The sequence below is a fragment of the Sebastes umbrosus genome, chromosome 18 (assembly GCF_015220745.1).
Source record: "Sebastes umbrosus isolate fSebUmb1 chromosome 18, fSebUmb1.pri, whole genome shotgun sequence".
Lineage (NCBI taxonomy): Eukaryota > Metazoa > Chordata > Actinopteri > Perciformes > Sebastidae > Sebastes > Sebastes umbrosus.
In genome coordinates, this window is record NC_051286.1 from 20,620,730 (window position 1) to 20,692,818 (window position 72,089).

Below are 72,089 nucleotides of genomic sequence, written 5' to 3' on the forward strand. Positions count from 1 at the left end.
TTGTAGGAGCCACATATTTTATTTTTGGTATTTTATTTTGTAAGGTGTAATGTGCCTCCAAACACTAGGGGCGTGTATGGTGTAGGCAGAGGCTGGCCTCAGGTAGCTAATACAGGCCACATGCCAGTTGCCCCAGGTGCAGCTGATTAGGAGAAGCAAACAGTTTTTGACTGTGCTTGGGACATTGTGCTCTATTGTGTTTTGTATGAGATCGTAGGTTATTTTGTGTGTATCAAAGGACATTGTGTGTTGTTTTGGGTTGGTTGTGTAAATTGGTGGTCATCTGCTGAGGTGAGTGACGGGGAGGGATTTGTTGTGGCTATGTCGACGCTTTCCTTCCATTTGTGGTCAAAGTGTGAATCTGAGGGACAGGAGTGAGTGTTTTAGAAGTGATTTCTGAATAGGGTTGTTTTTTCTTGGTTACTTACAATGGTTTTGCCTTGATGTATGTTTTGTGCATTATTCATGTTTTTTTTTCTGCCAGAAACTGTGTGGGTTGGATCTGTAGTCGCTGTCCAGTTTATTATAGAATGATTTCCATTTTTCTTGTGAGCGCAGAGTGAGTTGTTGTTTGATTTGATTCTGGAGCCGGTTTATTTCTGATTTTGTGTCCAGTGATCTGTATTTGAAGTAATGTCTCTAATATTCTTTTTCATTCAATCAGGTGCAGGACGTGGCGTGGGAGCTGTTGCAGCGGTTTGGAGGTGGCGTGAAGTCGGATGCATGTGTCACGTGCCTGGTTGAGTATAGATCCAATATATGTGGCCAAGTGATCCAGTGGGTGGTCGTGTGGGATCTGAGTTTGTTTGACAATGTGCTTCCTGAAGGCTTCCCAGTTTGTTTTTTGTACCGTGGTTGTTGTGGCATGTGCTGGAGTGTGAGGGAGAGAGTAGCAAGGATGGGGAGATGGTCGCTGCTGATGCCGTGACTAACGTTGAAGTTGTGGCTTGTGGCTGAGAGGTCTGGTGACGAGGGCCAGGTCCAGTATGGCCCTGGTGGAGTTGGCAGAGTGGATGTCAGTAGGTTCGTCGTTATTGAGGATAGTGAGGTTTGCGGAATCCAATATTTTAGGGGCTGCACAATTAAATGAACATGATCGACTGCGATATTGACGTTTTAAAATGCGTGCTCCGCTCATAGAAAACTCCACTGCACAAATCAAGCACTTTGAGTGCCGATTGAAGCCAGCAGGTTTTCAGCAGTCTCATATATCCAATTCTTTTCCAGGTCACATTACGGTTTTACGTCGGCACGCAGCAGCACAGTCAGTAACGTCACACAATGTGTAAAAAGGTGATAGCCGTAAAGAAGGTTAAAGGAATAGATACATAAAATGAGATTAAATCAATTGTGGGTGGTTTAAAAATGATGAAGTGCTTGCTACGTGTGCTTCAAAAGGGAGGTGTAAGTGTGTTAGGTTGTGGGGTGTGTGGGGAAAAGAGGTAATTGCTTTTGATGTGTCAAGTTTCTGGGAGGTGTGTATTGATACCAGTGCTTCTTTTGAGTAGGTTTGTGTGAGGTTCAGGGTGCATAGTTTGAGGAAGCATGTTAATGCAGTTGCAAACTTTATGCAAGAAACGTATGTAAGCAATGGAAACGAGTGAAATCTCATTGGTGCCTACTACCTAATTACAGAACAGTCTCTAGAGAAACAAGGACTAGAGGCCATGGCCTGTATGCAACCATACATGTCACAGGTGATGTTTACAGTGAAGAAATATAATTACTTGAGATGTGAATGCTTTACTGCACCAGTTAAATTACTCAGTGCATAAGGCCCAAAGCTGCTCTCTGCTGGTCCCTAGTGGATATCAAAGGAACTTTAGATTTACTGAACCTTATAAAAACCACCATAAATGTTCAAGTTTCTGGCTACAACACAGTAAAGTGGTTAAAGAAAATTCAATTTTATTTGTTTCTGGACCGTCTTCTCGTTCACTGGTTAAATACAACATCACAAGTAGCCACACCGAAGCCAACAACAACTTAGTCACAATTTTGAACAGCTTGGTTCATTGATCCAGGGGGGATTAAGACTGTTTTTCCTAGAAAGTGAAGCTGAGGAGCACACTACAAAAAATGCCCAGAAAATTAGCTCACAAAATTTTAAATTTTTATCCAAAATAAGCTGATAAATGCGCCTCTCTGCTGGGTGAGAATTTCACTTGTTCTATGGTTTGTTCTTCTATTAACTGCTGCCTGATTTTTGTTCGTTTTGTTCAATGGCACACATTTTCTCACCCAGCTAACATTTTCCTATTAATATGATATGAAATCCATTGTTGTTTGTATTGTTTTGCAGCCTGGGGTGGAGGTCGACACACCCAGAGCCCGTCCCCTCTCCAAACAGAAAGACACCAGAGCTAAATCAGCCAGTAGGGCAGCAGAGATGAGAATTGTTAAATGATTTAGGAACTGCTACCGAGATAGTTTTGTGGCTTTGCAGGGTTTAGATCGGATAACCGCATGACAATCCCATTTGTACTTTGGAAAAATTAAATTAAATCAAAGAAATAATATAAGTATTTACACAGATATCCACACATACAGAGTATACACCCATACATTAACAGACATGTACACATGGATCTGCACATACCCAGTCAGTGCATGTACCCACCAGAAAAACAGTTCACTGTTGTGGTGGCGAAATCTCAGTCACAGTTGTTTTCACGTCACTACAATCTACGGTCTCCAAAGTCACAGATGTGGGGAAAAAAATCAAATTTTAACTATAATTATATGCTCATGACTGCAAGCAAGTGTTCCCCAGTTGGATTGCAGAGGTGCTACAAACCAACATGGGCTACTTTACTGGGTATTTTGGCAGTAGAGTTGGATTTTACATTGTTTTTCCCAGGCATGATAGCACTACAGGGACACTACAAGGCCGTGGCTGCGGTCGAAATGTCCAGTGTTAGCCAATAACAGTTCATGTACAAAACTTCTGAAAGTGATAAAAAGTAAAATTAAGCTAGAAGTACATTTTTATATTTTTCATCCCCCAATGTGTCTTTCATTGTACCTTTTAATCATAAAGTATCGTCAAACTTTTACAGTATATGAGATGAATATTATTGTGACTTCACATTCTAACAGACAGACTTGTACCTGCCATTCACAAGGTAAGTACAAGGCTTTCCCAACCGTTCTTATAGTGCTTCAGTTTAACATTTTTCCTTCATAAACACTGAGACCCAAGGCCTGTACTATAAAGCAGGAGTTGGTGTTATCGAAGGTAACTTCAGGGTTAACTGAGGGTTTTCAGTCTTACGATTGTGGTTTACTTCTTAACCGGGGTAGCTGAACACAAAACCTGCTCCTGTAGTATAAAAGCACCGCCTACTGACCAAACGAGCTCGGTGTGCAGATTGTATGATAATGTTACACAAATATGAATCCAGGCTAAAAGCAACACCCTTTAAACTGCCAAATGCAGGAAGGACAGCTGGCTCTATGCTGTGGGTGCTTACCGCTTTGAATTATGTTTTTATATTTGCTCCCAAGTCCGTTTCGCAGCTGAAAGAAGGCTGAAATACTCCCACGCCACATAATCACCAAAGGCCATAATGATTTGTAATCTAATTAACCATTTTGAACTGAAAGCGTTTTATAATATGCCATCACTGCCCCATCTAGACGACTATATCTGACGTTTGAGTATTCCTAAATTAATAAGTCTGTTAATTTACGTATTCACACATAGGCTTATTTTTTTAACAAGCTTCTTCCTAAATTTGGCAGCTTCAACTGTGTTGCTTTTAGTCTGGATTATGTGTTGAACTTCTTTGTATTTGTCTAATATTACAGTTTGCTCTTCCTTTGTAAAATATTCCACTCTGCCGACAGTAGACTTGTCCATGTTTGTGATTGGTCATATGTTGCAAACACCGCCCCTTAATGTGAACCCGCTCGTAGCCAGATTGAGAAACCCCGGGTTGATAACTCCCGTCGTATAGGACCGCTTAGCGGGATCGCCTTTGTTAGGGTTGGTTAAGCCAGATAACGAGAAGATACCGAGTATGTTGAACTCGCTTCGTAGTACAGGCCTCCAGACATTGGACTGATGTTTTTAGCTGACTGCATCCACCTGTGTTATCAGGTAAAAGTGAGGCGTGACATGTAAACCAGAACCCCAGCAGACGGGCTAAAATTGCCTAGTTCTGTTGAGAACCAGTTTAAAAATAGTTGTGAAGAAGACCGACTCGTTGAGTCTTTGCTCCACATTGACCATTTACTGTCCTATGTCAACAGATGCTGGAGATCTGGGAAAGTCCTTGCAGACAGACAAGATTCCAAAAGGTCAGGTTTCACTCAAAAGAATGTATTTCCTCCAAACTACAGACAGTCTTTGTTGTAACATGAAGAAAATGACAGATTCTTTGCAATGAAAGGTGACACGGATGATTGGTAAGCCCTATCAAATCAGATTTGGCCCGGCAGTGAAAACCAGTTTGACGAGAAAACCAAGTCCAGTCCAGTACTGAATGAACATGCCATTTCACCATGAAAACATAATCTGAATCACGCAGAGAAACAGTGTTTAACAGATTGAAAAAAGAAAAAACCGCAACAATCCACAAGTTATCCGACAGACAGTATAAAAGGTGTGATAATATCTGTGCGAGCGGTGCGACGCCAGGCGGTGTTGCGGCGTTTGCGGTGTCCTGTGCGACGGCTTGTTCCCTCAGAGTGAGTCCGCTCCGTTACCGGTTTTTGAACGCACTCTTCATTCAAGCGCTGCGCAAATAAACCACAAACCATTGCCGTGGCGACCGATTAACAAAAATACTACCAAATATATATGTATATAAAAAATGTAAAAAAAAAAAAAAAAAGGTAAAGGAACGAATCAGCATGAAGACACGACACCTCAGAAGGTAGGGAGAGCTGGGAGGCCAGTGCTCTGTCAGAGGTCCAAGTTGAAGGTTAGCAGAGTTCAAAAGGTCAGAGGTCACCCTGGTCATTTGTTAGTCAGAATCCAACTCTGTTTACTCCTGACAACCGTCATCACAGAGCAGGATGGGGAATTAATTAGAGAAATTTATACAATGTTTTACAGGAGTAATCAGTTTCATTTCAGTTTGAAAATAAAATGCCCCAAACCCCTTAACACATATAGTATATATATATATATAGCTATTAACATATATCACTGGGATTTCCAGCTGAAAACCATCCCATGATGAAAAGAGATGACCGAACCTTTAAACTTTGGACACAGCTGTGGATGGCCACAATTTAGAGGTTGGGTCAGGTTTGAAATAACACTACTTGAGGCATTCCTGTTACTATAATTAAACTTAAATGGCGTTTCCCCAAGGCATATTATACATTCATAATACTATGTGAGTGCAACTGTGTGTGTGTGTGTGTGGCTGTGTTTGTATTTGAAATACCTGCCACGAGATAGAAATGATCTGCACGAAAGCAGAATTATGTATGTACATGTAGGTGTGTGTTTGCCTGGCTCCTGTCCTCATGACTGGAGCACATTTCCGTAGGAAACAATTGCACCTCATTGGCTCAACCCGAGTTAGCCAATCACCAATGACGGAAGCCAGAGCTCCTGGGCCCACCCCATCGCAGAGACCAGAGTTTGGTTGGTTGGGAATGGATGTGTATGTATGTGTATGTGTGTTTAGGGATAGTGGAAAACAGTCCATTCCACTAGCTTTGTCCTCATGGATGGAGGGGAGGGGATGCGGTTTCCGTGGTGACGAGAGTGAAGTGTCGATAAGCCGAGGAGCCTAAACCTCCGCTTCTTTCAAGCCGATTCGTTCCTCCTCCTGTCAGTCACTGCTGGTCTTCTTCAGGGAGAAGGCCAAGATGTTGAAGTGGTTGCTGAGCTGTTGTACCTAGCAGTGGAAAATATTATTGATTATTATTTACAATTATTTTGTACCTTTATTTGTGTGTGGATTCAATAAAAAATTTTTTTTTTAAAAAGTATAATTTTCAACATTTAGTTGCAAGTCTGTCTTTTATCTCAAGCTCAGAAATACTGTAAATGTTTTGCATGTTTGACATTTAGCACAATATTTCTGGTTCTCACTTTCTGGTGGAGTTAAGCTGCTAGAGAGTTCGTTAAATACAAGGCTACAGCTGGTTAACTTAGCTTAGAACAAAGACTGGAAATTGGGAAAACGCTGTCTTGGCTCTGTCCGAAGGTAACAAAAGTTCACTAATCAACACGCTAAATTTGTTGTTATATGGGAGGTTATGTGCCAGACTATTTCTGGCCGGGACCAGTCGCCAGGCAACCAGCGGAGGCTCAAGTTACTGCTCAGAGCAAAGAAACCGGCTTTGTCCGAAATCGCATACTATGCACTACATCCCCAATAGGTGTACTATCACTCAACATACTTTTGCGTGAATAAACAGCAGTATGTATGTTGTCGGACGCACTGAGCAGTAATTTATGTCGTCACTTCCTGAGAGCCTCCTTGCCGGTTGGAGACGTGTAACCATGGTAACCCGTGCCAACCTCATGTGACCAAAACGACGGTTTGTGAGAATCAAAGTCTGAATTAATTTAAAATATATATTAGGCCTAGCAAAGTGAAATCTTATACGTACGGTTAAATTGAAGAGTTATTGATGTTACAGAGCTGTCCGTCTGTTATGAACTTTGTTGTCACTACCGCATTGCATTGTGGGATATTTATGCCGCCATAGTGTCCAGTGTTGCAATTGGCATACTATTGGTTTCATACTAAGGTTTTGGATATACTAAAAATGTTGGTACCTTCTGACAGAGCCAGGCTAGCCACATTTTACTCTACAGACATGACATTATTTATTTACTTATTTCAACAGATGTACTGTGTGTGTGTGTAATCTCTTACCACTGAAACGCCGTAGTGTATGTGTGCTAGTATAACAGCAGCTGTCCACAGATACAGCAGTAGGGTCTCGTTGGCGACCACCCCAGTCACCGCTAACAACACCACTGGCGTCATGGGCAGCAACAGCCAGCTCAGCGCCTGGCAACGCGTGTTACTCATCTGACACACAATCAGCTTACACTGAAAGATAAAAACATTAACACATGAATACAGGGATTTATGTGTTTTGCGTGGTTGTCGAAAGCACAACAATTAAGAGTAATGATGTGTGTGGAAAAATCAGCAGACGCTCACCGTGACATTAGCGAAGGCCGTCCCCACCATGAGGTAGAAGGTCCTGGGCTGCAGCTCGAGGACGTTGTTTGGAGAGAAGACCACCCAAATGGTGGACAAGAGGAAGAGGAGGACGGGAGACAGGAAGGGCAGGAAGGCTTCGTACAGGCTGCTGTGCTTCAGAGTGTTACTGCGGTGACCTCTGCAAAACCACAGATGGTGAAGAGGTCAGAGTACTGTGTGAAATAATAATACTCCGATGTGATAAAACGCTAATGAAAAGTTGACCTACTTCAGGACGTTGAAGAGGCTCATGGGTAAGGTCACAGTGAAGGAACAGGCTGGAAATCAAAAATATTCATTATTGTAGGTGGTGTTTCTTATGGCTCTGTGTTCATTAGTGATCAATTAACCAATTCATAATTGATTAATTGAGTAATGAATAATTGTTATTGGTTATTTGGATAATTGATAAATGGTTAATTGGTTAAGTTACTTGGACAAATGATTATTGGTTAAAGGGGTAATTGATTAATTGATAAATGGTTAATTGGTTAAGTTACTTAGACAAATGATTATTGGTTAAAGGGGTAATTGATTAATTGATAAATGGTTAATTGATTATTTGAGTAATTGATTAATTGATCACTAATGAACACAGAGCCAGGCCAGCTGTTTTGATTTGGTATCAAATAGATGGCGAGCACCCCACTACTATGGGGACTAACATCATCACACGTAAATACAGTTGGGCTCATTGGATCCACAAGATTCTCAGCTTTACACTGATACCCAATTTAGGTAATTCCAAGACTGTTTAGGGACCCCAGTATGCAGAAATGTCCAAACATATCATTTTTAGAATAGGCAAAAAATAACATATTTAAACTGCATTAAAAAAAAATGCATGATTTTTGCCCAAAACTGGGATTATCGAAAAGTGATCACCAATCGCAACTCACCGATGATCATAAAGCTGAAAAGGTCTCTATAGAGGAAGCGCCACAGGATTGGCTGGTACCATGTTTCTACGCCGACCACGGCGGTGACCATGTAAACGAGGGAGATTGTCTGGAAGGAGATGAGACACAAGACATCAAGTCATTAGAGGGTTGGTAAGTAAAGGTGACGATCGGTCGCTTACCACTGCGTGTCCTTACCACTTGGCTGATGTCGTATCCCCACGGCAGAAACAAGATGCCAGTGTTGTATTTCTCCCAGTGAGATAGAATGAATGAGAACAGTACCACCCACAGGATGTAATATAGTGTGGCCACGGCCACGCCACATTCCCCACGCCCAAATATGGAGTAGACGGTGGCCACGAAGAAGATACAGGCCCAACTGTCCAGGCCGTGGTCAAACAGCTCCCCTAGTGGCGTGGAGGAGTTGGTGCGACGAGCCTGCTTCCCATCAACACCATCTGCACATAACAAAAACAAAAAAAGACACGGATCACTACAGTACGTGTTTATGTGGACATTTATATAGGCACACATAAACATACAACATTTTTTACATGCCTCACATTTCCACTACAGCCAAAGCTGCTGCCCACAATCACATAACTGTACAAAAAGTCTTACACAAAGTCTGAATTCACTGTCACGGATGGACTACGCTCACTTCATCCACACATGGAAGTAATCTGCAAACACACACCCTCAGAAGAGACGCCACATTGTTTTATTTTAAATGGTTCACAAAATGGTCAGTAAGATTTGAAAACTGACTTTGGTGTGGGTCACAGAGTACATGTCCACACACAAACGGAGAAGGAATTTGACAGTAAAACAAATCTGTATTTGTTTGGCTGCCTAACAGCCCGGGGATAATTTGAAGGCATCTATGTGACACTGTCAACGATCGAGCTATAAGATGAAGCACAAAAGATCAAATTCAGTTCACCCCTCTGGTACTTGTATTATAATTCCTATAAGCTTGGAAGTGAAGCAATGCTACAAACTGCAATGTGCCATGGAAGAAAAAACAAAGTGCGTCTACTGATGAGAGGTATTATAGTCTGGAAATTTGTCGAAACAAAACCTGTCCAAACACCTTGCTGTGTAAGTGTTGCTCTGTTGAAGTGACTAATCTTGCTTGAAGGATTGGGGTGGAGAGTAAGAAGGGTGTGGCACAGTCACATTGCAAATTACAATCTCCTTTATATGCCTCGGATGATCACATCAAATGGCAACCATTCAATTATTAACTCAAATAGTTATTTTCATTCCTGATCTGGAGCACAACGATCTCCACTTTACACACAATTGGAACTACATTAAGTGAGATCTTGAGACCACAACCTAAATATCTGCCACAAACAACTCTTTCACATTACACACATTATGACGCACATTCATCATATCCACGGTCAATAAAAACAAATACTGATTAGTGTAGCTTTAAACAGTAGAGCCCGATTTATGTGAACTGTAAACCACTCAGCTGACACTCAAGTACAAGTTGTCCATGTTGAGAGTCAGCTAGAGGTATCTCAAGATGCTGTAAATACTGTGATCATATTCCACAGTAACTGCTTGAAATGTCTTGCTCAAGGGAAAGTTGTTGAAAGAAGGCAAAGTGTATTTAATCTATTTCCTTTCCATGTTTTATGGCCTGTTTCTCCCACTTTGCTTCCTGTCTGACGCACTGTCTTTTTTTTAATGCTTGGCAACCACCCTGTTATCAGGACATTTCATTAAAAAAAAGCACATCTGAATCTTTTATTCTGAGTTGAAAAGTATTATGATTACTACATCAAAACCTACTACTATAACACTAGATATAGACTGGATGATAACCCTGCTGATTGATAATGTGGCATCCTGTTGGGATTTTTACCCTAAAGCAAAAACTGCAGAGCCCTGTTTCAGAAAGTGGGATTAGTAAAAACTCTGAGTTGGTTGAACCTGAGATGAGGGAAACTCTGGATTTTCAGTTTCAGAAACAGAGCTAACTTAAACTCTGGGTGAGTTACCATGGTAACTCCTCCATGTCCTCCCTCTTACAGAGCCAGACATGCTGCTTTATTTCCGCATTCATTCAGTCCGTATCGAAGAGCATTCATTAGCGGAGGTTCGCATAGGAATTTAAAGATGTCAGTTTGTTACTCAGTACTATCTAAAGTTACCGCTTTTATGCGTTGTGAGTCATTTCTGAACGCGATTTTTGACCTCACAGTCAAATATCACACAGCATCAAGTCACCCTCAGCTCAGAATAAAACCTCTGCTTGTTGTTTTTGCGAAGTTTTTATAACAATGACTGACAGCTGTCAGAGCAGTTCCACTAAAATTTCTATTGCACATAATGTGTATGCTAATCTCAGTTTAAATAGTAAAAATCGGTATAAAGCTTAGACACATAGAATAATCATAATAATCTATTACTTCTGATGTGATTGGTTGCACTGATGAACATAATTCCTACAATATTGGAGATTATATTTTAATATTTCTGAGTGAGCAGGATCGTGGTGCAGCTGCAGAACGGAGTTAGAAAGTGAATTTTTTTTTTTAAAATAGGCTGCATATAGTCGAACGTATTACATTTGTTGAGGTAGCTGAAATGAAGGCACTGAATGCTGCTGAGCCAAGATCCAAATAGATGTCTACAATTTAAAATCTACTGTATTTAACCTTTTAATCACCAAACACATTATTACTGGATCTGACTGTGAGTTTAAAGTCATGTCTATGTTTAGATACATTTTTTTAAATCTTGAACTATATTTTTTATCTTCAGTTGGTCGGCGTTGGAACAGATTTCAACAAAACACTCCCTGTGTTTTGTCCCCATCAGATTAAAGTTGATCAAATATATTTAAAATGTAATGTAGGATACAGTCTAATACACAGATTCCACCACTTTATCATCCTTTAGGGAAATGTAAATCTGGTAAACGATGAATTAACGTACAACACTGAATAAAATGTTATTGGGTTATTGACACTTTTCCCCGCTCTGACTTTTCTTAAAAGGTAAATGTGCACAGTCAGCATATACGCGCATTAATATTTCTACATCCACTGGATTAAAATGGAGGCTCTGCCTCTTATTTACCTGTTGCCATGGTGAATCGTGGCATCAGAGCTCCATTGATGATGGCTTTTTATGTTCAGGTTCAACCTACTCAGAGGTGATTGAACTGACTCTAATCAGCTGCTCTGGATCCGAAAACTCAGAGTTTCCCACCTCAGGATTAGTGAACTCAAGAGATCAGATTTAAGCTCAGAGTTTGTTAAACCTGCTTTCTGAAACAAGGCAGAGGCTTGTATATCCCTCATTAACGATCCCATTTCAACACACAACACATGAATGTCTTCTTTATCTAATGAAATGTGATGAAACAGATTTAAATATATCCAAAACCTCCAGGATATCAGGCACAGCATACTCTAGCAGAAGGCATATGATACTGGTTATGAATGGTCTGTTTTTCGAGAGTCACTGTACAGAAGAATACATTCCATCAGGAAGAATTTGCCCCGGCGCCTCTCAGAAGTCAGAGAAGAACAACACACAGAGGTTAAAGGGGTTAGGACTCACCGAGTGTATAGGCCAAGAAGTTGAAGATCCCTGCAGCAACCCAGACCCAACTAGGCACGTGTTCATGTCCTTTAGCTGAGACACAAATAATGTAAATATGCAGCACAAGAGAGAAACAGAGAGAAACAGAGAGCCATAGATTAGCCAAAAGAATGTTCCCATTTTGCTCAAATTTCCCCAGGGGGTTTGTTAAAGCTGATCTCATCTCAAATTGAAGGGAAAACACAACAACTCTATGGAATAAGAACCGCTGAGGAGCATACTTCTAGATGAACCATTAACATGAGTACATAATTTGGCTTAGCTATTCTTGTAACTAAGGACTGACTTCCTGCCAGCTTGTGAGGACATTTTGACCGGTTCTTTGTAGTGGCTTTAGAGGTTAAGAGTATGAGTCATGTCTGCCTGTGTCAGCATTTTTATTTGTGTACCTATGTGTGCAAAAAATTAAATGAGACAACAGACTGATAGAGCACAGTATCTTTACAGAGTTGTGCGTCAGTCCTTTGTTTACGTTCTAGAGATCTTGTTGTATATGTTAACAGTAATAGCTCGGTGTGTGTGTGTGTGTGTGTGTTGGTAGGAATGCAATGGGTGAGTGATTACCCTGAGTCACCATAGCCACTCATGTGTCAGCAAGTGATGGACTTTGCCTTTAATAAACAAAACTCGCCAACATACATGCCTCTGTTTTTTTCGACACTCTGTCGCCAGATGTGGTGGATTCAACTGGCATAGCATGTTTTATAAACTGAACAACACCAGGCACGCACTTGTCAAACACAACTAGGTGGAAAAAAAGAAGTAATACAGAGGAACCTACCAGAGGCAGTGAAGTCAAAGTCGTAGAAGGCCAACATGAGGAAATTCAACACAAGGAACATAAAGCCTGTGAATGTAATGAGGTTTGGGGCCAACCATGTTGGGAGAAACTGTTGAGAAAGAGACAAAAGGATAGTGAGGAACAGTTAATCAACTTGTCACTTGGCTCATAAATAGAGTCCTCTCATCAGAATACTGACAATGATTAAATAACTTGACAGTAATTATTGTTGTCACACTTTATGGACAGTTACATAACTGTTAGGCAAAGATGCTTTATCGGACAGGGATGGGAATTTTCTTTCGCAGTCAAGCAGAGATTAACGTAAAGTCTTGATATGGATAAGTAGATAAGCGTGTCAGCGCGTGGGAACAAAGACTCACTCACATGCATTTTTTATCAAGTACATGACTTCATTCAAAAGTTCACAGTATCTCCAAATACTAGAACAAACTATCACAATCAGAGACTGATGGTGCTCTGACACAAAGAAGGACGAGGCCGTCTTGTTACTGTATCACAGCAGACGGTTGGAAACCTCATTAATGATGTATGCCCACGCACACACACACGCACAGACAGCTGAAGAGGTCTTTCTCACCTTCACCACAAAGTTCCAGAAAGGGTGCATGACGTAGACAGACAGGGGATTCGAGTCCACTGCGCTGTACTGCAAGACACAAGAGACATAATTCAATCAGTCAGGATGTGATTATCAATGACAAACATTTATTTGGTTGTTATATTTGATTCATCTCATGGCAAGCAAACTATAGCTTGTGAAAAAAAAAAAAAAGGCCACGTGTAACTCGTTTACTGGATAATTTTGGTGGCCTGTCATCATGCAGATCAAAACAAACCTGATCCCGGTCTCGGTTACTTTATCCAGGCATGACGAAAATGTGCGCGTGCTACAGTGTAATGTATCCTGTCTGGTGTTCATACAATTTAAGATGAGGCTGTTTTTTTGTGTGTTTTGTTATGCTAGGCTTTCCAGTTAAGAATAAATGCTGCCTCTCTGATGTTAATCTTCTTGTAGCACTGTTTTCTGTGATTCATTTCAATTTTTTTAGATTTAGATCTCACTCCTAGTTCACTTGAAAGGGGACTGGGATCTGCATTTTCAGGTGGCTACAAGAGATGATTTTTAACTGCACTGTCCTCACAAGTGCAGTAAGACTCTGTGGAATTCAAATCAACCAAACATGTGTTTACTGTAGATATACTGAGCAGTTAATACTACAACAGCCACCCCAACCAAGGACATAGATTAACTACACAGCACTCTTTCTCAAACATACACAAGCTTGCGCTGGGTCTGCAAAAATTAATCATCTAATCCATTGTGAAGAGTTTTCAAAATTAATCATCACAGATTGCAGACGTATTGACAATACTCAAACAATTAATTTAGAACGACCACTGTGAATAAAGAGAGTCAAAAAGGCCATGTTCCTCAAATCAACAAGATAACCAATGTGATTAATCATCACCACATATGCAAAAAACATACACCGTAACCAGAATGCACACTCTCATCTTGTACAAACACGACTGTACAAATGAAAGCACATACTGTACATACATGCACACACACACACACACACACAGAGATACAAGTTACTTTCACTCCAAGGTAGGCGACAGTCTTTTTGTTAAGTGTGACAAAAGATGTGCGAGGCAGGGAGATGGATGAAAGACAGAGCGGACGATCAGTGGTCTAATCCCTCACTCTCATGTGCTTTTCCGTTTGCATGCCATGTGTCAGTGCACCTTCATAGTACAAACACTGTGTCAAACCCACAGATGCTCAAGGCACAGTAGCCAATGCATGGAGTGAGCCACTTAAAAAGCAATTATTGGAAAAAAAAAGGTCTTGCATGATTAACATTTCAGGGAAGCTGTTTCACATCAGTAATCAAAGGAGGCAGTATTAAAGAGAGTCTGAATGACCTATGCTTGTGTCATTTAAGGACAAAGGACACAGCGAGGAAAATGCAAAGAAATCTAACTAAGAACTGTTGCAAAAGATTTCAATGAAGGATTCTGAGTGCATAAAAATGCATATTGTAGCTGTTATGTACAACCAAACTAACAATCTTAACACATGGCACAAAGCTTTATGACAGACTTGCTTATATTGCTTGTGTGTAAACTTCCAGGATATATTGTGTGCAATACTGATCATAAACTAATATATATATCATATATAATCTCACTGCTAAACATTTGATATAGTTTTACTTTTTATTTTCTTGATTTCTTTTGTTGTATTTTTCCTTCTTTCCAGGCATTTGTTCAATACAATAAAAATGATAAATTAATTGCAGAGACTTAAACATGAATATCATGCTCACTATTATTGTGAATATTAAATAGTCAATTTGATATCTTAAATTCACTTAAATGGATGTCAGAATCAGAATCAGAATCAGAATCAGAAAGGTGTTTATTGCCAGGTGTAAGGGGTATACACGAGGAATTTTCTTTGGCTTTCTTGGTGCGAGACAAATAGTATAAACAGGTGACTGGAAGGAAGGTCATAAAATGCATTCAGATATTCAAAAAGGTGTGTTTAATTTGGGAAATGAGATGATGCAAAGTAAACATGACTATAGTAAATTGACTAAAACATGCAAAACACTGGTATAATCCATAGCTGCTTTTGACTAAAGGCCTAACATACTTTCATTTTAAAACTGATTGAGCAGCTTTCTTATACTTGCACTAATATGTGTCTTTATCCTTTATGCAGAATGGTGATGGATGTGCAGCTGGCCATATTTGCCAACATGCTTGGCGTGTCATTGTTCCTGCTGGTTGTATGTAAACTTCAGGGATATATTGTGTGTGCAATACTGATCATAAACTAATATGTCATATTACACCTCCCTTATCATAACGGAACAGCCTTGTGTTGTTACATCCTGTAATAGCTGCCACTCCTTTTCCCTGCAGTCACAGCCAGTGACAGACAGCACAACAGGCTCTTTGTATCTGTACTGTCACACTGATGCTCATCTTTATGGGGAATTAACTGAACACTAATATGTTTGTGACGTGTATGAAAGGGTGCTACTGTTTTTAAAACATTTTAAAAATAGAATTCTGTGAATTCAATTTTTAGAAAAGTGTTTTCACTCGTCGGTCCCCGGTTATTTCCGGTGGTTTCCCCATCAGGAGGGTAAGGTTACCGGTTCAAGTTGAGTGGTTTCCTCTTACTCTGACTTATTATCCATTACAGCAGCTACTTGGCCTGCTTTCTCTTCTGTGGCTGCAATATATAAGCAAACTTGGCTTCTGTACGAAGACGAGAGGGACGTGAGATGTGTGAGAACACAAAGGAAAGCTTTATTTCAGAGCCAAACACTGACGAAGAGTCGCTACTAGCTAACTATTAGCACCACTTGCGACAATGTCAAGCGACATATAACAGTGGCAGGGACACTTCCGGTCGTCATTTTCAAAATAAAAGAAAGTACTGTTAAGTAACATTAATAAATGTCTTAAATTAAAGGACAATAAACAGCATTATGGTTATGGTAGCATAACTTTACAATATACCACCAAAATGAACCTGAACACATCCTACCGTAGTTAAACTTACTTCACACTTTACATCCTATATATCACTTTATAGACTGCACATATGTACATATTACATTTATTTATTGTACATACTACATTTATTTACTGACGGACTGTTTACACTATGTTCATCCATTCACTCTGTACCTTTTATATTTATATTATTGTTTTTTATAATTTTTCTATACCTTTACCTCTCCTGTGTTTCGCTCTGTTTGCTGATGTTGCTGCTTTGACACCTGAATTTCCCTCTGGGGATTAATAAAAATGTATCTTATTTTATCTTAAAACTAACTAATCCCACATGATACATTATATAATATATAACCTCACTGCTAAACATTTGATAAAGTTTTATTTTCTTGATTTTGTTGTTGTATTTTTCCTTCTTTCCAGGCATTTGTTCAATACAATAAAAATGATAAATTAATTGCAGAGATTTAAACATAAATATCATGCTTACTATCATTGAGAATATTAAATAGTAAATTTTATATCTTAAATTCACTTAACATTCATTCATTCTCACTGTGCGCTGTATCATTTTCCACTTGTGCAATTTTGTTAATAGTCTGTTTATTGTCAATACTGTATATACTGCTCCTTTTTTTATACTTCTTTCTATTTAAATGGTTCATATTTTGTTACACTTTGTTTAGCTCTTTTTTTTACTGTGTTAGCTGATGCATCTTGTTTTCTGCATCTGTACACTGTAACTTTCCCCAAATTTTAAATTTTATATCTTAAATTCACTTGAATGATGTAAACAAGCGACTGGAAGGAAGGTCATAAAATGCATTCAGATATTCAAAAAGGTGTGTTTTTACCTTGGGAAATGAGATGATGCAAAGTAAACATGACAATAGTAAATTGACTAAAAACATGCAAAACACTGGTATAATCCTGAGCTGCTTTTGACTTAAGGCCTAACATACTTTTATTTTAAAACTGATTGAGCAGCTTTCTTACACTTGCACTAATATGTGTCTTTATCCTTTATGCAGAATGGTGGCTGGCCATATTCGCTTTTATTTTCTAGGCGGAATTGACCAGCATCCGGTCTGGTTGTATCTAACTACTGCTGCCTTCACACACACACACACACACTGCTTCACAGAGAAGCAGCCTGCAGGTCGTGACAGCTAGCTGCTCAACACACACAGTTGGCTCATTGGCTAAATGCTAGCAGGCTGTTACAGTTTCATACCTTGTATTTGTCGAAGCCCGCCAGCTGGTCCTGAGTGACATATTCGTAGAGAGCCATGGTGGTTCAGTTCAGCCTGTAGCCTCCACACAGTGAGAGAAATGCAGAGCTCTTCCTTTGGAAACGCAGATCCCCCTCAACGTTAGCTGCCGAGTCGAGGTACCATCTAGCCTGGCCGCTGTCTTTCACGCCGGGTGAGGTGATGATGATGATGTCGAAACATTAGAGCCACTCCTACGGAGAGCACACATCCAGTTGACTGGAGGCTCACTACCGCCTCCTCTGGCCTGGAGGATTAAAGATGAGAAAAAAAATAAGAAAAAACAGAATTAAATTCAGTAGAATAGTCCACAATAATAATGCACACAGTGCACTTCCATAGACTAAGCTACTGGAGTTACCCTGCACTATATTCACTTTTAACAGTCTCTTCTGCACTATATTCACTTTTTAACAGTCTCTTCTGCACTATACTCACTTTTTCTAATAGTCGTGTATCACAGCTGTTGCCCTGCACTGTATTCAGTTTTAACAGTTTTCTTCATCTCCTTGTATTTTTATATCTGGTATATTTATTTGTACTTTGTACTACTAACTTTTTTACTGCCTTTTTACTAACATGTTTTGCACTATGGAACTGTGATGCTGGAAACTTGAATTTCCCTCGGGATCAATAAAGTTACTATCTATCTATCTATCTATCTATTTATCTACAACTACATGATTTTAATTAATTGTATTAATTATGATATCACCTGGAAAAAAAACCTAATATGGATAATGGTTGTTGAGGTGTAGTATCTGGTTTTCTTTGTTTTGTTTTTTTAACAATGTCTTTATTGTTTTTTTTGTTATACAAACATTAGCATTATTATGCAATATATTCAATACAGGATTTAATTTAACAAACATAACATACCCCACACACCCACCCGTTCTCTCTTAACTTTTCCCTTCCTCACAGGGCCAAAATCAATATACTTCTCACAGTATCAATCAGACAATTAAACAGTTAAATGGCACCTCTAACAAAATGAAGATACACATAAACAGAAAATAAATATATAGAAAATAAATAATAAATAAAATAAAAAGATTTTCAAAAACAACAGTCCATTCCCTTCTGAGGGTCTACCACTATTGTGAATTTTTACGTATCCTATCTAAATTGTTCCTCCTGTGTATCTAGGTTTTATTTTTTTATTTTGTTTCAAAATGACAGTATACATAGTAACAGAGCATTCTGAGGGACAGACACCACCCAGCTCACTCTCTGTTCAGGTGGAGGGAATCAGGACACAACCTGAGGCACCACAGGCCAGAGAGCATCTCCACTCACAGAGCACCTCTGGTTTCACGACAGCTTCTTCCGAGCTACAATAAGACTGGTAGTAAAGGACGTTAAAGAGGGACACAAATACGCCACACCTCACCTCCATACCATTATTGACACACAGTACACCTGAACTGAATGGACTGAAATGCTGTGCAATATGCTGCCTTCCACTGTCGAATTCTCTGAAATATATGAATTATTTCTTTTTAAAAATATTTATGAGAGTTAAAAGTTCTTTTAACATGGTCATGGAGCATATATACTGTATATTTGTATTCTGGGGGTATCATTCCTATGCAGAGGGTAGTTTAGTTAGCAGTACATTGCTTTGCTCCCGTGTTGGTACTCCTGTCTGTTTCTCCCAACTCCATCTACTGTAGGTAATACAATAAGTACCTCATACAACCTCACTTCAAAGCAACCTGCCAAACATAACTTAATAAATAAATAAATATCATTAAATGTATCAGAAATATTAAAAACTATTTTAGCCATTAATTAATTAATAATGTAATCCTTTATCTATTTGTGTTTCTGTTTAATTTTCCCTTTTATTTATTTGTGTATTTATTTTTTATAAATATTTAAATGTACTTATTTATTTTTGCATTTATTTATTTTGTATTCATTTTTGGAAGTATTTATTTATTTACTGTATATGTGTATTCTGGGGGTATTGTTCCTATGCAGAGGGTAGTTTAGTTTATTTATTGACTACACTGAGGGCGTTTTATATTTTAATAATTTATTTATTTATTGTGTTGAGTTGAATGTGCTACTTATTTTGTACTGTAATTACCTTGAGCCTTTTCTACCTTTTTTCTTTTCTTAAAGCTGACTCGGTGTAAACTGCTCAGAATTACAATGTACTTTTAGGTGCAAATGGCAAATAAAACTCTTGAATCTTGAATTTTAATTAATTGTATTAATTGTGATATCACCTGGAGAAAAACTAATACGGATAATGGATGTTGAGGTGTCCTAACTAAGTTTTATTTCTGTTAATTGATCACTGATGACGGGTGTTTTTTTTTTTTACTACGCTCTTAAACGTGACGTGGCTTTCCCCTCCAACAAGGCCTATAGAAGAAGGTAAGGTCACGGATCTTGAAAGTGGGGTATGGCGCATGCGCAGTGTAACTGGCCGTGCGTTGCGATAGGCTCAATTTCGACGAGTGCAGGGCAGAGTTTACTGCGCATGTGTGGCACCCCCTGAAATATGACGCGTTGATGATGCGTGTCCTAGCCTTCTTCTATTGGTCTTGCCCTCCAACCGGAAGAGAGAGACAGATTTGCTTGATGCTGATCAGCTGAATTATCGCTCGAACTGAGAATAAAAAGCCCAATTTAAGGCATAATGTAAGTACTTGCATTAGTTAAACTAAAATGCAATAGGTTTAATTTTGTAAATCGTATTGAAGTTTCATATGTAGCGTTCCTTGTATTGGTTAGTTCAGCCTGTGCTGTTCTACTAGTTAGCCAGCTAGCTAACGTTAGCTAGTTTAACGTTACACAGATTGATGCTACAAATTGACAGATTAATCTACAACCATGTAATCCCTGATAATGTGATGATTGTTACAATACCTCCGATGGTTTTCGGGATTCATAAACAGAGTCCAGCTACTAGCAAGTGTCTGCGTTGTCTCTACATATCAGGTGTTAGCTGTGTAGCTATTAGAGATGTGATTATGTTTTCACATATACAGGACTATGCACGTGGTTTTAGATGCTTTACCACTGTTACATTATATCATATATATAACCTCACTGCTAAACATTTGATATAGTTTTATTTTTTTGTATTTTTCCTTCTTTCCAGGCATTTGTTCAATACAATAAAAATTATAAATTAATTGCAGAGATTTAAACATGAATATCATGCTTACTATTATTGTGAATATTAAATAGTAAATTTTATATCTTAAATTCACTTAACATTCATTCATTCTCACTGCACTGTATCATATTCCACTTGTGGAATTTCGTTAATAGTCTGTTTATTGTCAATACTGTATATACTGCTCCTATTTTAATACTTCCTTCTATATGGTTCATATTTTGTTACACTTTGTTCAGCTCTTTTTTTACTGTGTTAGCTGATGCATCTTGTTTTTTTTGCACTATCCCATTTGCTGCTGTACACTGCAAATGTTCCCACTAATAAAGGAATATCATATCTTGTCTGATCTTATCTTATGGATGTAAACAAGCGACTGGAAGGTCAAAAAATGCATTCAGATATCCAAAAAAAGTGTGTTTTACTTTGGGAAATGAGATGATGCAAAAGTAAACATGACTATAGTAAATTGACTAAAAACATGCAAAACACTGGTATAATCCTTAGCTGCTTTTGACTAAAGGCCTAACATACTTTTATTTTTAAAACTGATTGAGCAGCTTTCTTACATTTGCACTAATATGTGTCTTTATCCTTTGCAGAATGGTGACGGACGTGCAGCTGGCCATATTCGCCAACATGCTTGGTGTGTCATTGTTCCTGCTGGTTGTGTTGTATCACTATGTTGCTGTGAATAACCCCAAGAAGCAGGAGTAGAGTCCCCCCCAATATGATTGGAGAGGTGAGTGCAATTTATGTTAAAGGTCTAACATGGTTCAGCACTTGGATATCTTTTTTTGCGGTTGCCACTTTCAATCATGTTCCACCGTGACGTCGAAGAAGTTAATTTTTAAACTCAATGCTGCATTGTTGAATTTGTTCAGTAGGTCCCTAATGAGTGACCTCAGCGGTGTAGTGTTTTATTGGTATAACGCACATAATTAAAGGTCACATGGAGATGTAGCCGAGTCGTTCCAATTCAGTACATGGCTGATGAGTTGACACTTGATCATTGAGCATCAGTAAATATGTGGAGGAACCATAAATGCTTGTTCGTGACCTCTCATAGTCTTGTTTGATAGTGGAAGCACATTCAGCTACAAAGAGGACTATCCTTTCCACGGTTTAACACCTGTGCAGCTGCTTAAAGTCTTTTTCTCCCCACAGGTGAGATGGGACTCTATACCACCACCAAGTGGAAACTACATTCCCCACTTCCAGTCCCAAGAAATGGATTTCTTTGTAACATTGCACAGTAGTGTTTTTTCTAATAAAAATGTGTGAATGCCATTTGCAATAATGTTTCATTTATTCCTTAAGTTATTCTACATGCACTCCAGATACATTCACATTGAGTTATTATATTGCAAAATATAAAAAAAAAAATGCTAAGTTTTTTTCAAGTTCATTTATTTATACTTCAAGTTTGATTCAAGTTCCAACACAGTATTATATCAGTCACAGTATAAGTAATTTGGTAAAAAAAAAAAAAAAACACTTCATATGTCACTGGGTTTAAAATATGCTTATAACATTTAATTTATTTCCTGTAACTGTTTGCCTTACACAAAATGTTTATATCATATGAATATAGTAATAAAGTACAGGTTTCTATATTGGTGTGCTGTGGAGCGAAAAGCTCCAAAGGAATGTGACGGGAAAAGTATATTCAATACACTTATATAGTGCGTGTAAGTATTAACCAACCCTTTGGACCGTATCAAGTTTTAATACTTAAAATGTATTACTTTTAAGCATACAGTATGTGAACAATAAACAGGGCCGGCTTCTGGCACAGGCCATAGAGGTGGTTGCATAGGGCGCCACCTTCTGGGGTTAAAGAAGATTAAAAAAAGAAATAAAAAATGCCGGTGGGCGTCCTTCCTCATTTTCTGCATTGAGGTAACAAATGATCAAATAAAGAGAAAGAAATGCACTTTTCAGCCTTGTAACTCTCTTTCTCACACTTTTTCATCTGCCTGGCTGCACCTCTTTGTTAATAAAAGTGTAAATTGTAGTGAAACTTAACACTTTTAAGCCAACAATATCAGGGACCATTTGTTTATTTGTATTATAATAAATAGTTATTTACAAAAATAAAAATCGTAATTTTTGTCTTAAAACCATTGTGATGTCTGCTGTGTTGCGGGCTTCATGGTATTTGGTGCCCTCCCTCACTAGGTCCCTTTTCACAGACATTCACACTTGAGATTGACCTGCTGTAGGCAGATATACACCTGTGCCACAGTTTTCCCCCCCATTTTTAATAACTCTTCTTACTTCACTCAAAGAGATATTCCTGAGTCTTGGATTTTTTTTATTACCGTACTCTTTCAGTAACCTTATTATTGTCCTTTCTAACTAGTGGTTGGTGATCTCCATTCAATATGAGAATCCAACTGGCTGCACCAGTGGAAATTGTATTCATGTTATAATGAAGGGGGTTGAATACTTGTGCAGTTAATTATTGTTTCATTTTTGCACTTTACAATTTTCATATTTCAGTTTCTTTGCTGTTGATCAGAGTCAAAAATCCTACTTAAATCAGTAAAACAAACCATGAAAATGTCCATTGGGGGTGAATACCTTCTATAGGCACTATATGCAAAACACAAAGAACTTCTGTAATAATTACATTAAATACACACATCACTCACACATTTGTATCTAAAGTCACAATGGAAATAAGGAGGTTATAAAGGTGCTGCCGTGCTTGTCAGTCGGAATAAAAATCAACCCTTTGCTGTAATAGTGCAAGTGGCTGACTGTAAAAAAAACTTACCAGTGCATTACAGTGTTGGTCAGAGTGCAGTTAACATCTTTTTGGGGGAGGGGACATCAGGAGGCAAGACTAAAATTACAAAAACAGATATGTGAGGTACGATTATTGTAGTCGAAAGGTTAAAGGATATTTCAAGTCTACGGATTCTTGATGAGTCGGAAAACTTGGATGGGGGAAGGTTTGTACCTCTCCCCTACCTCAGCCACTGTTGTGGTTTCATTGAGCAAGGCACTACACCTCCAGCTCCTCCAGTAAAGCTGTTCAATTGTTGAACTGGACAGCTCCACAGTCTGACTATGTTGAACGGCATGGTTGAAAATACCATGCATGCTCTTGAAAAATCTGAACAAACAATGTTAGAGATGTTGTATTGCACACTGATATGCCCCAAATAATCCTCCTGTGATGACAATGTGCCTTCCTGTTACCTAGTTTAAAATGGTTTTGGTCACGATATGGTAGTTTAGGCTCACATTAAGCAAATACAGACATTTACACACACGAGTGCCTCCTCTTCTGTGCAGTTCCTAGGCTTCTCCACACAGCGTCACCGTCTCACACATGTTCTCAGGCAGAGGCATCACTGGAGGTTCCTCAACCTTCAAAAGACAACATCATACTGCCTGGTCAGGTTTTAGTCATTTGATTCGTTCATGTTCAGCATTTGTTTCTCTCAGTGAGTCATGTACATTAATGCTATTTGACACACTGTGTGTGTGTGTATCTGTTTTCACCTGTTGCTCTGTTTCATCCGTCTCGTTTGCGGTTTCTATAATAGTGTTTGCTTTGTAGTTGAGACTCCTGTCTGGGCTTTTCTTCATCAGTGCTTTAGAGGCCAACTGCATGGCACCCTCTTTCCCCGATACACCTGTACAGTGAAATAAAAGGGATGTTAACTGTGTATATGACTGGTGCAATCATTAGTCAGGTAACTGTCTCTCGGCCAAACAGAGTCAATAGCACAGCAACATGTGTATGTGTGTGTATGTGTACATGCCTGACAGTGACAGGTGTCGATGGAGGCCAGGTCTAAGCAGCTTCCAGACCTTCATGGTGGCTGACTCTTCCTTATCTCCAGATGAGACGGGGCTATTGCTGGTAGGGGATGTTTTACTGTCTTGTGCGGGGGGCGTTTCAGTCGACTCCGCCCTGCGGATGGGGATGCGGCTCATGTGAGGCTGCAGCTCACACCTGGGCGGGCAACAGAGAGGTTAATATGTTTCGCCACTCATTGATGAATCATAGCTGAGATAACGTACAACGTTCCATGATGACAATGTGTAACCTTTTTATTCATACTTTCCTTCATTATTGTGCACTGTTTTATCATATGGATTTCATTCAAACCCAACCCTTGTTTGCCGTCTTCTTTGGCTTAAAAATGTTTCCTGTGACCTCTAAAAATTCCAAGATTAGGGCTGTCAGAGTTAATGCAATAATAACGCGTTAACGCAAATTTGTTTTAACAACACTAATTTCTTCAACGCATTTACACAACTTGTGATTTTTAGGTTGTAGCGGGCTCAGTTTTAAAGTTAGAGTGAAGATACTGGTATCATATGAAACTAGAAAACCTAAGGAATCCAGTGGTACCATGTCAAACTAGCTTGTAGGGAAATAGGTTAAATAACGCTCCAAACTTACGCTAAATTTGGCAAGGAAAAACTGGCATGGCCATTTTCAAAGGGGTTCCTTGACATCTGACCTCAAGATCTGTGAGTGAAAATGGGTTCTATGGGTACCCACGAGACTCCTCTTTACAGACATGATCACTTTATGATAATCACATGCAGTTTTGGGCAAGTCATAGTCAAGTCAGCACACTGAAACACTGACAGCTGTTGTTGTCTGTTGTGGTCATGATTTGAGCATATTTTTATGCTAAACACGGTACCTGTGACAGTTTCTGGACAATATTTGTTATTGTTTTGTGTTGTTAATTGATTTCCAGTAATAATAAAAGTGCATAAAGCAAGCGTATTTATCCACTCCTATGTTGATAAGAGTATTAAATACTTGACAAATCTCCCTTTAAGGTACATTTTGAACAGATAAAAGTATGGACAATCATGCGATTAATCGATTGACAGCCCTATCCAAGATACATAGACAAGATTGGACTCACTTGCTAAATTTGATGGAGGAAAGGATGTGATCAGCCCCCAAGTCTTTAGCAGTCTGTGACAGATAGAGACATTACAGTGAGACTTCATAAACCAAATATATGTATGTAGAAAAAAAACTGGTAATACAAGATATTAGTTGAAATTGCTGTCTGTGAGTGAGCCAGTAAGGTCAGCTAACCTCTGTGCGGGCTCCTTCGGGGTGATGAGTGATTGTAAGAGTCCGGCACCCTCTCCCCACACGCCGCACAGGGAAAGGCATTCTGGACCAGCCCGCTGAACTGGGTCCACCAGCCTGAAAGTCTGGGCAGCTGACGCCTGTTAACCAGACATGAATACAAGGAACAGAGAGAAGGAAGGAGAAAGAGTGGGTGGAAGATGAGTAACACAATGTTCAAAGATGGACACCATGTTCATGGTAAAAAGCAAATCAACAAATGTAACACATACTGTACTTCATGTATCTACAACAGATCCTTCTGATTATCTGGCATGTGACTAACACTCTCATCCAATGTAATAGGAGAGAGGTTTGACTTTCCAAGCAGTTTTGACCCGTTGGTGACCAACTACATTCTACATAGAAGCAGAAAAGTAAAGATTACACACACAAACAAACAAACAGAGTCAACAGACAGTAGAGGACCCACACACAGAGATTGCTTCACAAAGGGATAGCTTTTATTCCAGAGGTTAAACAGAGAGGCGGTAAAAGGACAGCAGCACATTCAAGAAGGTGATATTCTGTTACACAGACAAACACTTACTACCAACCGTAGTCTGGTATAGAAGGTTAGCACCACATTGAAGGAAACGGCACAATTCTCATAAGGAGTAAAAAGCAGAAAAAGACCTGGTGAGAATGTGACTAGTATGCATATGGTGTGTTGTCCACCTAAAGCTTTTTTTGTCATTCTGGATGAAGATATATAGAAGCTTTAGGACTGAAACAACTGGGAAACAGGACATTCAAGTTCACAGTGAGAAAGCAGAATAAAACTACAGAACACTTTTTTCAGGGCACTGATCTAAAGTGACAGTGTTGAACGCAGTGGGCAGAGGCTACATGGAAATCATCGTCTAACACCTCTTCCTAACTCTGGCAAAATGGAGCATGAAAAATTGTCCAGATATACTACGAGCAATGTCTCTCTCAATTACATAGAGAGTGATATGAATTTATGTCGGCATCGATTTTGATCAATGAATATAAGTTGGAAGTGCACAAAACTTTGCATAAATAGAGCCAGGGTGAGCGTTTTTTCAAACAAGCGACACGTCGCTTAGCCTGTTTGCTGATGCACGGAGCAGGTTAGGACATCCTCATTGGGAAACACTGAAACAATCTGATGTTCGCATCGCGTCCAGTTAGGAAGAGGCGTTAGTGAGTTTGAAGTTTCAGTTTTCACTCCTAGTAGCTTAATCATTTGTTCTGAGATATATTCCTTTTTTTGAAAGATGTCCATCTATATGGCATCATTTTTAGTTTGACATCTGCTCTAATTAGCTAGCTTTTTCTTTTGTGAAAAGGAAAGTAAAAGACCTAAATATACCCCATTAACAATGTCCAAACATTATCTGCAGATATTGTATACCCATACAGTGTTTCAGGCCTGTATAATCAAAAAGCCACTGAATTATAAATAAATGATCCCTTTTCTCACTCTTCAGTGCAAGTTTCTTCAAATTGAGGACAAAGCAAACGAGCAGGCGGGATGGATGACCTACCAGATCACCATATAATCCAAGAGTTCTGGTAGTAGAGCCTCCAAAACCTACTGCTTACAACGGACACCAGAGCAAGGCACACCATAACTACAATGTCACACAGCACTGGAACAGACGATAGCTGCAGCGAGTCAAGGCCAGATATTCTGAAAGCTATTTGAATCCAACAGATTCATAATGTGGTTTATCTGCTGGTCATAAAACCTGTCCAGGTCTCACAAGCTCTACCTCTATCTTCAGTGCATCTAAAATGGCTGGTCCTAAAACACAGACCATCATCAAGTACTCGGATGACAGCACACTAAACTGAATTACAGACGAAACACGATAATTCCACAACTGATCTATGAAGCCTACATATAGACCAAGACAACAGGATATTTTCTCACCTCTGCTAACCACAAAATATATTAACTTTGACCATCGACAGACTACTAAATACCTGCCAGGTTCACACTAGCAAACACACAAATGTGCTTGATTAAATAATGATCAGTGTTTTCCTCACCAGTTTGATGAAACATAAAATTAAAAAACACTTTTACAACAAAATCAATAATGGAATAGCATTAGAAAACTTTGACTTAGTCAAACTGTTGAACACTGAACCAAACAAAGCGTTTTTATATGATATTGCTTGCTGGTAAACAGCTCCATAAAGAAACCCTTTTTGTATCTCAAAGAAACTCAGTGATGCCTCATCACTCCATGAGTTTTCTGGCAGTAGGCTACACTGTGAACATCATATTGTCAAGGCCAACATTGGACTGACACTGGAATGATACAGGTTTCATAACTATTAAAGACATGAATCACACTCACTTAGAAACTAAAACTAAACCACGGTCCTTTCAAAAGTCATTTTCAGTCACTAGAAATGAAATGTAGACTACAGAACGCTCAGTCCTACTAATAAGACTACAAGTGGACGGTGTGATGAGCCTGCGACTTGCACTGTTTCACGTATACACATTACAGAACGAAATATAAATACATTGAAAAAAATAAACAAAACATAAGAAGGTGCTTTAAAAGGCTTTACAGAAACAGAAGACACACTATGTTCGGTCTAATTCTGCAAACCCCATTTCTCAAAAATGAAATAAAACCAATAAATAATTAAAAAATGTAAGTGCAACATGGCAAAAGTAAAAGTATATCATTCATACTGTAGCTGATCATGAAGAGCTCCCATTATAACAGTAACTGTGTAAAAGAAAAATGGACAGCCCTGGCTATTTCCCAAATATCAGCCCAGTATTCTTTGTAGCTTATTACTTGTATACAGACTGGAAAAGAGACTTATTGTAATCCGTTAGTATAATATTTCCAATATGAATGTATACTGCAAATATATACTGTATATTCTGCAAGTCCTGGGGGATGATGGAAATTACGTAGCCAAGCAGCTGTGTCTCTTCGCTAAACACACTAACTGGTCTGCAGGACATCCACGAGAACTATGCGAGAGGACAGTGCAGTAAGCAAAGCTTGATTCATGACTGGTGTTAAAACAAAACACATTTTCCAACACATTTCAGTCACAAATGAAATTTGAGGAATGCACTCTCAGGTGTATTATTCATCCTAAGGTGCTAATACGGTAGATACATGTCATTACACAGATTTGTGCAGAAGGAAAAATGAAAATTTAGAAGTGCTAGCACCAGTGATATTTCAGACACACACACACACACTCGAGATCAAATAGTGATTTGTACTTGTTTTGTCCTACAGTACATAGAGTGCCAGGCAGGTGTGCAAGTCTCTCTTGATATAACTTAAAACACTGCTTGTCTGGTACTCCAAACACTCACTCAGTCGACCCACACACACCTATGTCCAAGCTCTCACAGGTCAGGTTAGATAGAGTCCTGGGTCGGCCCAGCTGGAGTGTTGTTGGGCGGCTGTAGGCCGTGAAGGAGCAGGGGGCTCAGTTTGGAGAGCAGCCCAGGACGGGGCAGAGCCTGCAGGGAGGGGAGGAAGGTGGAGAGGCTGGGAGACTGGAGGGAGTACAGACCTGTCATACTGACGGAGGCCGGGAGGGGACAGGAGCCCGCTGCGCACACAGAGGAAGACGAGGAGGAGGACGAGGAAGGGGGTGAGGGTGGGGGGCGGGAGGGTGTGTGGCTGTTGCTGGGAGACCGTAGGATGGAGCGGTGGTGGGGGGGGGCGTCTCTTCTCCTGAGGCTTAGGGTCTACGGAGAGGGAGACACACACATGCACCATCTCAGAGACATGCGGGGACTAGGTGCACACACAAACATAAAGTGTCCTTCACATGAGCCATGTACTGACACACACAAGATGTTCAGATGCTCTTAGTGCGCCAGTTGACAAGATGGAAAGGCTCTGACACACCAAGCCGACGGTCGGTGAGTGTCTGTTGGCCAAGTTTTGGCTCTAGTCTGCCCGCGTTGGAGTTTTTTTTATTTGCTGATTCAGCATGTTGAATTGCCGGTGGAGCCCGTCGGTGAGAGAAGTCACTCTGATTGGCTGTTCAGTTTCAGCAAATCAGTGCACGAGAGGAGAAACGGAAGTGAAGAAAGCAAGCAAATGAGTAAGGTTAAGAGGGTTCACACAGAAGGTTCTTTTCATTTTTCATCTTCGTCTCATCATTCCAAATACTATTCACAACGACACGGCCATCTGGAATGAAGCTAAGTGGTGAGTGAGAGTGGTGTGAAAATAGTTGGCGAACGCTGCTTTATTTAATTTATGACTCATAACAACGGCTTGTATATCCGCCAATATCGGCCTTTCGGTTTCCTTTTTTGAATGAGGAATACAGACTATCGCCGTAATCAATTTGGTAGTGGTGCCTTGGAACAGGGCTCATGTGGGTTCATCAGGGTAGAACTAATCTTCAAAGGTGAGGAAATGCATGCACAGACAGCCGCAGCAGGTGAGGTCATGGTAAGGTCATGCAGGGGCCATGCTGATGTTCCAGTCCACAGACATCCAGGACATTAATCCATTTGTTTGTTTCTAAAATACAGCTAACCCTAAACCTGAAACCAATTTTACATCACCATCACAATACACCTGAAGCTAACTGTCACACAGACACATCAACCACCCAATAGCCTTTCTTAACAACTCCAACAGCAGAAAGACAGGATGGTAGCAAGAAAGAGAGAACAGATATGTGATATTTCGAAAGAAAAAGAAGAGTGCAGGTGCACCCAGGGAGAGGTGATAGACAATGCCAGCCAGCAACACAAGCAGATGGTCGAGAGGAGATCAACTTACCCCTGACTGGCCCGAGTGTCTTGTTGCCTCCACGTCCGCTGGTGTGCGTGCTGTTGTGCTGAGTTCGGGGTGGCGGGCAGCCGAAAGTAAAGCTCGGGGAGTTGTGCATCTTCGGGGAGGGTGTCTGGCTGCTGCTACTGTGGCTGTTGCAGCGAATGCGACTGAGAGTGTTCTCCGAAGCTGAGCCAGACAGACAGCTTATCGGAAGATCGAGACAAACACAGAAACACATTATCCAAATGTTACATGTGACAAAGCAACTAAGGGAACTGAAGTCTGTAGTATTTTTGGGGTTTAATAAAGAGATGTAAGCTCACTTGTTGAAGCTCTTTGGCGGTGACGCCTTGTTGCCATTGTGGTGTATTCTTGGTGGAGGATGAGCGTGGGTGTTCGAGTTCAGGCCTTTGGTGTTGCGGACGTGCTTGAGGATCCAAGCTCGAAGGTTCATCAGGCAGCTGTGCTCAGACAGCACCAGCCGTGGCCAGGGGTTACACTCGGCCATATCCAGGGCTGAGATAGCCACGGCACGCCCCACCTGGTGCACAACAATTAGTCTACTTCAGAAGTGCCTTACCTTTTAAGGTCAAATATCGAAAACATTAACGTGATACTGGCATGGAAAGATCAGCTACCTGCAACACTTAAGCAAAGAATCAAATTCCTCTCTGAATGAGAAGGAATGCTTGTACAGAAACCACTCTTGTTTTCCTACCTGCTCAAATATTTCTGGAGTGTATTTTGGAGGGAATGATGGAGGTGGAGGTGGGGTTGCGCGTCCGTTGTCATGGCAAGCAGGCGGGATGGTGTTCATGGTCTTTCCTGTGTTGTAGTTGCACTCTAAAGTGTAGCTGGTGGGAACCCAATAACAGAAACATGTTAAAATATACATGTACAGCTTGAAAACAAATTAGAGAATGAATGAGTTGACATCAACTCTGAATATCAACTATTGACGTTTTGTGAATCCATTTAAATCTGACCTGTGAAGCAGCCCTATGGCCTTGTGAATGGCCACCCGCCCGCTGCCTTCTTTAGACTGGCCATCTCTCTTGTCTCGTGCGTACATGTTTTTCTCTGAGAAGTTACAGCCCAGGAAATCAAAGTGGGCAGAGTTCATGGCAATCAGCCTCGGATACAGCATGTTCTCTACCTGCAGAGAGAGGAAACAGAGTGCACAGGAGCTTAGATGTATGTTACAAAAAAATATTAGTACCCCATCTGCAGTGGCCTCAAAACAATTTACTGAAATGAAAGAAACTCATTGCTAAAAAATATGTAATCATTTTCACCTGCTGGCTCTCCTCAGGAAGGTTATTTCCGTACATGAAGCATCCCCGTTTAGAGGCGTGACCATGTAAGTCCACATAATACGCCACGCCCCCCTCCTGTGGTGGAATTGATTCCTGTTCCTCCACCTGTGGTACCGTTACCTCCACAGTAACAGGAGCTACAGTCTCCAAGGAACTTGATGAGCTGTTCTGGTTTCCCTTCCCCATCTCTGTGGTCACCCAGGCATTTTCCTCCATCACCATGGGAACTTCTGGCGGCGCGGGATTTGCATCCTTCTCTGTGTTCCGTTGGTTCAAGCTGACTTCCAGGGCGGTGAAGGGAGGAGACTGGTGCTGATTGGCGGGTTTGACGCTAAGGGGCGGGGCCTGCGTGTGTGTGGGGCTGTTACAGTGAGTGTTGGACTGTGTGTTGCGCAGGCGGTTGTGTGTGTGATGATAGAGCAAAAGTGTTTTGGCTGCATAGATGGAAGGGTGCAGCTCAGGGCTGGGGTTCAGGTATTGTCTGTTCAAGTTCACGCCCCTGGAATCAGTCCTGCAAAAAAAGAGACAGGTTATCATTACTTAAAAAAAACAAAAAATGTTTAATATTGTTACAGAACACAGCAGAAGACCTTGGAAATCAACATCATATTGTGCTATAATAGTATAATTTAAGCACCATTTTCCCACAGTTATTACATGTTGTTTTTTAGATAAAAAGAAGATGGTGCAGATGCACATAACATATTTTTGATAACCAAAGGAGGAAGCAACATACCCTGACACACTGACAAAGTAGTGTCACTGTTAACTGATACCCTTATACACCATTATCTGAGACTCAGTGATGCAGGTTTAACCTGTATCTGCTGAAAGGGTCAACACGTGACATCCGACCTGGCCAGCAGTGCATTCACATGCACTCAAGTAACTGGGTTACAGTTGGCTTTCTGTAGTAACCTGGTATGTATACAAGAAAACCAGTTTCCATATTTGGAGCAGGGGCTTAGAGAAACCTGATTTTCTCCAGCTAGATTTCTCCTTAAAAAGCAGATTTCTTGGCCATGTATACAGGTAACTGGATTTCTAATCAGCCTTTTACACCTCAGACAGGTTAAGTATCGCTGTGAGAGCAGAGCGGCAGGATAAAAGGAGAGGTCATTACATGTAGCAATACAAGCTCACACTCAAAATAAATTAATCTGGTCCAAAATTATAAAACTAAGACTAACCCTATATAGCCTCTAGAAGTCTGAATAAGTCGGTTTCCACTGCTGAACATTTGAATATTTGTGAAATTTAGAAACATTTGCACTGCAAGGAGAAACTCAAGACAGCCTGTCCTCTGACACACACAAAAAACACTACGTCACCATATGGTTAAAATAAGTAATTAATGCTTTCAAAATATGGTCAGATGTAGGGGAGAAATCCAATTATAGCAACCAGGTTACTACAGTGCATGTAAAAGCAATCCCGCAATTCCTCCGTAACCAGCTGACACAAGAAAAAAAAACACACTGCTCATACAAGCACCTGTTAATTGCTGAAACTGTGACTGAACTGTAACTGAACTGTAGCCCTGCTACTGGCTGAGGCATATGATGAGAGAAAGCAAACTAGCTTTGTGACAACAATGGTGGATCAGTGCAGCATGACAATACATGATGTCACATTCCCAAGCCCTATTGGTAGAACCTTTCAAAAACACATTACTGGAGAAAGAGAAAACATATACATACATATAACGAATACCATACCAAACATTTACAAGCAACAAGAAGTGCATGCATCAATGCAAACCAAGCAATCAAGATAAGAGTTTAAACTATACCAATCACTGAGCGAGGTTCAACGTTAATGTTTTTGGTCAGACTCTGCTTACCTGAAGTCAGTTTTGACTTGCCCTGTAGACTTTTTTAAAAATGTATTAGCAGTTATCAAATAATAACAAAGACTTAAGTTAATTGACAAATTCAATCTTTATTAAATAATCTTAATCTTTATCTAATATCTTTAAACTATTTAACCATGATTAATCGCAAATTAATCACACAGTTTTTATCTGTTAAAAATGTACCTTAAAGGGAGATTTGTCAAGTATTTAATACTCTTATCAACATGGGAGTGGGCAAATAAGTTTGCTTTATGCAAATGTATGTATAGATTTATTATTGGGAATCAATTAACAACACAAAACAATGACACATATTGTCCAGAAACCCTCACAGGTACTGCATATAGCAAAAATATGCACAAATCATAACATGGCAAACTCAAGCCCAACAGGCAACAACAGCATGGTGTCAGTGTGCTGACTTGACTATGATATGCCCAAAACTGCATGTGGTTATCATAAATACCAATGGATTCCTACATGTGCAATTCTTACCTGTAGTGCCCACGAACGACCCCGTCTGGGTTGAGCATGGGAATGAGCTTGAACACGAACATGTTTCGAAGCGCATGAGCACGAGGGTCATCTCTTCTTAGGATAAAGTTGAGAAAACCGTTGAACACAAAGGATGAGGGAGTCTCCCCAGGGTGTACTCGACTGCTGAGAAAAAACACCTGCAAACGCACACAGACACACATAGGCCAAGGGTCAGCTTCACTGTTCTGACGTTATTCAGTGATTCCACATCAGCCTCAGCCTTAAGTATTGTCATTAAAAGACATTAAGGATGCCACATTACAAAAGAGAATACTGATTATGTATTTATGTATGATTTAGTGATACCCTTTTGCTGGAGAAGCACTGTGGTCTTGGAGTGTTGGTGTCGGGAAACAGCTTAGGCAGACGGGGTTCTCTCTCCTCTTGCATCCCGTTGCAGTTGGTCACAGTGAGCAGGTCCACCCTATTGCCATCTAGAGAGTGGCACAACAACTCCCTATGATAATACACACTGCCCGGGGCACTGACAGTGAGAGGATGGAGATTGGTGGGAGAGAAAGTTAAAAATTCCACAAATTAGAGGAGCAGGAAAAAAACAGCCAATTAAGGTAATTTCTAGGGCTGTCAATCGATTAAAATATTTAATCGCGATTAATCGCATGATTGTCCATAGTTAATCTTGATCAATCGCACAATTTTTATCTGTTCAAAATGTACCTTAAAGGAAGATTTGTCAAGTATTTAATACTTTTATCAACATAAGAGTGGGAAAATATGCTTGCTTTATGCAAATGTTTGCATATATTCATTATTGGAAATCAATGAACAACAAAAAACAATGACAAATATTATCCAGAAACCCTCACAGGTACTGCATTTAGCATAAAAAATATCCTCAAATCATAAAATGGCAAACTCAAGCCCAACAGACAACAACAGCTGTCAGTGTGTCAGTGTGCTGACTTGACTATGACTTGCCCAAAACTGCATGTGATTATCATAAATACCAATGGATTCCTTTGATTTTCTAGTTTCATATGATACCAGTATCTTCACTATAGCTTTAAAACTGAGCTATAACCTAAAAATTTCTCGATGTGTTAAATAAATTAGTGGTGTTAAAATTAATTTGCGTTAACGGCGCTTGTAATTTCACTAACAAAAAAGTTTCAAACATGTATTGTGTGTGTGTTTTTGAGGCGTCTGTCTGTGTGTGTGTGTTTTACCTGCTCGGACTGAGTTGAGCTGCATTGGGGTAGCTCTTGTCAAACTGCTGCAGCATCTCTTGGCACTCGCTATAAGAGAACGGGAAGCAGAAAGAAAAGTAGGTGGTCGCCCCGCGTGTCTCCGACAGCCGTTGAGTGAACGAGAGAATGAACTGGTTATCTACAATCTGCAAAGTGACAGAAGAAAGCAAGAAGAGACACGTTATGAGAAAGATAATAATAGCTGTCAGGAAACCAGACTGACAGCAATCTGCCTCACTGGCTCTTGATGCCCAGTGTTCATTTTAACGAAAACTATGATGAAATACGTTCATCAACAACCTATTTTTCCATCACTATGAAATGATGACAAGACGGCACGGACATCATTAAACCTTAACGGTGACAATATCAAACATGCAATATCGTTGACGAAAAAAGAGGAGACAAAAATGTAGTTTAAAAACATAAAAGCTTTACTAAAATCTCTCTTTATTTTTGCCACTGTCCATCTTCTCTTCCCCTCTCTCTGTCACTCTCTCTCTCTCTGTCTCAAACGAGCACACACACGTATCTGTCCGTGTCTGACCTTTTCTCACACCTCAATCCGTGCTACTATAATGCATAAAGTTGGCGGTTCGGGTGGTTGAGTAACGCATATTTTGCAAGTTGGGTGGGCGGATTGGCTCTCATAACAGACGGGTGGGTACAACTGAACTGCGCATCATTAACGAGCGCAGTCAGGAGGACTCAAACTAACTGCAAAGCTGCTCTTAATCACTCAACATATATTTTTCGTCAGATAATGATGTTATGTGAAATAAGTTTGACTAAAATGACAGAAATGTTCAATATAATCTGATGACTAAACAGGACTAAGATTAAATTAAAAAAAAATCTGACAAATTAAGACATAAAACATTTTGACTAACACTCAACTAAAACGTTTTGAGTTGTTGTCAACTAAAACTAGACATAAACTATGAAAGATAAAAATTACTAAAATGTGACTAAAACTAATAAGCATTTTCGTTTTAAGTATAAGACTAAATCTAAGATAGCTGCCAAAATGAAGACTGCTGATGCCCACATCCTCTCCCTGACAGCCTCCGAGTAAATGTACATACCTCAGCTGTGGGTCTCTCCCGGACCCTTTCCCACCGGTTCTTGCCAGGTAAAGTGCGTACGAGAGGAGCCATGCCCTGGCTGTAGAGCTTCCTCTGGTTGTTCATGTTCATCACATTGATCTTCAGTATCTTGCCAGGTGCGGCACCCCGTACACTGAAGTAAAACCATGATCTGAAACAAAAACACATGATTTGGGATGCTAAAAGTAAAGTAACCCAGTGCAATGGTTGCATGCAGCAGAGAAGCATTGATTGCTTGCTACATAAGAAGAAGTGATTTTTTTTTTTTTACCTGTTTCCATTCTCATGTTCTGTGCCACCGCAGTCTGGCTGCGTCCACACATTGAACTCATAGTCAGGGGTAAGGTTTGACCCTGAGAGGGCAGTCCCACTGGGAGCTATCTCAGTAGGAGGGCTGGAGCTGCCCTTTTCCACCTTCTCCACACGTGCCAGGTTCCCTGAGTCAAACTTGGAGCTGAACACAATATTAGCAAAGCGAGCCTCCATGGTTCTGAACTCCGGCCTCTCACTTTTCTCCCCTCGGGTTCTTCGTGAAGTGCCAGTCAGAGGTCTGACAAAGACAGCCTGTAATGAAATCAGACAACGCAATTAAATTTACGTTGAGAAAAAAATTTAAAAGGCAGAAAAAGGTGTGCTTCTGGTGGAACAACCTTTAAAATAAAATGCAAGTGATATATGGATCCAACAAACCCAAACAGCCCCTCAGTCTTGCATGGTGCAGCCTTTTATTGCAATGACTGTGTATTGTTCTCCAAAACGTGTGTCATCATTCATTTAGTCACTGTTTTGTGACACCCAAACATGCACGATGATACTGCATGACTGATCATATTGTAAATATCTTAAAAATGACTGTGGACTAGTAAAAAGTCAAATTTCACGTCTATAAAGCCAGTTCTAGATATTTTAAATTACATTTTGTAGTTCAATTTGGTAATAATATTGTAAATTATAACTTACTTGTAAGGATGGTGTCTGGAATTCACATTTTATACCAAAATTGAATTGCAGATACATTTAATTGGAGGTCCCATACATACACTAAGGGGCAAATTCAGTCCGAGTTGTCAAGATGTAATTAGAGATATCATTTAAATGATGTATTGAATTGTTTAAATGCAATGACTGTGTTTTGTTCTCCAAAACGTGTGTCATCATTCATTTAGTCACTGTTTTGTGACACCCAAACATGCACGACGAGGATACTGCATGACTGATCATATTGTAAATATCTTAAAAATGACTGTGGACTAGTGAAAAGTCAAATGTCACGTCTATAAAGCCAGTTCTAGATATTTTAAATTACATTTTGTAGTTAAATTTGGTAATAATATTGTAAATTATAACTTACTTATAAGGATGGTGTCTGGAATTCACATTTTCTAATCAAAATTGAATTGCAGATACATTTAAGAGGAGGTCTCATGCATAAACTAAGGGGTAAATTCAGTCTGAGGTGTCAAGATGTAATTAGAGATATCATTTAAATGAAGATGTATTGAGTTGCTTAGATGCAACAACAGTGCCAACCTGAGGCCACTATAGAAAACACAACCATGGCCAAACTATACACAATAGTCTCTACTATTACAACCCAAATGATGTCCAGATTTCCTGTATTCAGTAACCTATGGTGCAGGTATACTGTTGCATATCATCACATCATGTATGACAACACGAGTGCAGCTGAGTCCTGATGGAGAACATCATGGCTGCTGTTTGGTCTCAATAACGGAGCAATAACAACAACAGCTGACTGATACATCTAGCACAGAGTAAAGGGGAGTGAACTAACAACTCCCAGCGTTAGAGACGGGTCTTTTAACACGAATAAAGTCAGCAAATGCTAGATAATATGTCCCACTACGCTGGTCTTAGTGGTCAATGTCATATCGGTGATGTTACACAGAGCTAACGGAGGCTAACTTAGCTACAGAACTAGCAGTGGTTGCTCGTAACGACAGTGTTGTTTAGCGAATAAACGTTTTGTCCCGTCGTTACACTGTCAACACATTTCAGCTGTTACACGCTTTTATACGAGACATTTCATTTCGTGTCTTACTAGGCTATTTTCGTTGGATGTCCATCTTTGTTTTCATCGTCCTTCTTCTCATCTCAACCTCTCAATGCATCGCTCCGGATGCTGCGTTCAGGTTGCTCTGTGAAAATGAACGCTGTCACCGTGCCTAATGGAGAGAAGGGGAAATACAACATTGTATGTAAAGCTGAAGATAAAGAACTAGGTGCAGTGGCGGCTGGTGGAAATGTGTCTTGGGGGGGCTGTGGTGCCACATCCAATCAATTTCAGCAAACATGATATGATTTAATGCAAAAAAAAAAGTGAGGGTATCAAAAACACATTACTACTTTGCAGTTAAATAATTAACAATTATTTTTATTCCAACAGGAGCAGTGAAGAATGCTTTGAAAAACACAACAGTATAAAATGTACTCAGTGGTGGAATGTAACTAAGTACTTAAATACAATTTTGAGGTACTTCTACTTTACTTGAGTATTTACATGTTCTGCTACTTTCTACTCAACTACATCTCAGAGGGAAATACTTTTTACTCCACTACATTTATCTAACAACTTTAGTTACTTTACAGATTCAGATTATTAATACAAAATATAATCACATTACAATCAATTTACAAATATTACTGGGTTCATTCCATATTTAAAACACAAATATTGACAATTTTTATAATTTTTATTATTATCATCATTATTATTATTATTATTATTAGTAGTAGTAATGTTTTTTTGTGTGTGACTCAGGGAGGGCGGCGCCCTAGAGCCCTCTATTGGCCGGCCGCCCCTGACTAAGTGTCACTATTACAGAAGATGAATGGTTGCATATCTGGAGAACACAACAGTCTACAACATCCTCACGTACATGGAGAGAACACTGTTGGAAGAATGTAATCAGATTTTTTATAACACCCCAAATTACAAACAAATACTTGTCTGTAGCACAACCATGCTGGAGAAGATGTGGGGCCATAAATGTAGACCATTCACATATAATAATAATAATAATAAATGTATTTATTTAGCACTTCTCAAAACAGATGTTACAAAGTGCTTCACAAGACAAATAAAAGCAGATAAATAAAGTAAAAGATATGGTAACTGTTAAAACAGAACATCAGACAATACAAGCAGATAGATTAAAACAAATATGGTAACTGCTAAAACAGAGCATCACAGAACATATCAATAATAATAGAAGTAGTAAAATGGTAGGAGAAGTTGATAAAACAAATATACAGTACATATACATAAATGTGTATAAATGTACACATGCGTCCAGAAACGGATGTATACATACATATATTTATACCCTTCTACTTATAGGAATGCTATCCTAAAGAAAAGTGGTTTCAAAAGTTTTTTAAAAGTGGATACAGAGTTAGATGATCGTTTCTCTATAGGAAGTGCATTCCAGAGTTTGGGAGCCCTGACAGCAAAAGCCTGATCGCCTCTTGTCACAAAATTGGACCTGGGAACAGCAAGAAGTAGCTGATCAGATGATCTCAGACCATGTACAGGCGTATAGGGTGTTAAGAGATCCATTATATATTCTGGGGTCAGACCAAGTTGTGCTTTAAAAGTGAGTAATACAATTTCAAAATGTATTCTAAATTGTAGGGGAAGCCAGTGCAATGATGCCAGGACTGGTGTAATGTGCTCCTTTTTATTAATGCCCATTAGATTAATAAATATTTTGGCTTTGCCCTGAAGTTGCACAGTTTTGGGGAAATGTTCATAAGGTTATTTGCAAAATTCTGGGCTATGATATACCCAAGTCATGTATAGTACTGTATTTCGGTGATATGACTGGACTGTTAAGAGAAGACAGATACCTGCTGAAAGTGTTGTTGGCGGCCTGTAAGAAGGCCATTACGAAGAGATGGTGTAAGGCAGAACCACCTACACAAGATGGATGGCTGTAAATTGTGAATGAAATATATGATATGGAACTGTTAACCCATAGGATATAAGAACACAAGAGGGGTAATGTTGTGAGAAGTGAGAGAAATGGACAATGTTTACATGTCAGCGACAAGATGAGGGAATGAACCATTGAAAATGTCATAGCAATAAGAAAACTTTGTAGAGACAGGGCCATCTATATCCTTTCATGTTTTTTGTTTTGTTTTATTGTTCTATGTGTATATTGTCTTTCTGTAATGGAAAAACAATACAAATAAAGTATAAAAAAAAAAATGAACGCTGTCTAAATGTCGCTACAGTAACATGTAGTATAGGATGTATAATATGGCAAGAGCTGTAGTATTAAAACAAGCTGTAATAGTAATTAATTGATATTAACAGTCAAAGATTATAAGAGCCAAATTTACATTAATACACACATACAATTTTACATGAATTTTACATTCATTGCAGTCAAGCACTCATTCATGCACTCAAGAGTACCTGAGACAAAGATTGAGAGAGTGGACTAAAAACCTGAAAAGCCAAATCTGCATCCCTGCACATTGCACTGGCATGGTCATTTTCAAAGGGCTCCCTTGACCTCTGACCTCAAGATATGTGAATGTAAATGGGTTCTATGGGTATCCACGTGTCTCTCCTTTACAGACATGCCCACTATATGATAATCATATGCAGTTTGGGGCAAGTCATAGTCAAATCAGCACACTGACACACTGACAGCTGTTGTTGCCTGTTGGGCTGCAGTTTGCCATGTTATGATTTGAGCATATTTTTTATGCTAAATGCAGTACCTGTGAGGGTTTATGGACAATATTTGTCATTGTTTTGTGTTGTTAATTGATTTCCAATAATAAATATATACATACATTTGCATAAAGCAAACATTTGCCCACTCCCATGTTGATAAGAGTATTAAATACTTGACAAATCTCCCTTTAAGGTACATTTTGAACAGGTAACAAAACATGTGATTAATTTACAATTAATTGTGATTAATCATGGACAATCGTGTGATTAATTGGAATTAAATATTTTAATCCTGATTTAATTGGCAGTATTATAATTACATTTATATACATATATTTTACAAAAAGCACAAGTAGAATCAAACCATTTATATTTAAATAAAAACAATGGATCGAGGTGAATTCTCTGAACCATTCTAATGGATTCTATTGAAGAATTCAACTTTAAGGAGCTCATTCCAAACTCCAGTCAGTGTACATCTAGCCACAGAGAGTGACAGACATACCAGCACCTTTCGCTGTTTACCTGAGAGAAACAAATAAATTTCTGACTTTATTTAAACTAAACGAAGGATTTCATTTCTACAACAATGTCTTTGTAAGTACTTGTCTTGTTTTTTCAAAGATTTAGGCTAGGTAAATGGATAAGTCGCCAGTATAAAACATCTGCAATTCTCTGTCTCTGATAATGTTTTTGTATTTTCTGAATATCTTTCTAAAACATGGGATAGGAGGGGAAAAGTAACATACAATAGATAAATTCCTCAGACTCTTATGCCTTTTTATCATGATTGGGTTTTTGTATGTGTCTTGTGCTTAAGGGGCTGTGATTGTATATTTGTGATTGTATATTTGTTGTATTTCCAGCATTGCTGGATATATCCTGGAGCATTATTTGTGGGAGGTTCATGTTTATGATAATGTTTGGATGATGTTTATGTTTGGATGATGCTGGTGTATTGTGCTGTTAGATGATGGTGGGCTAACATCCCAAAAGGTTTGATTTGTTGTTAGTTAATGTGTCTGAATAGTCCCATGAGGGATGCGTTATGTAAATGACCAGACACTGATATAAATGATTTGTTCATATTCATTCATTCACTAGTGCACTAACATGCAAATGTCCCTTTTCAGTAAGAGCAAAGCTCCACCACTTAGAGCCGCCCCAAGATGGCATGGGATTACGGGTCCCATCAGCATGGATCTGCCCAAAGAGGCTGATTTAATCCTCACCAACAAGCTGAAAGAGGCCCTGAAACCATGTGGTGTTTTTGAAGACAGCATTGAGCTGCAACACAGGTATGATGCATCTTTTTCTATTTAATTATTTTTATGTTGTAATTAATACAGCTTGGAGGGGTAATTGTAAAAAAAAAAAAACTTGGGTGGGTTATTACTGAAAAAAGATAACCAGTTAAACAACAACCTTCACTTTGAATGAACTTAATGCAAGTGATAGACCACAATTGGAAGGGACCATGGCACGCTTTGCTTCAGAGAAATGATAGTATTTGAATATGTTTTATTTTGCAGAGAGAAAGTTGTGAAACAACTCGAGTCACTCTATAAGGAGTGGCTCACAGAAACCTCTGCTCAAATGGTAAGACATCTATCTTTATCTATATTGTTGTTTCACAACTCCAAATATGATACTGGAAACATGTTATTGCATTAATAATACATTTTTATTATTACTTTTTTTAAATTTTAGGACTTACCTGAATCGGTCATAGAAAACGTTGGAGGGAAGATATACCCTTTTGGCTCCTATCGTCTGGGAGTTCACTCCAAAGGTAATTTACCAGTTTCTTTCCTCAACTGTAAGAGCATGTTAGATATGGAGGACCACAAGAGTCACGGAAATAGTGATAAAGCATTTAATTGAACAATAAAAATAGCAGATAAACTAAATGCAATAGAGCGAAATGCTAATGAAAATGGGGGAAAAAGTTGCCCTTTTAAATGCATAATTAAAACCAGTATTCTTAATTTAACTTGTGAATCCAGTTATTTCTTTTTAAACTGCGTTTTCAAATAGAATTTTAAATTCCATTATTTATTTATGAATGCATTAAAGTATTTTTGAATTATGTACTTATTGGCTGTTTTATTTTGTTTTTGTAAATCCCTTTTTAATTTGAACTATTTATTGATGGATTAATATTTCATTTGGAAATTCTTTTTATTTTATTGTCCATTAAAATGTCAAATAATGAATTACTTTGTAATTTAGTCCATTCATTCATAGATTAATAAATCAGTACACTATTAAGAGTTTATTGCTGCACACATTATAACATTTTATATACTATATTAGGTATTTGTTAATGATTACCAGCTGATTTGTAAACCTTCAAGAAAAGTTTATAAATCATCTATAAACATAGATAGATGGACCAGAAACCTTATTGACCATTGATAAAGTATTAACTGTCTATCTAAATAATGTTTATAGATGCTTTAAGAAGTATTTATTAACCATTTAACAAGGTATTATAATCATCAGTTGCAACTTTATAATAACCATCCAAACAATGTTTATAGACTTTTACAAATCTATTATTAACCATTAACAAAGTTAACATTTAAATAATCCCTTACTTAATTAACTATCAAGTTACCTTGTATAAATGATGGTTATTGTAAAGTGTTGCCACACATTTAAATATAGAAATTCGATTTCATATGAATCTGTGCTGTTTTGACAGGTGCTGACATCGATGCCCTTTGCATTGGACCCAGTTTTCTGGAGCGGAAGGTCTTCTTCACTTCCTTCTTTGACAAGCTGAAGGCCCAGAAGGAGGTCAAAAACATACGGGTTAGTCTATAAGTATAATATAACATATAATATATCTGATTCATTTTGTACAAGTCAAAGATCATTTTTCTCCCTGTTGCATGTGACTGACCATATTGTTGTCTTTAGACCATTAAAGACGCATACGTCCCTGTCATCAAGATGACCTACAATGGAATTGAGGTAATTTGGCTAGAGAAAAAGAAAGTGAAAGCTCTACTGTCTGCAGTATCCCTCAGTTAAAGGCTCGTTTCAATGTGTCTTAATCATTGTTTTTGTGTTCCTGTTATTTCCTAGATTGACTTGCTCTTTGCGCGCTTGCCGCGGAAGAGCATAGCTGGCAAGCTGAACCTGCTCAATAACCAGTGGTTAAATGGTCTGGATATCCATTGTGTCAGGAGTCTCAATGGCTACAGGGTATCAGAGGAGATCCTCAAGTCCGTGCCAAAAGTCGGCAACTTCAGGCTCGCTCTGAGAGCCATCAAGCTGTGGGCCAAACGTAAGTTGAACACACACACAACTAGTTAATAAACACTAGAGTGTTTATTATTTGGGGAATAGTGAACAAGCGTACAAGGGAGTGATTTTGTACACAGCCGTTGTTCTCTTTTCTTTGACATAGCTCATGTGTTTCAGTGTGTCATGTTGCCATGGATACATTTTGTTTGTCTTGTCTACATTTGGTACCAGGCAACCACAGCCCAATCACTATTTTGCAGAAATAAACAATGCACAGGTTTACTTAACTGTATAGATAGCGCCTTTCTCACAAAGGTGTCTAGCCAAGCCAAGTCAATAAACTGGTCACTCATCCAAGGAGCTCAGGATATCTCTTGGGTGTATTGTAGGGATGCACCGATCCAACTTTTTCAGTCCTGATACCGATAGCGATACCTGGGCTTTGGGTATCAGCAGATACGGAGTACAGATCTGATACCAGTGTTTAATTAATAAGCCGTATGCCTCGCTGTGTGGAAGTGACTGGGATCATTCTTTTATGTGTAAGGCAACACCAGGCTTAAATTAAACATCACTTTCCTAACTTTGTAAAACAAAATGTGACAAATGAATACATAGATATACATTTACTGAATTGTTATGTATTATTAAAATAATAAATCGTACACCAGCAACTTGGTAAAAAAATCTTCACAATTATCAGAATTACAACTCAAGTGGAAACCTTGTTAATGCAATAACAAATTGGTAAAAACTTAAACAGCAATTAAAATTCCAGTCTATAAAGTATATGATATATAAACATAGAATTGAACTGAATAGATTGGCTCCATTGTCACCGATACCCGATCCAGCTATTTGGGTCAATATCGGCCCAATATCCGATCCAGTATCGGTATTGGTGCATCCTTAGAGCCTTGTAGGTCTCCTGTATGAAGGATCTTAGTAAGACAGACCCACGGATTTATGTTATTATCTAATATGCTTTATCACATATTTCTATTCCTTTTCCCCAATTTTACAACTTTTATGAGCAAAACATATTGCAACAGTAGTAGGAAGCAGTCGTAATGTGAAATAAAAGAGTGGTAACCAATATTTAACACAATTAAGAACTCAATTTGCAGTGGGCTAAAGCAAATTAGAGCAGGTCATTGTTAACATTAGGTAACAGTGTGCACAGGGAGTCTTATTCGTTCTTAATCTCATTTCTCTTCAGGACGCAACATCTACTCAAATGCGATGGGCTTCTTGGGCGGCGTTTCATGGGCAATACTGGTAGCCAGAATATGCCAGTGTTACCCAAATGCTACGTCGTCCACCTTGGTCAACAAGTTCTTCAAAGTGTACAACATGTGGTAAGTTGTCCTATTTCTGAAATGAAAAAAACAAAAACATCTCATTGGGTTTACTAAAAGTCACTGGTCAAGTCAGGGTCATCTTACTTGATCATGAGTGGATCTTGCTGATGTCTTGTTTCCGTTGAAAACAGACTGCCCATTTGAGCTTGTTAAGCAGTATGCATTCACTACAATAACCCATTTCTCTTGTACGGTTGGCAATTGTAAAATATGAGGTGGCATTTGGGTGGAAAAAACACAATTTGTGAGCACAACCTTTGATGTGCAGTTAGTTTAAAATAATCTGGAACAGCAGTGCCAACATAAGATAGATTTGAGATGTTTTTATTATCTTCCATGTAGCTGCATGTGAATGGTTTGTAAAAGTTATAGATGAGGATCAGATGATATTCAAAATCTTGTGTTTTTTTTCCCAGGGAATGGCCGATCCCAATTCTGCTGAGGAGAATAGAGGACTGCTACTACAGCCTGCCAGTCTGGGCTCCCTTTGTAAGTCCTTGGCAGGATTTCTATCAGGATTTTAGGCTATAAATATAGAATCGTGTCAGACGATTAATTACCAAATTTGCTCTAAAGCACCGGTGAATCTTAAAATACTGTATTCTTCTGCATTTCCAGGCTAAAGCATGCCACCTGATGCCGATCATAACACCGGCATACCCAGCGCAGAACACGACGTTCAACGTGTCTCCCTCCTCCGTCGCCATCATAACGGAGGAAATCAAACGAGGTATGTAGTCATTCAACCCTTCACTAAATCCTCACAGTGCACGACCTGCATCGTGGGCCCATTAACTTCACCGTAACAAAGCTGATTTAACACAATCTCTCACCTTTCCGGTTGGCTCTAATGCAAAATCTGTTGGTCAGGAACAGGCATTCAGTTACTGCGCTGTAATTTTGGATTAACGATTTAGCCACGTTCAACTCACAACTTCAAGAATATTACAAGGATTCAATAATGTGCACAAAGATGTGATTTTGTTTTACTCTGACTTTAACAAGCTTTCCCTTCCTCACTTATAGGGTATGCCATCACAGAGGACATTCAGCAGCGGAAAGCGGACTGGTCCAATCTGTTTGAGCCCTCTAACTTTTTCGATCAGTACAAGTATGTATTAAACTACCCAAACATGAAACAGTGGATTGCCATACACAAAATCCACACAGCACTTTCTACCTAGTTTGTTTGTATTTGTTTAGCATTTTATATTTTAAACATATTTTTTTTGATTGCCTTAAGCCTTTTGTAGTTGTTTAATTATGCCTCCAAAGAAGGTAGAGCTTTATATCTGATGTTTTATGTTGTTTATTTTCTTAATGAAGATTTGTATAGATATGTATGTAACAAAGTAATCCCTGTGGACATTTCTCCTGTACTCTCGTATCCTATTTTGTATCATGCTTAAGAACAAATGATTTAGTTCACATTTTGCACTATTTATGTACTGTACTGCACTCTGACTTATGTAGACTTGAGTTTGTGTTTTTACACATTGTGCTTTATAGTGCGTGATTTAGTATTTAAGTTTGATTTGGGATTTTCAAGGCAGACTCTTTTTTGCACTTAACATGAACTGTTGAATGTCTTGTGAAAAACAGATGTTTGCAATTTGCTGTTATTATTGTACCTGTTATTATTTTTTTTATCGTGCGACTGATTTAAATTTGTACTTGATTTTAATTGTCGAATGCAGGGGGTGCAGACGGGGTTTTTGTTGTTGGCTGTTAATGACAGAATTTTGTAATTTAAGAAGAAGTGGATCATCTGTTTGTCTCTGTGTGGATTTACAGATGTTTAGTTTAACCTTTAATACAGGACTGAAATGTAATAGTTGAATGCTAGATTTGCATTTATGTTTTTCCACATTGTGCTTTATGGTGCATTCATTGATATTTAAGTTTGAGTTTCGCTCTCAGTAATCTACTTAGGCAGACTCTTTGTACATTGCATAATGTAACTGATATGGTTTTGTTGTTGTAAATTAACTAAATTTTGTACTTAACATCAACAGTTGAATGCCTATTGTGTATATGTGCAAAACGGATGTTTGCAATTTGCTGTTATTATTATCGCTGTTATTATTTTTTCATTGTGTGATTAATATATATTTGTAGTTGATTTTAATTGTTGAAAACCAGTTTCCTAATGAGGGTGCAGACGGGGTTTTGTTGTTGGCTGAAAATGTAGACAATATTTTGTTCAAGTAATTTAAGAAGTGGATCATCTGTTTGTCTCTGTGTGGATTTACAGATTTTTAGTTTAACCTTTAATATTGGACTTAAATTTAATAGTTGAATGCTGATTGTTTTATGGAAGTGCAGACCAGATTTAGCTGTTTGCTGTTATTAATTCAAAATATGAACTGAAGCTCGTTCAGTTGATTTAATGTGTGCTGTTTGACTTAAATGTGTGGTTCCTCGAGTTAGTTATTTCAATTGCATTATTATATTGTCCTGTTTGAATAAAGCTGCCATGTGTTCTGATCTCTCTCTCTCCTTTTAATTTATTTTCAAATTTGGACTGAAACGCAATTACACAATTATTTAGCAATTGGAAGGTCAGATCAGGCAGTATATCCTTGATATAGCTAATGATGTAGTTACCAGCTTGAGTAAGAAGTGAGCAGTTGAGCCACTTACCTTTTAAAATAATCAACATAAGTTTGTCTTTTAAATGAATGTGTTATGTTTAAAGATTTTAATGATGTTATGAAGACTAGTGTCCATCTTTGTTTTGTGATGTTATACATTGTGCGGTCGCTCAGCCTGCTTTAAATAGTGATCCTAATGTAGTAAGATACCAGCCTTTGTAGAAAGGCTCAATTCTGTGACGTGCGTTGCCATTGTTCTGTCTGTTTCTGTTTCAAGGCACTATCTTCTGCTGGAAGCTACCTCGACCACAGAGGAGCAGCATCTTGAATGGTAAGTACACAGAGCAAAGTTTAAGTGGAACGAATGTAGGCCTTTTTGTCGACAATCTCGTGTTGAGAATGCTGCTTATTCATTCCCGTGTTTCTCGCTGAGGGAGAAAATAGATTTAATATTTCATTTCCACCCACTGTAGTAGCTTAATTTCTGAATGGTATGTTTTGTTCACTCTGTCAGGGTCGGCCTGGTGGAGTCTAAAATGAGACTCCTGGTGGGAAACTTGGAGAAAAACAAGCATGTTTCCCTTGCCCACATCGGTCTACAGCCCTTCCCTGGATCCAACAATGGCAATACCAAGTAAGGACACGGGATCTATGGTTATATTTTAACTTTGCTGGGAAACTCTCTTGAGCATTAGCCCTTAAGTGAATAATGTTAATTTCTATTAACTCATTTATGTTCTTATGCTATATTTACTCTAAGTTTGCTGTAACAAAGTATTACAACTGGCTTGTTATTTTGGTAGTTTGATGTATTTACATTGTCAACTCACTGGCCTGTATTTCTATCTGTTTCAGAGAGGGAAGGAGCACAAAGTGGCTGATTGGTCTGGAATATAAGGGGTCAGAAAGTCTAAATGTAGACCTGAACCCCGCCTTCCAGTCCTTCCGTGATACCCGTATGTTTTTTATATCTTTACTTTTCTAAATTCAGTAGAGATGGAGCAATGTTGTGTGAAATTCTAAATCATCAATCATCAAATCATGTATTTTGTGCTGTTTCAGTCTACAACTGTAAGCTATATCAAGAAGGGATGACCATATCAGCCACATACGTGGCCGGGTCCAACAGTGAGACGCCCAATGGAGATGGAGAACCCACAAGGGTCTGCACTCCAAAACCAAGGCCCACAGTGAGCCATCAAGTCTCTGCCACTGCACCGGCTGGTCACACAGCGCCTGTCAGCGCAGGCCGACCAGCCATAAAAAGAAAAGGCTGGTCTGACTCTAAAACTAACGCCAAGAGAGTCAAAGCTGACAAGGTATGCCAAACCACTCCATGTTTTGTTGATGTGAAAATGTACTGGTTTCTGATGTCAAAATGTCTAGCACTGTCATTTTAAAGGAATTGTTTCACATTTTGGGAAATAGGCTTATTTGCTTTCTTGCCAAGAGTTAGATGAGAAGATTGATACCGCTTACAGACATGATGGCGGTATCAATCTGCTCGTCTAACTCTTTGCATGAAAGTGAATAAGGGTAAAAACTATTTATTTTAATGCCGAGTACTTGTGATAAGATGTAAATCAAGACCAACTGCACAGACCAAGCCCATGCTAAAACAAAAAAACAAACATTTTCCTTCAGGAATCGGTGTCTGTGGCGAATGGCTCAACAGCATCAACACCCAGCAAGCCTGCCTCTAACTCCATGAGTCCATGGACCGGCAAAAGGCCTTGTGCTCCTCAATTAGCAACTTCAACCTTGAAGATAAAATCCAATGAGGAGCCAACCAAAGGCCCCAAGACCTCCAACATCTCGCTCAATAAGAGTCGGTCTCAAAGTAAGAGCTCAAAGAGCTCAAAGAAACTCCGAACTCTTGAGCTAGAGACTCGCAAAAAGGCCACACTTGACCTGGTATGCAAAACTATCTGTGAAAGGTGTTCTGTTAAGTTGACATACACTATTAAACTGTCTGTGCTCGATAAATTAAGTCTTCAAAAAGGCATATTTGCTGCCCTGTCCCACTGTTTATGTAAAAAATGCTGATCTAAAAGATACTTTGTGACTTACCCCGCTGTCTGTTCCCTCTCAGGGTCCGCCCGCTGTCGAGCTGACAGAGGACATGACCCCTGGCCCCACTCAGCCTTCTACCTGTGTGAAGCGCTCCATCAAACTTCACCTGATCAGGTAAAGCACAGAATTAAGAATAGAAACTTCTCCTTAGTTTCGTCTAGCTGCACACACTTCTTCTCTTTCCTACCTTGTCATGTGCTCCATATGACAGACATCCTTACATATGCTTAGATTCATAGAAGGCCTCTTGTAAGGTAGACTGATGGATGTTATCTTTTCACCACAAGAGGGCAATGAAGCCTTTCTTCTGGCCTTCCTCCTCAACCGTAGCAAAGGATTGGGTACACAGACACACTGTTCAAAGACTCGTCACTTGGTGACAGCAAAAGCTGATGCATACCAGAGTTAAGGGAGCATCTTTACCTTCCCTAATCTTTTTATAAATGGTTGAGTCTTCACGGAAAGAAAATAAGGATTTTGAACGCTTGCATTTTTCACCTTAATGTGTTGATTTGCAGAGCAGATAATAGCAGTGAGGTGCTGATTAATAATTTTGTGACGCATTTGCGAGGATGATCTATCACGCCGTCCTTTAAAAAACGTATTTTTCTTTTCTTTTCCTGCTGTTGTTTGATCATTTTCCTGGAAGCGCTGTACCCAGAGGATAATGTTTTGTCAGTTGACCTCTGGGAGCTCTTTGCAGAGTGGCGCTTTTAAGTCATCTGCTGTCTTTGATTAACTGTAATTAATGACAGGCAGAAACAAACATCAGTCATTATTGAATGGTAATTGTTTTTAGGCCTTTTCGGATGAAGGGAATAATAGCAAGTATACTTAAGATTTGAGTACCACAAAAATCGCACTCAATCTAGCACCATTAAATACGAAGGCGGCGAGATGGAAAGTGTGCATTTAAGTGTCTAAAGACTATCTCTACATCATAGAGTCCTCCATGACATATGTAAATAACATCCTCAGACAAAATATAACAGAATGCTACATTGCCTTATCAGGCAGATGGCTTTGACTAGATTTCCACCTTCTTCTTTGGCTTTGTGATTTTATTTTAGGGTTGTCAAAGTTAACGAGATAATAATGGAGGTTGTAACGGGCTCAGTTTTTACAGCTAGAGTATCATATGAAACTAGAAAAACCTAAGGGATCCATTGGTACCAACCATGTCATACTACCTCGTCGCGAAGGAGGTTAAATAACGCTCCAAACTTGTGCTAAATTTGAGTGAAGGAAAATTGGCACGGTCATTTTCAAAGGGGTCCCTTGACCTCTGACCTCAAGATATGTGAATGTAAATGGGTTCTATGGGTACCCACGAGTCTCGCCTTTACAGTAATGCCCACTTTATGATAATCACATGCAGTTTGGGGCAAGTCATAGTCAAGTCAACACACTGACAGCTGTTGTTGCCTGTTGGGTTTGATTTCCAATAATAAATATATACATTAATTTGCATAAAGCAAGCATATTTGCCCACTCCTGTGTTGATAAGATTATTAAATACATGACAAATCTCCCTTTAAGATACATTTTGAACAGATAAAAAATGTGTGATTAATTTGAGATTAATCGCGATTAACTATGGAAAATCATGCGATTAATTACATTAAATAGGCGTAAGACTTATTTAATGCACCTGGGCCATCAGTGTTTTCTCATCAACTGATAATGTGAAATGGTTTCTGAGTGCTGGAGGTAGAACAGGAATTAGATAGTTTGGTTGACCAGTTCTTGACCTTTGAAGTGTGCATCCATTGTACAGTAACATGTACAGCAGTCTTGTACAATTCACAAAACATTATGAACTGATTGACAACAGTTAAGATGTGGTTTTACAACATAGCTTGCTTCTATTGTCTTTGTTTTTTTCTTTTGTTGAAATACAGTATGTATCATTAGTTGGGGGGGGATTCGTGCCAGACAAGACACCCAGATACTCAGCTATAGGGAGAAGACTCATAACACGCGGCCTAGTTAAGGGTTTTCTGTTGTTTGCATCCCAATCCGGTCAAAATTTCCCAAGATGTAGCTTGTAAGAGCGTGTATGTTGTTGCTTAGGAACAGTTTTTTTCCCTGTGTCCCCAGTAGGTGGTCTCTTTATGAATATCATTACATATCCCCATTCAGGGGAGGCAAGACATCTTTATCCCTTGCAGACCATGTTTATCGCTATTATTTCCTAAAATTTGGGAGGAATGTTCCTCACTGTTATGTATTTACTGATTGATGCAAAGTAAGGAGAGGCTGAATGGGGAGACGCGCTTTTAAATAGTTATCAAATAGGCTAAATGTTCATGCTGATTTTCTTACACAGCAGTAACGGCGTACTTACATTTATCTCTAATTAATCACGGACAACATTAGGACTTCATCCAGAGGTGTATCCACAGGAGGTCCAGTCTGGGGTACGGGGCTCCCCTATAGTTGTGGCCTCTCTTACTCCCGCCGCGTGCACTCTGTGTGGGGCAGAGGCTCAGGGCATGGCCCCCTGTCTTCCTGCTGGGCCTCCATCTGCTGTGGAGGTGGTTAGGTCCCCGGATTGATGGCGAGACAATGAGCTTATGACATGCGTCGTCGTGAGTGACAGAGGGTCTTGTCCCAACTGGGCCTCCCGACGACCACGGATCTCACATTTGCTGTCGGCACTATGCCAAGGCTAATGGGAGGAGTGATCCTCCTGCTGTGGAATGGGACTTGTAGTTTACAGCTGGCTGATAATTCAGGACAAGAAGCAAATCTCTCTGGCTTCTGTCTTAAGACTCTTCGGTGGCACGTTAGCAAGCCTTTCATTATCTGAGCGAACAATAACCTGTGGTAAAAGCAAGTGCGCATCCATAGAAACTAGCCTTCGATGCTGAATGTTGATACTTGCTCTGCTGCCAGCGAGCTCTACTACTCCTCCTCTTCGGAGAGACTTCATGAAGCCTTCTAAACTGGTCTCTGAAGTTCCCCAGTTGACCCAGCAGCACTCCTTTCACACACCTGTCAACGCGCCGTTTCTTTCCACTTTGGTGGGTCCAAGTTAAAAAGAAATCGCTTCCTTCATCTCCCACTCCTCTCCTCCGTGCCCGAAACAGGATGATAAAAGCTCGAATTTCACATCTGAGGAACTGCAACAATGCTACTGCGCCTTCAAAGGGGAAGATGCCACATTGTGAGATGACAGGGTATTGATATGAAAGTGTTGTCTCCTTGCCGGGTGAGATCAGAGGAGGCCCGGTAGATGGTGTACTGTTTTGTTGCTCTGAGTGATCTGACCAGCGCGGTGGAGGAGAGGTGTCATAGCGGACAGACTTACTGGGATGTGTCAGTTTTGGTATACTGCAGTTGGAAAAGGCTTCCAACTGTCAGGATTTTTTTTGTCTGTATTTGACTTTACTAACATTTTTTTAAAGCTGGTTCACTTTGATTATCAAGTGTAGAATAAAATACTGGGCACACCACAGTTAATACCAACAATGATGATTCAGTATTTGGTACACAAATGTTTGTTTTTACATGTACATGTTTCTGAAATAATCAGTGTCGTAGCTGATCTCTTTCTACATACCTTTTTTTTTTTATGGCACCCAAGGGTGACCTTTTGAGGGGTGTTACATGCTACTCCATGAACTTGCAAGTCTTACAACCCTTTTTCTTCTTGTATCTATTACCGCAGGCGCAAGTGATTCAGCTCCAGACGTAGAGGGGGAAACTACATCCAAGCCCTCCGTCACCAATTTCTTTTTATTTTATTTTATTTTTTTACTTTTATTTTTTTTTCTGGGCAGACACTAAATAGTTTGACCCGCCATTGTTGTGTTTATGTTTTGTGTTCTTTCTTGTATTTTTTTTATTATTTTTATTGTATTGTATTAATTGTACTTATGGGTGGGTTTTCCATGGGAAACTCTGGTTCTCCCGCCACATAAGTATGTATAAATAAAATTGTAAATAGTTTAAATGTTCCGGCATTTTGTTGCAATATTTCAGCTGATCAGGGGTTGATTTTAAGAGCGATGTCAGAGGATATCATCCTTTTTTTTTAAAGTGTGGTACAGACTCAGCTGACCTGACAGTGAGGGAGAGGCAATTCCATAGTGTTGGAGTTAAAATAGTGAAAGCACGGTCCCCTTTTGTTTTTAGCCTGGACCGTGGGATATTTAACAGCAATTGGTCAGAAGATCTGAGTAATCTTGGTGCAGAGTATTGGGTTATGAGTTCAGAAATATAAGACAGCCATGCCATGCAAGAAACATAAACATCTCTCATATTCTTTATGTTAATGATCAAACAAGTGACTTAGTGTTGACTGACAGCTGAATTACAATTTACAAACAGACATCAATATATTTTAGAATAGAATACTATTCCCAAACAAGAAATGCTAGAGATAAATAAAATAAATAAAATAAATAAAATAAATAAAATAAATAAAATAAATAAAATAAATAAAATAAATAAAATAAATAAAATAAATAAAATAAAATAAGGATGAGGGAAAGGAAGTGGGTTGTGAATAGTTAAGAAATTGAAATACAAAAGTACCTGTCTGAAGTTTATTGATATCAAATATATTTAATAACTCCTGAGTTTGAAATAATGGGGCAGTATGAGTTTGTGACTATTCTAACAAACCTTTTTTGTAATAAAAAGATGGAATAGAGACTGGGGTTGCGTCCGAAATTCCGTACCAACATGCTATTTAGTACGCTAAAATAGTATGTGAGATATTTTAGTATGTCCAAAACCTTAGTATGAAACCAGTAGTATGCAAATTGCTTACTATTTACGAAATATTAAAGTATGTAACGCTGGACACTACGGCGGCATAAATATCCCACAATGCAATGCGGTAGTGACTACAACAGACGTTGACAGACAGCTTTCAATTTAACTGTAAGTATAAGATTTAATTTTGCTAAGCGTAAAATATATTTTAAATGAATTGCGACTTTGATTCTCACAAACCGTCGTTTTGGTCACATGACACACGTCTCCAACCGGCAAGGAGGCTCTCAGGAAGTGACGATGTAAATTACTACTCAGTGCGTCAGAAAAGAAACATACAGCTGTTTATTCACACAAAAGTATGTTGAACAATAGTACACATATTGGGTGTGTCGTGCTTAGTACGCGATTTTTGGACGAAGCCTGCTTTTATATGTGCTTGCCCATGCTATATTGCCGTAAGATATGAAAGGATAAATCATAGAGTAATATAGATCCAGAATTTTTTTTCTTGACAAGATATGTCTTACTCTCCGTAAAATACCAATATTTTTGCAACTTTGTTGGACACATAAGAGATGAGTTTTTTCCAGTTAAGCTGATCATCAATGATTACACCTAAGAACTTAACATGGGAAACATATTCAAGCACATTATTAGCTATAAGAATGGGGCGAGGATGATCTGAAGATCATACAAGCATTCATTAGCCTTCTTCAGTTACAAGCTTGCTTTAACATCATTTTAGCATGTAGCCGATTTCTTTCCTGCTCGCTGTTGTTGCGACCAGACGACTTTGCCACCATGCTAAAAACAAAACTAGCCAAATTAGCAGCAGCCACAAATGAATCAGCATCTGGAGTCGGAGTCAAGGCGCTCAAGTGTATAAGCAGAAAATGTTAATCTCAGGGCAATGCACTGAACCCGCTGAAATGCTCCCAATTTAAAAGGAACCTAAAGGATGTAACCGAGGCCTACGGACACCATAAGCACAACATGGAAGACCACCTGTTCCTGGATGGCACCCTGCCACTGCTCCCTGTCTGCCTGCTGTGGAGGCTAGCTACCCACTGATGAGGAATTAGAAAGTCATTAAGGAACACAAATAGCAGGATGGCACAGTCGCAACCAACTCCAGACAAGATTTTAAGTCTTCATTTATAGACTTGTGGGAAAAATATAACTTTTCTTGCTCATTATTGATGATATTTACATTTAAAATACAGATGATCTCTTTAGGTTAATTGTCTTTCATTAAATCTCACCTTTGAGATAATTCTCTTCAATGCAAATAATGACATGACATGATAAAAGTTTTAATTAAATTTGGGTCAGATTGAATTCATGTTGGTTATAATAGGTGCCAATATTAAACAAATTCACAGCAGTATAATTTAGGGCTGTCAAAGTTAACGCAAATTAGTTTTAACACAACTAATTTCTTTAACGCATTAACGCAACTTGCAATTTTTAGGTTGTAGCCGGCTCAGTTTTTTAAAGCTAGAGTGAAGATACTGACATCATATGAAACTAGAAAATCCTAATGAATCCATTGGTACCAACCACGTCATACTAGCTTGTCGCGAAGGAGGCTAAATAACGCTCCAAACTTACACACAATTTTGGCGAGGAAAAACTGGCATGGCCATTTTCAAAGGGGTCCCTTGACCTCTGACCTCAAGATATGTGAATGAAAATGGGTTCTATATTTCTAATAAATATATACACATATTTGCATAAAGCAAGCTTATTTGTCCACTCCCATGTTGATAAGAGTATTAAATACAGACAAATCTCCCTTTAAGGTACATTTTGAGTTGTGATTAATTTGCAATTAATCGTGATAACTATGGAGATTCATGCGATTAATCACGATTAAATATTTGAATCGATTGACAGCCCTGGTATAACTATCCTGTGGCCATTGGTTTGCAAAAATAACCAGTGTATATAGCTGTTTGAAAACAGTTTTAGCTTAACACACACCCGACTTATTCCACTACAGACCTCCAGTATCTCACATGAAAGGCACCCAGGGCCTGAGGACAAGGCAGAAGCAACAGAGAAGCAGCCATATATCCCAGCAGGAGGCTCCTAAATACTCACTAATTGAGACACAGACTGAAGGAGGAATCAGCGAACGGTGCAGGGCTGCATTTCAATAACGCTGTCAAATAACAACCAGACTTAGGCGTGTTATCAATACATAGTCGGACGACGGACGCCCCAAACTGAAAGTGTCTGCTGTCTCAGCACAGAGTAGCAGGAGTCAGATTTCACACACACACACGGGATGAGAGAGAGTTGACGGACAACATGATGACGGAGGATTTGGTGTCAAAACGAAAAGCAAAAGCGCCTATTTGGCAATATTTCGGATTTAAACCCAAAGCTAGAAGGGAACCATAACGTTATTGAGGCAATCCCTGTGCGGAGGACGGGGCGGTCACAGATACAAACCTGCGGCACAACAGCGAAAGCTCGACTGCAGAGGCCAGACACACAGCCATCCAACGTTAAAGATCAAATTAAGCGCGCCACATATCTTGAGTGTCATCTTTTCTTGTAACACCGGTGACTTGTAACACCGGTGTTGTCACAAGTTTATCAACCGGTAGGAAAATGTCTTCATCGTGACATCCCTACTAAATAGTATGGTAGTATGGGTACTGGAAAGTACAGTAAGAGTCCACAGACATGCTTGCTGCTCTGTGAGGCTGTACTAAGGCACAACTGTGCTTTGAGCTAAATGCTAATTTCATCACGAGTGTCAACATGCTTACAGCGACAATGCTAACATGGTGATGGTAGCATGCTAATTTTTTTGCTAATTAGCACTAAATACAATAAATGAGAATGTGAAAATGTGATGCACAATTAATGTTTTTGACATCAGAATCTTTTTCACGGCGGAACAAATCGTCTCTTTATTCATCCGTGGTAGCAGTGGTGTTCATTCAGACAGGTAGTCTGTAGGTTTACAGAATGGACAGATATTTGACAGGGACAAAAAAGAAAAACAGATGATGATTCTGAGATGAACAAGACAGCGTGCTCAGCTGACGGTGATCAAAAGAAAATATGACAAGGAGGGCTGCACAGAGTAGTTAGAAGCTTCATTCATAACAGTTGACATTCTGACCATTATTAAACTTAGGGAAATATTAGCCTACCTTCCACCATCTCGTCCGTCCTCTCTCTCAAACACACCCAAGTGATGCGGCGCTCCGTCCATCTCTGGAATAGAAGAAGATATTATTATTATTTTAGGAAAGTTACAGTTAACTTGCATTTTGTGTTTAGGAAAAAAATAGACAGAGCACATGAGGATATCTGTGTCTGCTGCATTTGTGTCTGTCTCACGTTTTGTTCGGCAAGATAATCTTCACAAATGAACACCACTTTTATGATTTTTGAAGTGTGAATGCAATCGGTAGAAGTGAAAAGCTAACGTTAGGCTATAAACAAACACCATGGACATACACAGGCTTCAATTTCCTGAGTGGGATATTAACTGACGTTTTTTATTTTGTAGAAAAAAACGCTAAAATCTCTTAAGCTTGCGTTAACCACAGACCTTATTTCAGGTATCTAACTAAAAACCCATTCAAAAAAAACATTTACTTGGAGATGAAGGAACCAGAAGTGCTAAAATGCTAATTAATATCCGGGTTTACTCATTCCTGTGGCAATCTGTTGTTGACGCAACTTGTTTCACTCTGTGCTTTTCCTGCTACGACAAGTCAAAAGATCTGCAGTGAAAAAGGTCTATTGCTTCCCTGAGCTGTGTGTCACTTCCACAGCTGCTGCTGCTACTGTTGACCGTGTTGGGTTAATAAGCGAGCCAAATCAGCGGGTCCATCTACAGTAACTGACTTCCTGTTGTTTCCAGACCACCAGCATGCACCTGTGTCTTTGCCCCATGTCTCTCTCCCTCCGTGCCCTCACCTTCAACTCTCCCGTGCACCTCACAGTTTAAAAAACCTCTGGCCTGGACAAAAAAATAATGCTAAGCTATAATGCAGTTCTTTAATTTAATGAACAATTTGAGCTCAATATCAATATTTCATGCCTCAATTGGGTCATGTGGAAAATGTATTACTGTTTCCCTGGTGCCATCTGCCTGGTGCTCACTGGTCACACGATGCCTGTACAAGTGCTTGTGGTACCTAATTAAAGGCTTCAAATGAAGTTGCAAATTAAGTTTTTTTTCAGTTGTCTCCACAGCTGGCAAGGCTGGCAGCACTGACTCTAGAGGTTCAACTGAAGGGCAACGGGGCCTGGGGTTTCCACTGACAAGTTGGGAACACTAATGTCTAAAAGTTTTGCCTGGATCTGGATGGATCTGTCCATGGTGTGGTGGATGGGACAAATAGCTTTAGATTGTTGCTGGGAATGGAGGAACAGAAGGGCTAAAAGGAACTGGGTATGGTGTTAGATAAGATTTGGAGATGGGGAGAGGTATCCGTTGCCAGTTGTAGTCTCTGGAACAACTGTTAAAATGTGGTCCACTTACGGAAACAGTTTTTTTCCAGCCTACAACAGCTACTGTCAAGTTTCCCATGGGCCCTGCACTTAAAGAGAGACCCTTTATGAGACTTTGATTTGTGCTATCCAAGTGATTTTGGACATCCAACGCCCACAAACACAGACATCTGCCTGCCTGAAATGGAAATCACAGCATCGAGTCTTGAATTGATAATTTCACGACACTTCCAGGAGGCGGTCCGCCGACACCGAATTAGCGACTGGCTCCATGGGCTCGTAGAATGTTTGAGATTTAACATCCAAATGACTTTTATTTCACTGTAGGCCTTACAGCTGTGAAACATAAAATGTCCCAGTAAAATCACCACGGGGGCAGTCACAGTTGGCCGTTGTTCAATTATTCAGCGCCCGTGGAGCAGCTCCAGGATCGGTTTCAGTTTGACATTATCACCGTAGTCTTGACTCTGCTGTTCAGCTTAAGGAGAGACTTGCTTATATTTACAACTTGAGCTGGACTATATTGTTGAAATAGCACCGGGTGTAATTTATATTTTCAGATGGGTTTTCCCTTTAACTCTTCCAGTGGATCATCTCTATTTAAAGCTACACTAATCAATATTTTCATATCAACAATGGATCAAATAACTATGTGTTATGTGAAAGGGATTGATTGCAGTGACAAACCCACAGAGGATTATTACCCAAAGCTGCTGTCCTCCTCAGCTTTATGTGTGAGTGCGGTGTTACCCTCTTTATTATATTAGGGCATACAGAGGACAAATACAGTGAGAGTGTTTGGGTCAGAGGTCAAAGCTAGCTTGGAGCCAGTGGGCAACCTCCAGGTCTGAGAAGTGAAGCCAATGTAGAAGTATCTTAAACTTGCATTCTTTCTAATAGCCAGCAGAGGGCGACTCCTCTGGTTGCAAAAAGAAGTCTGATTGTATAGAAGTCTATGAGAAAATGAGCCTACTTCTTACTTGATTTTTTACCTCAGTAAACATTGTAAACATGAGTTTATGGTCTCAATCGCTAGTTTCAAGTCTTCTTCAATACAGCATGATGTTCATTTAGTAAATTATGGTCCCATTTATAGTCAAATAGACCATAAAGCAGGGTATGCTTTAGGACGTGGCTAACTTGTGATTGACAGGTCGCTACCACGGTGTTGTCCGCTCTGGGTCTCCGTGTTTTTGTCTTAGAACTTTAACCCTTTCACAGTGTGTTTTCAGTTCATGAAAGTTAATTGTAACATTTCTGTCGCCTAAAGATATATTTAGAGAAATATATCTATAGAATACACAATACAAAGAATATTAGAATAGACTATAAATATATCAGACTACTACAACTAGCATGAAAAATCTAAAATATAAACATAGAATAACATACTATATACATGAGTAAAGTGTGCAAGTTACAATGTTTTGTTTTTAAATGAAATCAGGTAGTAACCCGATGTGCAAATTCAACATGTGCAAGGTTATTGAAGGGGCAAAACAGAATGGAGTATGGTTGAGACAGAAACTAAAATGCAGAGAGTTCTCTATTAGGCAGAGGTGAAATGTTGTAGAGAGCTATTGCTCAGGGCAGGAAAGATTTCTTATTCAAAAATGTCTTATTCAGAGTTCGGCAGTACTTAGCTCCACCCTCTCGTGTCACTTCTGGTTGCAAAAAACCATGATGGCGAAGACCAAAAACCAAGATGGCGATGGGCAAAATGACGAAGTCAAGGCTTCAAAACGGCAGTCCACAAACCAATTGGCAACGTCACGGTCACTACGTCCACTTTCCTCTATACAGTCCATGCTTGGGGCTAAGAATGGCTACCGCCAGTCAAGTCTACATATGCAGCTTTAAAGCTGGGGCTGTCACTGTTTGGACAAAGACAATTGCTTAGTAGATCCGTGGTGGTATCTGTGATTCATATGGACAGCATGTCCAGTAACTTCAGCAGACTGTGTCTGATCACTACATGATGAATGTCTGTTTCACCGAGGCCCTCCAATGCATCAAGCGCAGTAAAGCGCAATTCGGGCCGCACTGCTTGAGAGGTCAAGGCATATGGGAATCTGACAGATATCACGAACACGGCTATAACTCCTATCTTTTACACTTAAATTCTGCCGCCGTGCATGCATTGTACTTTGAGAGTTACCCCAAGGCTCACTAGCCGCCTGAGTCATTGACACACCAGTGACTCTGACTGCACAGTCAATTACCCATCTACCTTTCATGGGCCAGGAGTAGAAGACAGGGAATGAGTTCATCCATGCATTCAACCTACGCCAGCCATGCCTCCACCAGAGGTGAAACCCATATGAAGACGGGAGAGACAAGAGGATATTGGGTTAGTTTTTTTTCCCTTCTATGTGGAGAATAAAGGTTAATAACAGTCCTTTCCTGTGTCATATTTGACATGACCAGTCATCGCAGTAATTACAATCATTACACTCCAAAGGATGTCTAGTTATCCCTCTTAAACACAGGCCGCACAAAGGAAATCAATTATTCAATCAGAGCTCTCCCATTCATCCCTGCCTGAGTTCACTTAATTTTGGGCCTGGGTGAATCTGCCGCAAATAAACCCCACGACCGGAGAAGAAAAGACGAACAGGCCCCTAATTTGTACCCTTTCAGGCGGTCAATCACTTTTCAAAGGAATGCAAGCTTATTCTGACAATCAGGCCGACGTGAATGGGAATGGGTTTCATCTGCTACTTTACATAAGTTATCTAGTGATAAAGAGGGCAGAAGAAGAGAGAGAGAGAGAGGGGGGGGGGGGGGGGGCTTTCTGTCGACAAGTGTAGCCTGTAGCCCCCCTCCGCTGTTCCTCTCAGCCCCCTCTCTCCTCTCTCTCATCCCCCCTTTCACCTCATCTCTCACCCATCCTCCGTTCCTCATCTTGCCCGTGCCCACTATGGATTGGCAGCATGTAATTTAAGAGCATGGGCACAAAGACCAAATGCCAAGCCCATAATGGAAGCTGGATGTGTTCTGATTTAAATGGGCTTCTCTGCTCAGGGCCCAGGGCCTGTAATTAAGATCACTGGGACAAAGGCGAGGAGACAGTCTCACAATGCAGTCGGGACCTGGTTGAAGAAGAGGGAGAGGAAATATCAGCTCCTTGCACCCAAAAATGGAACGAAGTCTTCTTTTTTTTGTTTTTAAATGGACACTTCAGTAGAGAGGAGGAAAGTTAGGAACACTACAAATCTATTTGTTGTTACTCGCCGGTGATGATCTGATGAATTTACTCGTGCCAGCGGTGTCCATTCATTAAAATGACAACTTGGGACACGTTGAAATTAGTCTCGGCTAACTTTCAAGGATCCACCACGGTGCATGCATCTCTTTGATTGCTTATGGAGTGTTGCAAAGAGCAGCTTAACTTCAGAGAGAATTACTATTACCAAGCACTGACTCCATCAGCATTCCTGTAGGGGTATTTGATCAATCTGAATGATGAAAAGACTACGAGAGGCCTTCATATCCGGATGGAGGGCTGGAAGTCTCGTCCTCCATATCCACGCACCCTCCATCACTCTCTCCTGAGCGTTTTTTTTTTTGTTCCCGAGGACACACTCTAGCTCCTAGTGCTCTGGGTGGTTGTGTGTTCAGACCTTTTTCCGTTTAATTAGATTTGTTAAAACAATTTTTGGAGTGCTTTATTCGGTAAAAGCTCTCAGGGGTTAATATCCGCAGAACACTTCTGTTCAGCTTCTTTTCACCAATGGAGCATAAATTATTTAAATTATTCAGAATTGTGCGACCTTTTATCTCACCCCCTTTGAAGGCAGCAAATTAAAAATGCAAATGGGCTAACTAATTAATATGCAAATGCATTCATTCCCAGTTAACAATTAGCAATTAAACCTGCAGTGTCTAGAAAGAGCACTGACAAAATTAGCAACTTATTTTTCCGTTTGAAAAATAGTCGGTCCGAGAAAAAAGAAAAAATTGATTGACGAAATGACTTTTGCTGACAACCACCTGCCTCGATATAAACAAAATTAATAGGATGTCATGTAGGAGACGCGGAAATCTGAGGAGAGTCATGTCACAAACAACGGAAATGTATGTCGTGGTTTGGTTGCAAGGCTTGTATATTTCATAACTCAATCAGACCTTAATTGAAACATGAATGTCTGCGAGGGATGTGTGTGAGGGTTTTATTTAGCCAAAAAAGTAGAGATACAGAGGAGTTAACACATTGCATAACACAAATGAATAGCAGCTCTTTGTTTTTACAGCTCTGGTCAGGAAAAAAAAGACCAGCAGGAAACCATAAAACACCAAGAGCTGTCAAACACTTTCCTATTTCCTCCAACGCGCTCAAATGCAATCTTACACTTCACGCTATCTCCTATATTACACCTTATGATACCTAATGTTACAAACTCGACATCAATCATGCATGCCAAAGCCCCGACCGTCTCTCCAGTGTCTGAATTTAACCACATCCAGATCCTTTGATGTGATAGCGGGGAGGCGCGGGGGCCGGGAGGCGTGAACCGCACCTCCTTGTAAAGGTTATCTGCGATACACAGACCCGGGGGCACCTGCCTCATGCAGAGTTCACGCACGTCGCCGCCATTCAGCCGAGAACATACGAAGTGATGTATGTGTGGAGATCACTGTCAGCTGTGGAGCTATATGACAATAGAGGTCAGCCAGTCAGTCAATCAGGGGAATGGGAAGCGAGGGGGGGGGGGTTAAGAGAACAAGAAGGATTTTTTTGAAACATCATTTTTATGAACATCCCCAGCTAATATACTTATAATCCACCGTCAGTGTTCAACTTGATCTCTTGTCAGCCCCCAACTTCCGCCAGAGGGGCCACGATCATCACCTTTCGCGACAAATGCTCAGTGATTGCCGCGCCTTTAAACATGATTCTTGTGTTTCATTAACTTGCATTAAGTGCCCACGTCCCCTGACGCTCGGATGTTATATTACCAAAGAAGGCTTCATATTTTATTTATCGCAGTTTAATATTGTTTTTGAATATTTGCGCTGCCTTAAGGCCTGGCTCGCAGTCACGTTATGCTCTTTAATTTCTCCTCGGAATTGATTTCCTATCGCTGGGAGTGACGTTTGATTAAAAACATTTTCTTGCATAAAAATGTGAGCGAACGTGAAGTTGTTCCCCGCGCCGCAGCTGTTTGCTACAATATCTTCGGATTACTCGTTTTTATTTAATGCACGCCTTTAATTGATTTACACTGCACAGTCGGAGAAAGATTGCGCGCCACTTAAGAACATCACACCTTGCTGACCATTTGTGCCGATGACACCCTGCAGCTCTGCTGGTTTTTCATATACGTACTGGTAATATACTAGCGACTGCATAATTACTGCACTCAACACAAGACACTCCGCATGCATCTCTTTATCCGCGGAATAAATAGAACTAAAACACAAGAAATGCAGCCTCTTTCAAGCAAATAGGCTGGGGGTGGGGTAGATAATTAATTCTGAGATTAATGTACTGTAGCAGTGGTGTGTTATTAAAACGCTATTTTTAAATTACAGCTCAGAAAGCACCCCCTTGGGATTAAGAGTGTTAGCCACTGATCTCTGCTTAAGTTATGGATGGAAAGGGAAAGGGGGGGGGGGGGTCTATTTTACATGCCCAGGTCCCATCTTATGGCTCACGCTGTGGGCTGACACCGAGAATCTTTTTGGTGTTTGCTCGCCTCGGTGACTCACGAAAAAAGCCTTTATCAATGGAGCTAGAACTTGTGCTTTTCAATAAGTATTTAGAGTGTTTGATAGGCGAGGGCCACCGCCGGCTTACAAGTGGCGTTTGATTAATGGATCTCGCTGTGTCTATTGTGAAACACTTGTTTGCAGAGCAGGGGAATGTTGGGAGGTTGTAGATGACAAGATTTTGCCGTAATATGGCGGTTAAAACGTACACAACTTGGAGCAGGATCTGTATCGTTTAAAAGAGGACGCCAGTTTGACACAACCTCAGGCTTATTTGATTTTTCAGTTATGGACATTAATCAGTTATGATTACGTTGCACATGTCAAAGTTGTCAATGTTTGCTTGCTTATGGGAACATTTTACCGTTCACCTTTGGGCTAAGTTTGTTGAAAGCAGCATCATAACTGATATTTTGGATGCTCGGGGGTATTGTCATCACATAGATGTTATGGATCCATCCAGCAGACATGAAGCAACATTAGCATTCATTTGGAGTCATGTTTCTGGCCACCTGACAAACATAAAGTGACTTTTCAGGTCTCCCTCTAGCTCTTGTTTTGGTCTTCGCCAGCTCCTGAAGGAAACATCTGGCTCTGCAGATGCTTCATGCTCCGCTATGTTCACCAGATAGTTACTAACTTTGTTTGACTGCTGTTTGGTGCTGGGCAGGTAGTGTACAGTTGGTTTATCTGAGCTTTTTGTTTTGCTTACAGTGAAGCAGTAAAGTCTGCTGGTTGATGAGAGCGGTGAGAGTGAAGCAGAAAAGTAAAATTTGCGGGTTGTAAAACCAAAAAGTCAGTTGTCAGGTGATACGTTTACATCCATGGTTACGGACTCATTGGCGTTTTCAGTCCAAAGTGGCAGAAATGCCACTGCCACACCATCTAGCGGCTATTTTCAAAAAGGCACCGGAGTTTTGTGTCTTTGCTTCTATAGTCTTTGTTGTCATGTTCTCAGATCTCAGCAATTAACTTGGTGAATGAAAATGTTAATACTGCCATTGGAATTACGGCCGAAACTATGAAAATCAGAACAAGCTGTAATAAACTGAAATTAAATTATAATAAATTAAGATCCAAAGAGCAATGGATGTTAAAATACGCTTGCAGTTAGCAAAGTCCAGGTGGGTGTGCAAAACAAAAAAAACGTTTTGCAATGGGGCCATCTTCAAGAGATGACCACAACATGACAGAGACAGTATTGGTCTGTGGATTTGTGTTTGTCAGACCTCGTGTTTGTGTGTGCGCATGTGTTATGTTCTGTTTTTAACATTGGCAGTGAGTGCTTTGCACCTGTGGCTGCTGGCAGACCATCCGGTGTGCTGCAGCTCCGGAGGGACCTTGAAGCCCGTCGCAGTGGGAGAGAGGAGTCTGTCCTGCTAACCGTAATTAGCACAGGCCTGTTGATTCACTGATAATGAGAGGGAGTTCATTAGCGCCACGCTAATTGCTGCCTACTTCACCACCGCCGCCGCCACCACCATCGCCGCCATGCCAGCCCCCCCCAAAATCCCACTCCTGCACTCCAAAAAAAGTTTGCTCGTCTATCACATTACAGATGAGAAAATGTATAAAAATCAGTAACTTTGCAGGAGATTGGAGTGGAAGCAGATGGAAGATTGTGTTTGGATTAGTTTTGACTTATTCTAGTGTGCGTGTAACAGAGAGAGAGAAACAGAGGAAAGGGAGAGAATGGTTTGTGGAAATTTCACTGCGATGAGCAGCAGGAGCCTTCTAAAGAGGGGCAGATGCATGTAGGTAGGAAAGTTCTGTCCAAGGACATGATGGAGGTTCAAAAGCTAATTGCCAGAACAAGCAAACAAGAAAAAAAAACAGCGTGCTTGCTGATTCAGCGTAAAGACAACCTCACCTGCACCTGCATTATATAACCACATATTTGTCCTGCAAAGAGTTTTACTCACAAACTGCAACTAGAGTCAAACACTACATATATTTACTATGAATTATGTGCACAAAGAATTAATACACCTAGCACACATAATAACAACCCAAGTACAAAGTATAATAAAGACCACAATAGAAAATGAATGGGTGTGGTTACAACAAACACCGATGTAATTCAGGTGCATAAATCAAGTTTAGTGTCCCTCATACAACAACCTAACTTTTAATATGAATGACTTCATAGTATGATGTATGTTCAAATGTCGAAGGGACGTTATCAGGAAAAACAACTTCGTTGAAGCCAAACTGGAATTTCAAGTCATTATTTAACTACTGTGCAGTCCCACATGCTAATGAAACACTGTTATGCACAAACACACAAGCACACACTCGGCACTCACCACCTAAGGCCATTGTTCTCCTGTCTGTGTTTGCAGATCTATGCTAATTGCTCCTCAAAGCTGAATGATGTGTCATTAAATTATGTTGGTCCATGTGAATGTTCCCTGAGTTAAATTAACATCTGTGAGAACAGATAACTCCCTGAGTCTGTATATTTCTGTATAGAAATCTGAATAAAATCAAATAGATTGTAACCTTGGTATCCTTACCTTGGTAACAATAACACCATGTTGAGACATTTGGTTCAACATCTGCATTGGCCAAGCTGGAAAACATCTGTTTCGTGACATAAAGCAATCTCTTGAAGTAATAAAGCAGATTTCCCACAAACGCTGTTGGCACACAATTTCGTATTTCCAAGGCCAGTAGATGTGACCATTCTTGCTAATGGTTTGATTTGTTTGAAGCTGCTCTAATTAATATATTATGTATAATAACAATGGATCAAATGACTATATGTAATATGAAAGGTTTCCCTTAACTCTACGGAGCGTTTTCAGGTCATTGTTTTGTTTTTTACGGCCCACAATTTTACTGTTTTGGTTCATTCTCACTGTTCTCAACCATCAATCTTGTTTCCAGCAGCAGCAGCTGTTTTCAGCAAAAACACTCTAAGAAACCCCCTATACCTCTTGAGCCCAGCATCAAACCACAGACAGACAAAGTTAGCGACTAGCTGGTGAACATAGCGGAACATTTAGCCGCTAAAGAGGCAGATATCTCCCTCAGGAGTTGGTGGAGGCCGAAACAGAACTCCAGACTTGCTCCGTGTCTGCTGGATGTGTAAATTAGCAACTGCTTGCTACAGGCTGTTCTCAAACACTGTTCGTAGCTATACCTACGAAAGGTAATACACTGTAATTCGTATATGTCCCACGAAATCAAATCATATCGTTCATAATCCACGTAATCGTGAACCAGGAAGTATAAAGAGCGACAAACACTGCATAGGGAGGAGATCGGGTGGATGAGTGGATCAAAAAACACCAGACTTTTGCCCAGGAGACTGGTGTTTGTACCACTGTGAAACCAGACGTCAACGTTGATTTATTTCTCACGTAACTTCCGAACTTAATTTACGTCTCTTCTGGAGTTATTTTAACCCAAAACACAATCTTTTCCTAAACCTAACTAGGTAGTTTTGTTGCCTAAACCTAACCAAGTTGATCTTTTCCTAAACCTAAGGAAGTAGTTTTGTTGCCTAAACCGAAACAAGTTGATCTTTTCCTAAACCTAACTAAGTAGTGTTGTTGCCTAAACCTAATTCAGTAGTTTTGTTACCTAAACCTAAGTAGTTTTGTTGTCTAAACCTAATTCAGTAGTTTTGTTACCTAAACCTAAGTAGTTTTGTTGTCTAAACCTAATTCAGTAGTTTTGTTACCTAAACCTAACTAAGTAGTTTTGTTGCCTAAACCTAACCAAGTTGATCTTTTCTTAAACATATCTAAGTAGTTTTGTTGCCTAAACCTAACCAAGTGGTTTCCTGTCAAAATAGAATTTATTTTGAAAAGACTGGAGCGGAAATTGACACGTGTGTCACATGTTGCTGGACATTCATAGGAAAATGCATGAAAAATGAGGAATAACTTTTCATAATATATCATAGGCTTGCCGTCACCTTCGCCCACCGATTCTAAGACTTCTTCTAAGACTTCTTCTAAGACCTATCCTAACCTTAACCATTCAAGGTCAATGCCTAACCTTAACAATCTCGTGAGTGTTTCCCCAGTTTGCGGGCTTACTTCCAGCCACTACCGTCTGCCACCTGGTACGATCTCCCAGGAAAATGAAAGCTCCATTTACGGCACAAAGGAAGTGACCATTGTGCAACCAAACAGGAAGATAGTGCTGTTGTTTTCCCCGTAGCTATCAGTAGCTATCCCCAGTTACCAGAGAGTATCAATGTAAATTCTTTGCAGTTACTATCCCCAGTAGAAGGAAATGGTGGACGGTGGTACAACCAAAGTAACTGTGGGAAACAAAGTGTTCCCTGTGTTGGTAGTTGCTAAGCTCTGAGGAAAAAGCAAAGTGATCTGGTTGTCTTTGTGACAGCAGCAATAAAAATACCACTGGAAACACTAATATCAAAATTAAAGTGGGAATGTTAAAAAACTACATATAGCACATATACATGGTGTAATCAGGTTTTTACCAGCTGCTAATGTCTTATTATGTCTAAACAGATCCTTTGTAATTGTAACAAATCTCTATACCTGGATGCTTTGTAAAGAAAAGATGGATTCATTTCTCTCTCTGGAAACTTTCCTCCTAATTGTTGGGAAGCTTTAATCACTGATGCAGGCGGCAGCTTATGGTCCCCAGAGAGCACTTCATATGCAACCTGGGTGGATGGAGGATGGAGGGATGACGAACCAGTCCGAAAGTGCCATGGTAATATCCGTCAGTGTTGTGTATTTCTACATAACAAGTGTCCATCCACGAGGCAATCTCACCTCAAGAGAGTGATCTGTCTCTCCTTTCCCCTCGCTAAGGGGCTGAGGCTTTATCAGCAAGGCCATGATGAATTCTCAGCAGACACTCACTCCGTATGGGCCCTGAGTGAGCATGCATTTAAATGAACCCTCTCTCCCTCTGCCTCGTTCTACACAAGGATTTCTAAACTCTCTCTCTTGTCAAGCACTACATCAAACACAATAACAACAGCCGTCCTAGCCCTCCTTCATCCCCTCCCCTCCCTTTTCTACCTCTTTCTTTAAGTCATTTTCTTCTCTGACATTTTTCTTACTTGGTCCACATCACCAAAGACTCCTTTCATCTGCTTTTCATGATGGACTCATCTACATTTTTTAAAGCACCTTATGCCATATCGGAGTGTGTTGCTGCTCTCAATCAAACCACAAAGAATCGTAAGCCATCATTCTTAACCACCTCGTCTCTCGTGTTTTTTTTTCTTCTCTACTCTCCTGGTTTTGAACCAGAAGGTGAGAGGCAGCATCCTGATGATCAGAGCATCAAAGCTGCCAGTGAGCCCCCAGGCTGGTGCATCATTCTCGGGGTGAATTACAACGCCGTGAGACCCCCTTCCTCCATGACCACTGCTGTTTAAGGCACAGCATGTCAGCCGCTGGTCTAATTAAAATCAAAACACCTCACTCTTACCTGGTCTGCTCTTTCAAGTCCTCACATTAAAGGGGTATTGCATACTTTTTTAGCAGGCTTTTCCTTGAACTATGAGATTGTAGAGATGGAAGCTGGATTTCACTGTTTATTAGAAGTGTGGGCCAAGTTACTTTAAATAGGCCTATAATATCAATGCTCTGATATTGATGCCCTCAAATATTGGAATTTTTTATTATTATTATTATTTTATTATTATATTATTATATTATTATATTATTATTTTATCATTATTATTTAACCGCGATTAATCGCAAATTAATTGCCCATTTTTTATCTGTTCAAAATGTATAAAGGTATTAAAATATCTAATACTTTAACCAACATGGGAGTGGGCAAACATGCTGCTTTATGCAAATGTATGTATATTTTTATTATTGGAAATCAATTAACAACAAAAAACAATGACAAATATTGTCCAGAAACCCTCACAGGTACTGCATTTAGCATAAAAAATATGCACAAATCATAACATGGCAAACTGCAGCCCAACAGGCAACAACAGCTGTCAGTGTGTCAGTGTGCTGACTTGACTATGACTTGCCCCAAACTGCATGTGATTATCATAAAGTGGGCATGTATGTAAAAGGGAGACTCGTGGGTACCCATAGAAACCCATTTTCATTCACATATCTTGAGGTCAGAGGTCAAAGGACCCCTTTGAAAATGGCCATGACAGTTTTTCCTTACCAAATGTCAAATCCTGGTACCAATGGATTCCTAAGGTTTTTCTAGTAAAAAATTCTAAAAATCTCAAATTGAGTTAATGCGTTAAAGAAATTAGTTGCGTTAAAACAAATTTGCGTTAACTTTGACAGTCCTAGTGAAGATATTAATTATTATATATATATATATATATATTAAGATATACTGGGATTGGTAACTGGAGCAGCTGGCGCAACTTGTTACTGAAGAGAAGTAATCACGTTTCTGTAACAGGTTACCAATGGTAACATTAATGCATTACTGCCCAGCAATGCTTTTTAGCTAAGTGTGGTGCAGCAGAGATTTTTAGGGGAAAAAAATTCGTCACCTCAGCCCAACAGAATTCATGTCTTTCCTCTGACAGACGGTATGTTGAATGCAATTCACAAGATTCTGACATACAGGTACTACAAAGAGATGACAGATCATACATGATGTTTTGGTAAACCTAAGATAAGGAGTTGCCACTGTGGACTCCTTACCATGTCCCCTGATTGAGCATACTGTCAGTAAAGACAGGTGTGGACCCAAAACCACGACCCTAGCAGAAAAAAGATAAAAGTTTGTCTTTACTTTTCAGCAGTCAGGAAACCAGGCAGGAATTGGGCATATTAGGCATGAGTCGCACTGGAGCGCTTAGTTAGGAACACATAACTCACT

At 39.7% G+C, this 72,089-nt stretch overlaps 4 protein-coding genes across 5 annotated transcripts; 2 read left to right on the forward strand and 2 right to left on the reverse strand.

Moving 5' to 3' along the window:
- Positions 1-4,303: 4,303 nt before the first annotated feature.
- On the reverse strand, positions 4,304-17,531 carry selenoi (selenoprotein I). The gene is made up of 10 exons (XM_037751194.1): positions 17,290-17,531; positions 13,096-13,164; positions 12,495-12,603; positions 11,672-11,746; positions 8,282-8,544; positions 8,084-8,192; positions 7,414-7,462; positions 7,143-7,323; positions 6,849-7,028; positions 4,304-5,858 (listed from the first exon to the last, which is right to left on the reverse strand). The coding sequence occupies exons 1-10, from the start codon at positions 17,344-17,346 to the stop codon at positions 5,751-5,753; spliced, it is 1,200 nt and encodes a 399-aa protein (XP_037607122.1). The 5' UTR covers positions 17,347-17,531; the 3' UTR covers positions 4,304-5,750.
- A 1,118-nt stretch (positions 17,532-18,649) lies between these two features.
- ost4 (oligosaccharyltransferase complex subunit 4 (non-catalytic)) lies at positions 18,650-21,759 on the forward strand. The gene is made up of 3 exons (XM_037749851.1): positions 18,650-18,665; positions 21,065-21,204; positions 21,630-21,759. The coding sequence occupies exon 2, from the start codon at positions 21,066-21,068 to the stop codon at positions 21,177-21,179; it is 114 nt and encodes a 37-aa protein (XP_037605779.1). The 5' UTR covers positions 18,650-18,665; position 21,065; the 3' UTR covers positions 21,180-21,204; positions 21,630-21,759.
- Positions 21,760-22,717: 958 nt separating this feature from the next.
- agbl5 (ATP/GTP binding protein-like 5) lies at positions 22,718-38,582 on the reverse strand. Its single transcript, XM_037751098.1, is given in 18 exon segments — positions 22,718-23,843; positions 23,979-24,112; positions 24,242-24,435; positions 25,370-25,422; positions 25,549-25,685; positions 29,116-29,225; positions 29,227-29,293; positions 30,348-30,544; positions 30,665-30,882; positions 31,060-31,195; positions 31,328-31,497; positions 31,637-32,168; positions 34,008-34,186; positions 34,356-34,533; positions 35,237-35,403; positions 36,343-36,514; positions 36,635-36,927; positions 38,426-38,582. Coding segments are annotated over 17 exon segments (2,931 nt in total). The 5' UTR covers positions 36,850-36,927; positions 38,426-38,582; the 3' UTR covers positions 22,718-23,771.
- Positions 38,583-41,580: 2,998 nt separating this feature from the next.
- LOC119476514 (poly(A) polymerase type 3-like) lies at positions 41,581-54,315 on the forward strand. 2 transcript variants are annotated; one of them, XM_037749862.1, is made up of 18 exons: positions 41,581-41,671; positions 42,208-42,372; positions 42,607-42,673; positions 42,785-42,866; positions 43,782-43,891; positions 44,000-44,053; positions 44,168-44,369; positions 45,549-45,687; positions 46,107-46,179; positions 46,309-46,420; positions 46,717-46,801; positions 48,562-48,615; positions 48,799-48,918; positions 49,140-49,240; positions 49,347-49,603; positions 49,929-50,198; positions 50,377-50,471; positions 54,031-54,315. In XM_037749862.1, exons 1-18 carry the CDS (start codon positions 41,664-41,666, stop codon positions 54,038-54,040), a joined length of 2,004 nt encoding a protein of 667 aa, XP_037605790.1. In that variant the 5' UTR covers positions 41,581-41,663; the 3' UTR covers positions 54,041-54,315. The 2 variants fall into 2 exon arrangements, with proteins under 2 accessions (XP_037605790.1, XP_037605789.1); XM_037749861.1 differs by lacking the exon at positions 41,581-41,671 and having other exon boundaries at positions 42,179-42,372.
- Positions 54,316-72,089: the final 17,774 nt, after the last annotated feature.

What these genes read in the sequence shown, in the direction of transcription:
- LOC119476514 (XM_037749861.1), top strand. Translation starts at nt 42,188, where the DNA reads ATGCAAATGTCCCTTTTCAGTAAGAGCAAAGCTCCACCACTTAGAGCC. An exon ending in AGGAGGTCAAAAACATACGG is followed by an intron (nt 43,892 to 43,999) that starts GTTAGTCTATAA and finishes TGTTGTCTTTAG; the next exon opens with ACCATTAAAGACGCATACGT. An exon ending in AACTTTTTCGATCAGTACAA is followed by an intron (nt 46,802 to 48,561) that starts GTATGTATTAAA and finishes TTCTGTTTCAAG; the next exon opens with GCACTATCTTCTGCTGGAAG.
- ost4 (XM_037749851.1), top strand. Translation starts at nt 21,066, where the DNA reads ATGGTGACGGACGTGCAGCTGGCCATATTCGCCAACATGCTTGGTGTG.